A 72,089-nucleotide genomic window follows, 5' to 3' on the forward strand; every position below is an offset into this window, starting at 1 on the left:
TCCCTCTCTAGTCCCAGTTTTACATGTATCAGTCTGACATGTTTCTACCCACAGGCTAGCAAGATACATTCCAGAGACCACCACATCCAAGCCAGGTACACTTTATCCATCCCAGTGTTATGTAATGCACAACTCACAGCTTGCTCAGGCATAAACAAAAGCCACATTCATCACCCTCCCCTTCCCCAGGCTGGTACATCCTGGTCTGGGAACATTTTTAGTGCTGCAGATTGGGTTATGTCACTAACAAAGCCCTTAATCTAGCTGAGTTTATTCTGACAGCTGAAAATCTAGGAGCATAAACTAACAGGAGATACAAAGAGCAAATATGACCATTTTTTCTCACACTGGCCATAAAATATGAAGTCCCAGAGGAAGACAGTTGTGGGGAAGGCTTCATGTTGAAATGATGCTATACTCCTTCTCTTCTTATTAACCAATGAAAGTGATCAGCTTTAGTCAGTCTGTGACAGAATGTAAGCCTTGGGCAGTGGAAATACTATGGGTTTTAGAGTCTTACAGAAATGAGTTTAGGTCCTGCTTTTACAAACTTATTCCCTGCCCTACTTGAGGTCAGGTGCTTGACCCCTCTGAGGATTAGTTTTTTCTGCCTTTGATACTTTAATAACACTTAACTCCTAGGAAGAATAGTAGGATTAATGAGATGTGTATAAATCTGAACTTGGTACAGTTCCTACATCTGGTAGGTGACCAATAAATAGTGCCTATTATTTTCATTATAAGAATAAACCATAAATCATGAGAACAGTTACACTAACTGAATAACTATATGTATATGTGTGCAGTTAAAACATTATACCTTTATAGCAAGTTTGAAAAATTAATCTCAACTACACAAGTTACTAGAATACTTTCTCTTTTTAAAAAACTAGAATACTGCATATGAAATCATCACTTTTTATCACTCTTTAGTAGCCCCTATTAATTCTGTTATCCTCTTTCTTCCTAAGAAGCAATCAGTAACATAAATAATATAACATAGCAGTAACATAAATTCTATTTTTAATAGAATTTAAAAAATATATTATTGAAGTATAGCTGATGTACAATACTATATGTTAACGTACATAATATATCAATGCACAATTTTTAAAGGTTATACTTCATTTACAGTTATTATAAAATGTTGGCTATATTGTCCGTGGTTGTACAATATACCCTCATAGCTTATTTTTCACCTAATAGTTTGTATCTCTTAATCCTCTATCCCTATCCTGTTCCTCCCACTTCCTTCTCCACACTGGTCATCATGAGTTTGTTCTCTATATCTGTGAGTCTGCTTTGTTGTAATATTTGCTAGCTTGTTTTACGTATTATATCAGGAGATTTTGATATTTAAAGATAAATGTGTGTAAAAGTATATGAGGTTTTAAAAATTGTATATCAATCATCAAATGCTATGATACTGCATGTACCATCCTAGAAGTGTTTTTCACTCAGCATTTGTTTTAGATCAAGACACTTTGTTATACTTAAATCTAGTACCTTCTTTCTAATCCTTGTATGGGGGCACTCCAATTTGTGAACACATCACATTTTACTTATCCATTCCTGATTCATATACTTTTAGATTGCTTCCGATTTTTCACTATTAAGAAAAGATGTTATGAACAAACCTAGCACAGGTGTAACATTTTGTCAAGGGTATATGCCAGAATTAAAACTCCAATGTATAAATATTTTAAATTTTACTGGTTATTGGAATACTCCTTACACCCATTTACATTCACACCTACAGTGTATAAGTGCTCCTGTTTTCAAGTCCTTGCCAATCTATGAGGTTTTCATTTTGATTATTTCTTTGCTGTGCAGATGCTTTTTAATTTGATGTAGTTCTTGTTTATTTTTTCTTTTGTGCCTTTGCCTTTGATTTCAAATTCAAAAATTCATTACCAAGATCTCACTAAATTTAATATTATCTAATGTTTAAATTTTGCCAGACTGGTTAATGAAAGATGTGATTTTTAACCTTTCTTTCTGTTCTAGATATGAACTCTTTGTTATATAAGCTGTAAATATATTCTTCTAGTCTGTTGCTTATTTCTTAACTTTTTAATAAAGTCTTTGTGTGATATATTTTATAATCAAAAGTAGATATATCTGCATATGTTTCTAAACTGTTTTTACTTTCTGTGTCTTAAATACTTTTTTACTTGTCAATTATAAATATTTACTTACCACATTCTAAATATTCTTTAAGTAGCTTTAAGTTTGCTTTTCTTTAGATCTATAATACAGTTGTATTTGCTTTTTGTAGAGATGTAGTTATTTTTTTCTTTTTTCTTTATTTTTAATTGGAAGATAACAGCTTTATGATGTTGTGGGTTTCTGCCATACATCAACTTGAATCAGCCATAGATATACATATGCCCTTTCCCTCTTGAACCTCCCTCCCACTTCCCACCCTAATTGGTATTTTTCTACGTACTAAACCAGTTGTCATGAAACTATTGAGTAGTTCATCCTTTCTTCCCTCCCGCTCTCATATACCAAGTCCCTGTATGGCTTTGAATCCATTTATGGGCTCTCTGTTTGGTCCATTAATCTATTTGTTTATTCCTGCACCACAACCATGTTATTTACCCTGGATTTGTAATAAACTTTGAGGTCTGATAGGGCACAGCCAGCTCATTGGAGTCCTTTTTCAGAATGGTTTTGATGATGTTTGCATGAATTTTACACTCAGTTTGTCAACTTCTCTGAAGAGTGGTGGGGGTATTGATTGGCACTGTACTTCCTCTACATATTAGTTTGAGAAACAGCAACATCTTTGTAATAATATACCTCAATAATGACCACAACATCTCACCATTTATTGGGGTCTTATTTTATGTCCTTCAATAACATTTCTTAATTTTCCATGTAAACGTATTCTACTCTTTGTTTTATTTCTTTCTTGTTACTTCATTGTCTTTATTGCTACCATAATTGACATTTTTTAAATGGTAATGGCTCATGTATATGAGAGCCATTGGTTTTGGTTTGTTGATATGGTGTCAGACTTACTTTCAGACTAGCTCATGTACTTCTAATAGTTTACCATTCATTAATATGTGTTTTTCAGGTAAATAGCTATATTATCTGTAAATAATTGCATTTTTCTAATCATTATACCTTTTACTTCTTATTTTTGACTTGTTTCTTTACTCTAGTACAACTGGAATATTAGCCAATGACAGCCAGTGTTCTTGTTTTATTCCTGGTTTTACTTGCAATTCTGTGAATGTTTCACCTTTAAGTATAATATTTACTAGATATTTCCAATAAATAACTTCCATCAGACTGAGAAAAATTTCTTTTATATTCAGTTAGATATTAGTTGTGTGTGTGTGTTTTAATCATGAATGGTCACTGAAGTTTGAATTTCTATACTTCTTTCTTTTACCTGCTTGTAATTTGTTTCCTGGGTGGAATACTTTCTTTACTTTTTGTGGTGATAGCATTAGATTCATTTTATATATCCTGGTCTTAATACTTCATTAGCTCTGTTTTATCAGACGAAGTTCTACGTTTTGAGTGGATTTCCTTGGTCTCTCATTCTTAATTTGGAGATTTTTTCTGTGGATGGTCAGCTGTCTCTGTACACAAAGCTTTTTTGTATACAAAGCATGTACTAAGTACTTATACAAAGTATATGCTCAGTCACTTCAGTTGTGTCCAACTCTTTGTGACCCCTTGGACTGTAGTCCGCCAGGCTCTTCTGTCCATGGAATTTTCCAGGCAAGAATACTGGAGTGGGTTGCCATTTCCTTCTCCAGGGGATCTTCTTGACCCAGGGATCAAACCTATGTCTCTTGTCTCTCCTGCACTGGCAGGCAAGTTATTTACCACTGTGCCACCTATCTGCAGAGAAAAGAAAAGCTAATATGAAAATTGGGCTCCATAAGGCTTTAAGTAAATGTGGGAGAGGGCAGGATGCCCAAGTGGGACATCTTGGCACCTGGTCTGAGCTTAACATTTCCTATCTCTCTCTCCTAAGTACTGCTTCTCTTGGAAATAGATACTTGTTGCTTCTCTTGTCACAGAATACTGCCCTAAAATAGAGTGTGTGCATATCTGTGAGCATCTGTGTATGTATTTCTAAGGAATCATAGGCCAAGTACTTTTGAAGACAATAACCCAATCAAGCATCTTCTGATTGCCCCTTGGCCTCCTCCAGCTTCTGGTTTCCACCACTTCTTAGCATGAACCACATTTGGTGTTGCTCTTCCTTTTTCTAGTGTGATACTCCCTTGAGCTTTTGAACATGTTTAGTGCTGCTCAGTTCAGTTCAGTTCAGTCGCTCAGTCATGTCTGACTATTTGCAACCCCATGGACTGCAGCACACCAGGCCTCCCTGTCCATCACTGACTTCCGGAGTTTACTCAAACTCATATCCATTGCATCTGTGATGCCATCCAACCATCTCATCCTCTGTCGTCCCCTTCTCCTCCTGCCTTCAATCTTTCCCAGCATCAGGGTCTTTTCCAATGAGTCAGCTCTTCGCATCAGGTGGCCAAATTATTGGAGTTTCAGCTTCAACATCAGTCCTTCCAATGAACATTCAGGACTGATTTCCTTTAGGATGGACTGGTTGGCTCTCCTTGCAGTCCAAGGGACTCTCAAGAGTCTTCTCCAACACCACAGTTCAAAAACATCAATTCTTAGGCACTCAGCTTTCTTTATATTCCAACTCTCACATCCATACATGACTACTGGAAAAACCAAAGCTTTGACTAGACGAACTTTTGTTGGCAAAGTAATGTCTCTGCTTTTTAATATACTGTCTAGAATGGCCATAACTTTTCTTCCAAAGAGCAAAAGTCTTTTAATTTCATGGCTGCAATCACAATCTGCAGTGATTTTGGAGCCCAAGAAAATAAAGTCTGTCACTCTTTCCACTGTTTCCCCATCTATTTGCCATATGCTGCTATTTACCCTTAAAAATCTGATTCCATTTATCTTAAGTAATTCAGGGATTCATCACAATTTTTTAAAAGCTTCTTTATTTTATTAGGGTGAGTGTGATTTTATATATATATATATATATATATATATATATACATACATATATAAACACATACACACACACATAAACAAACTTTTATTTCTAGAGTTTGTTGTAAGATGTCAGAGTTCATTGCATGCTCAGCCTGCTATTTTCAAATCAGAACATCTTATATTTGTCCACTGGGGACTTTTCCTAAACTTGAACCTGATGTCTTAAATTTTAAAAAATCAATTGAATGAGTAGTAAGAGCAACATCAAATGTGACTTGATCTCAAAATGGCCTCTGTCTTAAACTAAATATGGGAGTGGAGGTTAACCAGTTTTAAAGCTATCTGAGGATCTTTATGTTTGGGACTCACTGACTCCATTTATTCCTTCTGTGACCTTGAATAAGTTGTTCCATATCTCTGAATCTCCGCCACATTGTTGTGAGGGTCAGGTAGAAAAGTTTACATTTAAATAGTTTATAATTGGCTAAACACTGTGCATGGAAATGATCATCATTTGCTTTACCCCGTTATCTTTGATTTCCCACCTGACAGACCTGAATTTCAAGTTGTTCACATGTTGTCAATATATCTTACCCACTTATAGGAAAATATATTTGATGAAAATATTTCCATGCTTTTCCCAAAAGTTGGTAACATATTGTTTTGAATATATGCTTTACGTTGACTAAGAGAAAGACTAGTACTGTGGATTTTATTATGGATTTTAGGATCAGGCAGATGTGAGCACTAATCTTTACTTCTTTTCTTCCTAAAGCCTTTATTGAAACAATCACAGCTCCATGGCTGTTGCACGCAACTGTGGATTCCTTGACACTGTTATTCCTGCAATAACTTCAGCTGACTAGAAGGATTAGGAGGACATCTCTGTGTCTCATTAAATTCCTGTATTTGAAAGGCTGGTGGAGTTGATTAAGATTGCCTCAAAGAAGATTATTAGAATATCCTGACAAGAAGAATTTTCTGGACTTTCATTGCACAAGATGTCAATTCTTTTTATTGAATCTCTCCTTCAATCTTGCTAAATTACTAGTGCGGCTTCACATTGGTCCATCTAAATTTACTAAGGATTTACCAGATCCCCCATCCCAAAAATGTATCCTAGATTTCTGCTCTATATGCACCAATTCTTTTTTCAGCATGACTTTGTGTTAGTCTTTATCAGACTGTTAGACACTACAGAGCTGAGTCCTTGTCTCTGTTGAGGTCATGAAGCCTGGATACAAAGAACTTCATGTGGTAACATCACATTGATCAACCACAAAGGACTTCTCCAGTGCAAGGAAATTTTAGACACATCACCTTTCAATTTTTATCATTGTGGAGTATTGCTTGTTTTTATGTTTATTAACATAAATCTCACAAATAGGACATCATTTTACTGATACAATGATAATACCAGCTAAGAGAAAAACATGGTTGTGTGTGATAGGATTTTTGTTTGTTATGCCTTGTAGTCTATAGAAAAAGTTATAAGATGATTTGGACTTGAGTATTAAAGAGATAAAAATCAGTGTATTGAAAAACCTGTTTTTGTCATTTTTGCTATTCTTCTGTGTGTGGATTTGAAGCATTTTTTATGGAAATTGTGTTTCATTGTCCTCCTAAAATACCAAAATCATTTTCTTATGACCATTGGTGCTGTCTTATCTGTTCATAGTCTGTGAATACAAGCAGTACTCAGCATACAGAAGCCTAGAGCATCAAATAACCTCTGTACTTTATTGGACATTCCCAGTGGCAACCACGTGACCTCTGACCCTGTGAATAGAACTTGTCATTCAAAGGAGAAACAATGTCTATTATTCACTCAGCAGTTAAGGTTTTGAACTCAGATAATTTAATCCTAATGTATGGGAGTTATAATATAAAAGACCCACAGATTCAATATGGAAACTAATAGTCTCTTTTGCTCACTGAAAAGCTGAGTGGTTCCTTGAAATTGTGTTCAGAACATGGGACTTGGAGACATCATACTACCCACGAGCTATGTAACCTCCTCAAAGGAAATTCAGGTGAACATTTCAAATGAAGACACTCCTTCTCTTAACAGTTTATTAGGATTCTTGCATCAGTTGAAAAATACATGTGAAGTCACTTTATAAATGACTGTTAAAATTGCCTTATATTTACCTCTTTATTAGCTTCCAGAGCAATTCAGAAAGTATATGCTTCTCCAATATCAGAGCAGGTTGAAACCACCTGGAAACCCAAAGCTTTTGACATGACAGGAGTGTTGTCTGGGAACTGGAAGAATCCAGTATTGCTTCTAGACTCCAGTGTTTCTTTGTCCCTCAGGAAAAATGCTTTCATTGCTCCTCCACCATGGTAATAATGGGGACTTTGTCCACCCTGTTTCTACCATATGTGCCACTTCTCACCTGTAAATGCCCACCTTCCTTGTCTCTGGCTCTTTGATTCTCATTAGTCATAGTTTCTTTCTGCTCAAAAATTTATCTCAGCAAGGCCTACCCTGTGCATCTTTCAACTTCCATTCCCATTACCAATGAAGCAGTTATTTCTTAGCTCACAATCAAGAAAAAAAAAAACAACTGTGTTTAATGCTTCATTTCTTCAATGTAAAAAACCATTTTCTGAACATAATATCCATCAAGCTCCTAGCCATGGATATGGATGCAGGCAGAAAATTCATCTTGTAATGGTTACATAACTATGTGTTGTTTCCTTATCTGCCATTAGTCAAGCAACCCAGGTCAGAGCTTATAAATTTGTTTTTGAAAGCATCTAACACCAAGAGAAACAACCGTTCAACTCCTTTGTGGTTACATTTCAACTTCTTGACATTTCTCAAACACAGTAGCAGCTGAGTCATGCAAAGTGCTGCCTTCCAAGGGGACACATTTGGGGCATGTTTGAAATTACAGGCCAAAGCTTCACTTGCCATTGCAGACCATGGGCTCTTGGCATTCACGGTGAGATTTAAGCTGAAATCTTAGAGCTTCCCACTTGTTCCAAGTCCACAACCAAATGTCATACATCCTACGTTCCCTGTGAGGTTGTTGGGGCAACCCAAAGTCTCGATATTCTGGATGTAGGGAGCATAAGTTCATTCAAGTAACTTTCTATTAATAAACATTTATAGTAGGGCTGCATATGGTAATGGGCTTCCCAGGTGGCTCAGTGGTAAACAATTCGCCTGCCAAGTAGGAAACATGGGTTTGATCCCTGGGTCAGGAGGATACCCTGGAGAAGGAAATGGCAACATATTCCAATATTCTTGCCTGGGAAATCCCATGCACAGAGAAGCTACAGTCCATGGGGTTGCAAAGAGTTGGACAAGACTTAGCAACTAAAGAACAATATATGGTAATAAGAGAAGGTAACAGGAAAAATCAGGACTTCTGGTACCAGGAGACACACTATGGATCCATAGAGGTGGAACCCAGAGTCTCAGCACCCATGACTTCACTAGAGACCTTGTTAACTTGTCTCTGCCAGCTTCAATGCGTGGATCCTACTATACTCTCTGCCACTCCTACAACCCACCTACTCATTCCTGTCTCCTTTTCTGTGGTTCTTCTCACTTCTTTTTTCTGCTTACTAAATGATCCATTCATATCTTGACACTGCTTTTCATTTCAGGCAGCTTTACAGGTCAGTGGAGAGTTTATGGATAAGTTGCCCTGGAATGGAACACCAGCAGTGAGTCCAGGAGCTGGGGCTGAGGTTAACCAGTGGAAAGAGAAGTGTTTGATCAGAAATCCAGGACTACTATCCTTGACAAAAAAAAGTGAGTGTGGCGCCATGTTTTAAAATGGCCATGCCCTATGTCCTGGTCCAACCATGACAGTCACCACACCCTGGGCTACCACGACAGGTTTCTCCTTTCCCTCCCCTCTCACCACAGCCCTTTCCTCCCATAGAAACCAGTAAAATACATTTAAAACAGCTGAAACCATGTCATTTGTCACTGAAAATACTCCATTATGAATCAAATATAACTTCCAGGTCTGCAAGATCCCACATCTCTTCCTAAGCTACTTACCGAGTCTTATTTCTCACTACTCTGCCCAACTCTCCACACCAGCCGCCTAGTGTTCCTCAGAACATCAAGCACTCTCTCCTTTCAAGACCTTTTCACTCAATGTTCTCTCTCCCTAGCATGTTCCTTTCTCAGGGCTTTTTTTCAGCAAAGTCTTTGATGCTTTAACTAGTTTATGACCCTTCATCCCATCACTATCTCCTTGATCTCTTTTTATCATATATCTTCTTCTTTGTTTTTTGATTGCCTTCTCTACTACAAGTTAAACTCCATTACGGCAAGGAAATTACCTGCTTGATTTACTCCTATATCCAAGTATCTACAATAATGCTTGGTACATTGCAGGTGCTCAATAAACATTTGTCAATAAATGTATACATGAATGAGTTAAGAGGTACCATAGGCATGAAAGAATCATGAAAGAGCATGCCTAGAACAAGACTACCAGAGGAGATGAATGAGTAATTTTAACTGTAGCAAAAAATTCTAAGATTTGGGTAAGCAAAGAGCTCTACCATGTCTTCTTTGGGCAGATGGGAAAGGCTTGATTTATGTTTTTGAGACCTGAAACCTAGAAAAATGGCACTTTAACTGGGGAGCCTCTGCACAGATCAGAAGGAAAGAGAAAGCATAACACATTTAGGGCAATTTCTTATCATGACTTCAGCTTCAAATTTGTACCCAGTTATCCAATACAGGGACCTCAGCTCATCCTTAAATCTTCTTTCCCCGGCCCAACATTCACTTACTCACCAGACCCTGCTGGTTTGTACGAAGGTAATGCTATGAGGATGAACTGAGAAAACTCAAGGAGATGCTCGTGTGCTGGGACCATTCAGCAGCGTCTGTTGCTGTTTAGTCACTAAGTCATGTCTGACTCTTTTGCTACCCTATGGACTGTAGCCCACCAGTCTCCTCTGTCCATGGGATTTCCCAGGCAAGAATACTAGAGTGGGTTACCTTTTCCTCCTCCAGGGGATCTTCCCAGCCCAGGGATCGAATCTGCATTTCCTGCATTGCAGGCAGATTTGGATAATTCACAGAACTAGGCATTAAATGGAAAAGGGATTTTTTTTTTTTTTTTGCAATGGTTATTGTTTGATGTTCTCAGATGGAGCACCTGGTTGAGCTCCCTGTATTATACAGCCACTTCCACTAGCTATGTAAGGATTTCTTACATGAGAAAGACAGAGTCTGGGACAGAGAAGAGAGGAGAAAAGATAATATGGAAATAAAAGAACCAGAAAAAGAAAATAGCTACTTCCATGTAACTATGAATGTGTAAGTATACCTGAATTGGTACACATTATATCAATCTTCCACAACACAAAATAAAAAACCTGCATTTTAATTCCATGAATATGAAAATTAAGCTGCATAAGAATCATCTCTGACAAGAAAAAGAAAATCCTGGAAACTCCAAGTGTGCAGGTCTTTTGGTGCAGCAACTACCCTGTGTCTAGTGCAGTGATGTGCTTCATAAAATTATTTGACAATAATGCTAGAGGGCAGGTGTCATGCCTGTTCAAACCACTTAGCCCATAAACAAGAAGATAACTAAATGCTTTAATGAGGAGGAAAGAAAAGAGAAGATAAAAGTTTGTGCTTAAGAGAATTAGGATTTAACTACTTGCTGCATATTTATGAATGTCTAATCATATTATGGCCTTCCCTGGTGGCTCAGTGGTAAAGAACCTGCCTGCCAAACAGGAGACGTGGGTTTGATCCCAGGGTCAGGAAGATTCCCTGGAGAGGGAAATAGCAACCCACTCCAGTATTCTTGCCTGGGAAATCCTATGGAAGAGAAGGGTGGTGGGCTACAGTCCATGGGGTTGCAAACAGTTGAGCAAGACTTAACAACAGAGCACGTACACACACAATCATATGTGCATGGACACACACACACACACACACATATACTCACGGTACCACACTTCTTGATTTAGTTTATCAGCTGAATGCTCAACTTTAATTTATAAAGTATTAGAGGCTCTCTATGACTCTCAGAGGAAATTCCTTCTATAATGAGCAAAAAATAAATTTTATCCTGTAAACCATTATATGAACAGAGACTAAGGTTTGTTAGAGAGCTGTATGAAGACAGAATCCTAATCAATAATTCTTATATTTACAATCCTAACAATGCTCAACAGAAGACCAGAATATTTTGTGGCATACTAGACAAGTTCAATATAAATGGATACATATATTACAAATGCAGAAAAAAATGCACATTAGTGTATTGAGAGTATTGCAAAGTATATTAAAGTTAAATACACTGAAAAGAAAATACCGATGCAGACATTTTAGCAATTAATTAGTAGAAAACTGTATTTATGTAGAATGTATGTTCCATGAGGTGAGGAACCATATCTGTTTACATACCACTGCATCAGCACATAGCATAGAACCTCATATAAAACAATCAACAAATATATAAATTAATCTAGCCTTTATTATCCTAGGAGCTATGGTATTAGCAAACAAAATGCTGGGCTTTTTGATTAATTTTAAAACTAAAATGTAAGAGCAAGACAAACATAGAGATCACATATAGACATGTGTCATTTATCATTTATCATTTGCTCCCACATACTTCATTCTGGAAAGTATTTATTACGTCATTTTTCTAAGATTTTTTAATGTGGACCATTTTTAAAGTCTTTATTGAACATGTCACAAGATTGCTTCTGTTTTATGTTTTGGCTTTTTGGTCCCAAGGCATGTGGGGTCTCATCTCCCTGACCAAGGATTGAACCCACACTCCCTGCATTTGGAAGCGAAGTCTTAACTACTGGATCAGCAGGAAAGTCCCAGGAGATCTTTAAAAATATGAAACAGGAAAGATACATGCAGAAATTGGGAGGAAAAAATGAAAGTAGAATAATAGAATAAAAGGTAGAGAGTAGAGTTTGTATACAAAGTGTATGCCTTAGAAGTCTGGGCCTTTGTCAAGAATGCCAATGGGGTTCTGTCTTAAAGGGCAATGTCAAGAGAAAAAAAGCAGGCACATAAAGCCCTCAGCACCATAGTCATAAATACAGTAGGTCACCATGCAGCTTCTGCTCTGATTCACTGGGCAAATCCATCATTTAATTTCTCGGAGAAATACACTATAAACACGCATTACCGAGACAGCTATTTATTTTCTTTCAAAGCAAAGTGATTACATAAAATCCTGGTACTTCGTGCTGGTTCCTGCTTCGTTCTCTAAATGAGTAATAAATGAATTTTTTAAAATTGAAGCTTAACTTTATTACAGTTTTCAAGGTTTATAATAGAAGAAAATGTGTAGGGAGCAATTTAGATGGCCATATGCTTACTTATATATAAAGTTCAGGCAATAGAAAGAAGAACCACTGGTGTAATTAACTTGTGAATTTCCTTAGCCAACATGTGCTCATATTCTATATGAAAGTCATATAGAGGATTTATAATGGGCAAGGTGAAAAGAAACTACAAGTGGTAACAAGGAAGGACTGTGGCCTGAGATTTCATTACTGACACTGCAATTAGACTTGAATATAGGCTCAGGCAGCCTGCAGAGAGGAAGAGAGAATGAGGGCCAGAGAGACTGAATCATTTGTGCCTGGCAGAGGAAATGAAAACATAAATGGAGAAGTGAGATGTAGAGTGAAGACATTCTCTTCCTGGAGTAGCTTCCGGGATTCTATTCTGTAATCTAGAGCTGGCTCAAATTACACAGAGCTATCTACTGAACTCAGACAAGGGATAAAAGTGAGGAAATGCAAAACCCATCACTGCTGTTTACTTGAACTGCTGGGTGGCTGAATTCGTATGTCTTGCCATACTTCTATATTCTGAAGGACAGTGAAACAAACGATTTGGGCCAAGTGTGAAACTTGGGAGAGGAGCGTAGTCCCTAGACGTTCTGAAAGGGAAAATAATAAATGGAATTCTCACTGAAAGCCTGTCCTCCTTGGCCTTTCTCGTTCTCTCTTCCAAACTGAGATTGTTGTATTCCTTTGCATATTTGAGATTTGCTCTAGGTTTGACTTCAGAATCAGTTATCTATTTCAAATAAACATTCAAGGAACTTTTCACACATTTTCTCAGCCATTTCTTTCAGCTCTTTGAATCTTATTTCTAAGAAAATATCTAAAACTCAGATTATCATACTAAGTGAAGTAAGACAGGGCTTTAGATGAGTACCATATGATATCACTTATACATGAAATCTAAAAAACTATGATACAAATGAATTTATTTACAAAACAGAAGCAGATTCACAGACTTAGAAAACAAACTTATTTTTACCAAAGGGGAAAGGTGGTGGGTGAATAAATTGGGAGATTGAGATTAACAGATACACACTACTATGTAAAAAGTAGATAATCAACAAGGATCTACTGAATAGTAGAGGGAACTATGTTCAATACTCTGTAATAATCTATATGGGAAAAGAATATGAAAAAGAATAGATATATGTATGTATGTATATATAAAACAATCAATTTTTTGTATACCTGAAACTAACACAGTGTTTTAAATCAACTATACTCCAATTTCATAAAAAATTTTAAAGATGAATAATTTTTTAAAAGATAAAAAATTAAAGCTCAGGTATCCAGAATGTATATGGACATAAATGATTCTGTAATTCAACTGGACTTGTGCAAAAATACTCCAGGAGAAATTTTGCTCTACACTTCGCTTTCAGTTATTGCCTGCTTAAATAGTGCTACAGACTGTACTATCTACTCTTATATGGATTATATAATTTTTATCCTCTCCATAAACACTACAGGTTGATTATTATTATTTTATCTGTTTACAGATGGGGAAATGAAGAGGCTGTATCAATTAATTACTTTCCCAGGTGGCACAGTGGTAAAGAATCTGCCTGCCAATGCAAGAGATGTGAGTTCCATTCCTCAGTTGGGAAGATCCTCTGGAGTAGGAAATGGAAATCTACTCCAGTATTCTTGCCTAAAAAATTCCATGGACAGAGGAGCCTGGTGGGCTAAAGTTCAGGGAATTGCAAAGAGTCAGATGGAACTGAGTGCACACTAACACATCAGTTTCTCACATTAAGTTGTACCATGAGAATCTGAACCCAGCCTGATACCCAACCCACATTCTTACCATCAAGTGACAATTTTTACATTATATTTCAGCTCTCTATAATAAACAAAATGCATATCCTTTGAAAGGGAAGACAGTAAAGAGTAGCCACTCATACAGTAAAGAGTAGCCAATTTTGAATTAGGAGTCAAGATACATAGGTTCTATTCACGCACTAGCTATGTGAATTTAATCAAGTTAATTCACCTCTTTGACCCTCAACTGAAAAATTTCAGGACTCAGAAAACCTGACTGAATTGAGGTACATGTAAGTCCTTTCATATTTTGACATTGTTTGTTTTCCAACTAGCTGCCTGAGATAATTTCATCCTTCCCATTATGTAACTCTTGTGAATGACATGTCCAATTGGACAGAAATTCAAACTGCAGCATTTCAGTAATAATGCCCCATGAATTCAATATTATGAGTAATAATAATATGTGGTACAGTTATCACAGTAGCTAGCAAGATTATTTTAACATACCACTTGGCAGATTTTCTTTTCTTGATGCTTTTGAACTGTGATGCTAGAGAAGACTCTTGAGAGTCACTTGGACTACAGAAAGATCAAACCAGTCAATCCTAAAGGAAATCCAACCTGAATATTCATTGAAAGTACTGATGCTGAAGCTGAAGCTCCAATATTTTGGCCAGGTGATGAGAAGAGCCGACTCTTTGCAGAAGACCCTGATGCTGGAAAAGATTGAGAGTAGGAGGAGAAAGGGGCAACAGAGGATGAGATGGTTGGATGGCATCACTGACTCAGTGAACATGAGTTTGAGGAAACTCCAGGAGATAACGAAGGACAGGGAAACCTGGCGCGCTACAGTACATGAGGTCACAAAGAGTCCGACACAACTTAGTGACTGAACAGCAGCAACAACCACTTGGCAGATTTTCTTTTCTTAAGTTCCTTTGTGACATCTCATTGTTCATGTGGCTTACAAAGAATCAAAGTTTATAGAACTGATTCATAAAAATCAATACTTTGTTGTGACATACTTATAAATTGATGTGTGTCTGTTTGTTTTATTGCTAGTACACCAGAGTTGAAAATACCAGGGCCTCCCACTGCCAACAATTAATTTGCAAATGCACTGGGAAATGCACTGAGTACATGGCCTCATTTCAGGGGAAATGTGTCCCTGGTTATTTTGTAAGATAATGAGAGTTTGTGCCTCAGTACTGAGTCTATCATTGACTGTCTGTGACTCAGAAAACACTTGTTTCCATTTTGCCTTTTTTACTGACTTAATGTGTGCTTCCTGGGTGGCTCAGCTGGTAAAGAATCCACCTGTAATGCAGGAGACCCTGGTTCGATTACTGGGTTGGTAAATTCCCCCAGAGAAGGGACAGACTACCCACTCCAGTATTCTTGGGCTTTCCTGGTAGCTCAGACAATAAAGAATCCACTTGCAGTGTGGGAGAACTGGGCTCAATCCCTGGGTTGGGAAGATCCCCTAGAGGAGGGCATGGCAACCCACTCCACTACTCTTGCTTGGAGAATTCCATGGACAGAGGAGCCTGGAGGGCTATAGTCCATGGGGTCGCAGAGTCAAACACAACTGAGATACTAAGCACAATGTGTGGCCTTAATCTTTTAAGCTCTCTCTACTTTCAAGTCCTCACCTATGCTATGCCTTTCCATTTACAGAGGATAAATAAAGTAGTGAAACTTTGATTGATTGGAAAAATAAGTGTTTGTCACAGCAAAGTATTGATTTTTTATGAATCAATTCTATAAACTTTGATTCTTTGTAAGCCACATGAAAATGAGATGTCACAAAGGAACTTAAGAAAAGAAAATCTGCCAAGTGGTTGTAATTGTTCAGTCGCTAAGTCATGTCCGACTCTTTGTGACCTCATGTACTGCAGCATGCCAGGCTTCCCTGTCCTTCACTATCTCCTGGAGTTTGTTCAAATTCATGTATACTGAGTCAGTGATGCCATCCAACCATCTCATCCTCTGTTGCCCCTTTTTTCTTCCTGCCCTCAATCTTTTCCAGCATCAGTGTCTTCTCCAATGAGTCGATTCTTCTCATCACATGGCTGAAGTATTGGAACTTCAGCTTCACCATCAGTCTTTCTTTTAGAGTAACTTATAAAGTGAGGGAAAACCACTAAAACATTTCATTTGCATTGTCAGTATTTTTTGTATGTCACCCCCTCCTTCCAGAAATGTCTCTTTTGTGCATAGTATACACCCAGTCAACACTGGGAATATTTGTTCAGCCTATTTATATGTACATTGAACACAATGCCATTTCTTCCTCCATGTGGAAAAATTGCAAGAATTCTTAAATTGTTGTTTGATATCTCAAGCCAGAAAGAATGGCTCATTGCTTAAATAAAGGAGTTTTGATAACTAGGGTTATACTTGTAAGTGGAAAGGAAGCCTGTGGGAGCTCTTTGAATTTCCTAGTGTTTCATTTTTATGATTATTTTGTGCTCCTTCTCATAGAATCTTCTATAGAGCCAAGTAACCCACCAAACATGAATTGTAATGGATTAAGAGGTATAAATATTGTCTGGACGGATACATTTTAAAGGCAATAGCTATGAATGAGCTCTGTATCAAGTCCTGAAGCCAAGCAGAGTACTGTACACCCCATGGATGCCCAGTTACATCAGATATTAGTAATAGCAATGATATTAATGATGGCATCACCAACTCAATGGACATGAGTTTGAATAAGCTCCAGGAGTTGGTGATGGACAGAGAAGCCTGGTGTGCTGCAATCCATGGGGTCACAAAGAGTCAGACACGACTGAGCAACTGAACTGAACTGAAAGATATTAACTCACTTATTTATTTAGCAAACATGTACCAAGCCCCTATTTTGTGATAGGAAAAGCAGGAACCTGGAGATACAGAAGTAAAGTACATATACTCTGCCTTCAAAGAGCTCACAGTCTAATGGTACAGGCAGCCAAGTAAACAGACATTGCCATCCTAGATGGTAAGACCTCTGTTACCAGGGATGCTCAGTATGTTATAGGTACTTAGAGAAGGGAAAGCCGGCCATGATAAGGGTTATGCAAATGAGGAAAGGGACTGTGGAAGAAGGTGACACTTGACCTTGCCATGAATGAAGACTAAGAGTCATTTAGGTTAAGAGAAGAAAAATGCATTTTTTGAGGCTAAGTAGGAAACTTCGCATGTCATGAAGAAGGAGACAGTGCAGAGTTTGAAGGGTTAGGACGAATTGACCATTGGATGCCCAGCTCCTGGGGAGGCAACATCCCTATCTTAGTATAAGTGATGGTACTCTGTGGTTTTATGTGACATGTCAGCCCTTATCATAGCTGTGAGTTCAGAACTAGTGAGAGATAGAGCAGAAGAACAGTCTTCTCATCTACTGAGACAAAAGGGAGGAAGAGAAGAATCCATGTCAATCCAGTTTTTAAATTCATAGTTTTTATTTTCTAGAGAGGTTTCAGACTCACAGGAAAACTGAGTGAGAAGCATAGAGTTTCACATACCCCATCCCCATCTATAACCTCTTCCACCAACACCCCCCCAGCAACCAGTACATTTGTCACAATCAGTGAACTGACATTGATACATCATTATTATCCATAATCCATAGTTTACATTAGGATTCACCCCTTGTACATTCTATGGGTTTGGACAAATGTATAATGACATATATCTACCTTTATAGTGCAGATGAATGAAACAGAACAGCTTCATAGCCCTAAAAATCCTCCAGGCTCTACCTATTCATTCCTCTCTCTGCCCCCAACCCCTGACAACCACTGAGCTTTTTTTTTAATTATCTCCATAGTTCATCTTTTTCAAATGTGGTATACAGTGGAATCATACAGTATGTAGCCTTTTCAAATTGACATCTTTCACTTAGCAATGTGCATTTAAATTTCCTTAAATGGTTTAATGGCTCATTTAGTTTCAGCACTAAATAATATTCCATTGTCTGGATTGCCAAGTTTTGTTTTGTTTTGTTTTTTTAATTTGGAGAGGGCAGAGATATGGAGTCTGTCCTGTGAAGTAGGAGGAATTCATTAAGATTATAACTGTACTATCAAATCTGATAAGTCTACATTGTCTGCCATATCCAAGTCTGTGATGAAACCAATGATTGAGATAAAACCCTGTGCTCTTCCTCTGGGCCTCTCTCCAGCTTGGCATCAACTCTCTTCGATGTCATCATTCCAACAGATCAGAAGACAGCTAAAGTCCCGATCAGCAATATCAGATTATGCCTCAAGGTAAGTCTGTGGAATTGGGATTTTAGGAAATATATTCAAAAATCAACTGTACAGATATAGCCTGGAAATATTCCCAACCATAATTAAACTGGATTTTTCTACATATCATTATTAAAGGTAATTTTTAAATAATATGTTTATCTGGGACAGTTACAGATCATGATAAGGAGACCAAGTCATAGCAAGCAGGCTAGTATGAGAAGCTTTTTTTCCCTTTAGACTTGAGACTCTGTTTCTTGGGCCAGAGACACCTACAGAGACAGATGAGGGGCCTAGCAGAAACAACACTCTGGCAGCTTGGTGCAAGAAGTCCTTATGTCTGAGACTTTCCCAGCCCCCACCCTTCAGCGACATTAGGGCAGGAAAAGGGTACCGTAGGGGGATCCCATCATGCCCTTCCCCCACTAAGAGACAGCTCGTGGCCTGGACTGGGGAAACCCCTGCCATCCCCTTAAGCAGCACCAGATGGACCTGTGAGAGCCCTGGTGGCTCCTGATACACCAAACAGATCAAAATAACACCACAAAGTCAGTAAAAATTAAACTTCCATTGAAAGAACATCCCTCAAAAGTAGGCCAAGACCTGCATGCTGAACATTAACAGTGTGACTTCAACTTAAACAAGAGAATTGCATATGGCCCAGAATCTCCTACATAATAGACAAGGTGCCAAAGATACAATAGGAAACCACTTGTCATGTCAAGAACCATAAAAATCACAACTTGAATGAGAGAAGGTAATTAACTAATGTAACACCGAAATGGATCAAATGTTAGAATTCTCTAACAAGGATTTTAAAGCAACCGTTATAAAAATGCTTCAGTAGTCAATTACAAATTCTCTTGAAACAAATGAGAAAAAAATATCTCAGCATAGAAATAAAACATGTAAAACAGAATCAAATGGGAACTATAGAACTGAAAAATACAATAGCAAATTTTTTAAAAACCACTTGCTGTATGGGCTCAACAGTAGAGTGGTGATGACAGAGGTTAGAATCAGTAAACTTGAGGACAGAAGCATAGAATTAACCCAATCTGAAAAACAAAGAGAAAATAGACTTAAAACAAACAAACAAAAAAAACCCACAGAACTTCAGGGACCTGTGGGATAATAACAAAGATCCAACAGTCATATGAGAATCTCAAAAAGAGAGAGGAGAGACAGAGAAAGGTGGAAAGAACATTTGAAAAAACAATGGCTGAGAACTCCAAAAATTTGGCAAAAGAAATAGCCAAGAAGGGCTTCCCTAGTAGCTCAGACAGTAAAGCATCTGCTTACAATGCAGGAGACCCAGGTTTGATCCCTGGGTCAGGAAGATCCTCTGGAGAAGGAAATGACAATCCACTCCAGTATTCTTGCCTGGAGAATTTCATGGAGAGAGGAGCCTGGCAGGCTACAGTCCATGGGACTGCAAATAGTTGGACATGACCGACAACTAACACACACACATAGCCAAGAGGATGAGTGAAACCCAAACAGGATCAACACAAAGAAATTCATACTACAGCACAGGATAATTAAACTTTTTAAAATGAAAAATAAAAATTTGAGATAAAAATACAGAAAAAAACAATTCATTGCCCTTAGAGACATACCAGTTCAAAAGACAGTAGATACCTTGTCAGAAACCATGAAAACCAGAAAAAAAAAGTGACACAACATTAATCAAGTGCTAAAAGTAAAGAACTGGCAACCATGAATTCTGTATCTGGCAAAAAATGTCCTTCAAGAATGAGAGAAAAGAAAAACATTTCCTGAAGAACACTAAAAGAATTTGTTTCTAACAGACACACCCTTAAAGATTTGATGAAGGGAATTCTTCAAACAGACAGAAAATGATTTAATTTAAAAAAAGAAAAGAAATCTTGGAGCATCAGAAAGAAAGAAAATACAGAAAGGAAAGAAATACAGGTACATAATACAATAAACTATCCTTTTCTCACAAGTTTTGTTAGTGTTGTTTATTGTTGTTTAGTCGCTAAGTCAAAGTGTTAGTCACTCAGTCGTGTCTGACTCTTTGTGACCCCCATGGACTATAGCCTGCCAGTCTCCTCTATTCATAGAATTTTCCAGACAAGAATATAGTGGAGTGGGTTGCCATTTCCTTCTCCAGAGGATCTTCCCAACCCAGGGATCAAACTTGAGTCTCCTAAATTGCAGGCAGATTCTTTACTATCTGAGCCCCAGGGAAGCTAAGTTGTGTCCGACTCTTTTGCCACCCTCATGGACTGTAGCCTGCCAGCCTCCTCTGTCCATGGGATTTCCTAGGCAAGAGTACTGGAGTGAGTTGACATGTCCTTCTCCAAGGATGGGCTTCCCTTGTGGCTCAGCTGGTAAAGAATCCACCTGCAATGCAGGGGACATGGGTTTGATCCCTGGGTTGGAAAAATCCCCTGGAGAAGGGAAAGGCTATCCACTCCAGTGTTCTGGCCTGGAAAATTCCAGGGTCGCAGACACAACTGAGCGACTTGCACTTTCACTTCACTTTCACTTTCTCCAGGGGCTCTTCCCAGCTCAGGGATTGAACCTACATCTCCTGCATTGGCAGGCAGATTCTTTACTACTGAGCCAACTGGGGAGCCCCTTTGTAAGTTTTAATGGTTAAAACAAAAATTCTAACACCATCTGATACCCTGGGCAATGATATTTAAGAATGGGGGGAATAAAGGAACTTAAATGGAAATATTTCCACACTTCATTTAAAGCAGTAAATGTTGAATTAAAGAGACTGTGAGAAGTTCCGTATTTATATTATAATCCTCAGAGCAACCACTATGAAAATTATGCAAAGAGACACACTCAAAATTACTGACTTAATCAAGATAAAATTCTAAAAACATGTTCAGATAACCTATAGGAAGCAAGCAAAATAAAACAAAGCAACAAAGACCAGAGGAAACACACAGAAAAATAAATATTAAATTGGCATACTTGAGTGCTAACATATCATTCATTACTTTAAATGCAAACAACCTAAATACCTCCCCCAAAAGATGGGAGGAAGCACAGGTAGTAGAGTGGAGAGTGAATGGGTGGGAGATACTTGTGGCTATATTAAGACAACACAAGAAATCCTTGTAGTATAGTATTGGAACTGTTCAGTACCTAGACCTACACAGGTGAAAAAAATTGTGCAAAACTTAACACACACACACACACATACACATGATTGCAAGTATGTTAGGGGAAACCTGAATCATAGAGGTGGATTTTATCAATGTCAATATCACTGTTGTGGTTTTATGTTATATTTTTGGTAAATATTTCCATTGCATTGGAGGAAATTGGGCAAAGTATTACAAGAGTCTTTCTGTATAATTCCTTATAATTACATGTGATTCCACAACTAGCTAAATAAAAATGTCAGTTGGAAAAAAGGAATGTAAATTACATTTTATAATTTTATTATGTTGTAACATATTGCAAAACATCTGTGCTTAAAAAAAATTTGTTGCATTCCATCACGTGTGTGTATGCTAAGTTGCTTCAGTTGTGTCCAACTCTTTGTGATCCTATGGACTGTAGCCTGTCAGGCTCCCCTGTCCCTGGGATTCTCCAGACAAGAATACTGGAGTGGGTTGCCATGCTCTCATCCAGGGGATCTTCTTGAATCAGGGGTCTAACCTGAGTCTCATGTCTGCTTCATTGACAGGCAATTCTTTACCACCAGTGCCACTTGGGAAACCCCTGTATTCCATTAACTTGTATCAGTTTACCAAATAATGAAAACAAGGATAAACTCATGTTTTCTGCCCTAAACATGGAATAAACTTTTGGCATTTGGAGATAAAAGGAACAGGGTATTCTCAATTTTTCTATGAACACTTTGAGATAATGGCCCACTGTGGACCCATGATTTGAGAATAGTTGTCTAATTTTCACCACCAATTTTATAATCTTTTCTTAATATACAAATGAGCAAGTGTCTTCAAAGGGAAGAATGACTTGCCCCAGGGAAGAAAAATTCTCATAAATCCCCAACAAAATGGTTTGAAATGCTCTTTTATTGTCCAAAAAAAAAAAAAGAGAGAGAGTTCCCTTAAATTAAACAGCAGGAAGAAAGAAAAGATGGTTTGCTCTTCTGTTGAGATTAAATCTTTATTGCCATTAACTTTTCAAATTTGAACTTTACATATTATTTGTATTTATTTTCAAGTTTTTCCTTAATCTTCAGACTTAATCCTTATTGATTTAAGAGAGATACAGTAAGTTATTGGGTAGAGGCCCACATAACAGAGGAGTACCTGTTTTGGAGCCAACACTACAGTACATTATATACAAATAGGCAGAAAGTCATCTTCTATTTCCTTGATTGAATCAACAAATGGTGTGCAGCAACTTTAATAGATGTGACTAGATTGCAGTCATATTTTGCTATGCCCAAAATTCATTGAATGTGCAAAAACACATCAAGTGAGTCTCATATCTTTGAACATCAAAGAAATGGGTCCTGTGTCTCTACATTTTTTATTGTTTTTGCAAAGTGAGATGAGTTCACAGTAGACTCTCTTTTGTCTGGAATCTCCACGAACAGGCTATTACGATCTCAGAGTGGGACTGAAGCCCAGGCTGTCCAGTTCAGTCTTCTAGTCTAAACTTCAGCATGCGTCCAAATTCTGAACCTTGTGGCAGTGATCTTAAAGAGATTAAAAGACTGAAAAGAGTACAAAACAAATTAGTAATAATTGCAATGCAATCACTGTCTTATATAACAGGACTTCATAAGATCCTTGCTTATGCTCGGTTGCCCTTCAGCACTCTATTTCCATTTGAGTAGAACTGTTTACTGCCCTGACCATACCTTCTTAGAGACTCACAGGTGAGGTTTGTTTATTTCCTTGGAAACATGCAATCTTTAAACATTTTTAATATATCTTTTTGCCTCTTACCTTGTCCTTGCGGCAGAATGAACCTCCCTCTACTCTACCACTATCTTCCATCTTCTCACTGGTTCAGCCCAACATTCTGACTACAGTACAGAATTCATCCTCAGCAACAGTTTTTTTAAGGGATTTTTTTTCTGTATTGGTCAAAATATAGTGGCAGGTGGGTGGGAGTCATAGTTATATCTCTGAGCTGTAGTCCAAAGATGATGAACTATCCTATGACATAAGGATTTCTGACACAACATCAATGATGGTCAACATTCAGACTTTTCCTTTAAAAAAAAAAAAAACAATTGTTGTAAGAACACTTTACAAGAGATCTACCCTCTTAACAAAAATTTAGGTGTTCCATATAGTATTGCTAAGTATAGACATAATGTTTTACATCAGGGCTCTAGAACTTATTCATCTTGCATAACTGAAACTTTATACCCATTGAGTAACAACTCCCTACCACCCCCAGCCCTTGGGAACCACCATTCTACTCTCTGTTTCTGCCTGTCTGACTATTTTAGATATGTCCTCCACATAGAATCAAGTAGTGTTTGTCATTCTGTGCTTGGCTTATTTCACTTGCCATAATGTCCTCCCATGGATGGATTTCCTTCTGGTTTTTGGGGGGCGGAATATGTATAGTCTATATTTTCTTTATTCATCTCTACATAGACATTTAGGTTGTTTCCACTTTTTGGCTTTCAGATTTTCCTAAAATATTTACAGTTACGGGGAACTTACCATCAATGGCCACGTTCTGAGAGCATTGTTCACTCCTCTTCACTTCCTCTGCTAGGAAACACTTTAACTGAGCTAAAATCATCTCATAACCTCCAGTTCTTCACCCAGCACAATACAAAATAAATCTAAACCATTGTTTACAATCTTGAATGAAAGAGAGTGATGCTTTGGGGGAGTAAGAAAAAAAAATTGATAGAGATATGTGAAAAAATATGATTATCTTTTTAGAAAAAGAATGGCCAAAAATGGTGAACAATGGCTATAAATACACCTCAGGTTGTAAGGGAGAAACTGAGAATAACAGAGATTGGTGAAATGGAAGATTGACTGCTATAAAGGAGGTAGACTTTCTAATCCTTCAAGAGAAGTCAGAAATCAAGATTTTTTAAGTGAAATCATATGATCTTAATAGTTGGCTGCTAACTTAAATATTTAAAAATTTTATTTGGGCCAACAATGAATTGGCCAAACATCATACCTCTGTAGACCACTGTCTTGTTACCTAAGGTCTGAATCCTAGACCACATGTCAGCCTCTGAGCCACTGAAGACAGACACTGTCTCTAGGGATATCTTTTCTTCAAGATCAAAATGTCACCACTTTCATTAAACATTTGGTAGATAAGTGTTCCAAATTTCTGACCATCCTGAATGGCCACCTGGCTTGTTCTGATTTGCTAAAAAACAAAACAAACAAACAAAACTTTCTGAAGGACAGGATTGGGAGAGGTGTAGAGAAATTCACAGAGGCTCTGACTGACTGGACAGGTGGGCATCTTTACTTAGGGCCTCCCACTCTGTGTGTATTTTCAAAAATCATGGCTATTGATTGGGATGCTCTCCAAATGTTGTTTCTTTCTCATCACAGTAATGACATGGTCTGAGTGTTATTTATTATTGCCTACCTACCTCCTCAGATCATCTTCCCTTTTGAAATCTCTGGCTGTAAATCCGTAACTATTTTGTCTTAGCAAATTTTAAAATATATATTAAAAAATCAGAAATGCCATCATTTTATACCTAGATTGCAAATTTGTATTTTTTGAAGCCATCTATACTTAGAATTCCCTTTTAAGGTTTATTAACACTAAAAGGATCATTTATTCCTAGGTATTCCAACTGCTTCAACTTCAAAATACAAATATGTTTTCCATAGTAAAACAAAAAATTAATTCTGTCTGTGTATTAGACTTTTAACACACATTATTCTTTCATTTAATTGTTCCAGTAACCCCATAAAGCAGTTCTTATTATACCAGTTCCTAGACTAGAAAATGGAGGCTTGGAAAGATTGAGTAAACAGCCCCAAATTGAATAGCCGATAAGAATGAAAGCCAGGAATTCAAACTTGGGCCATCTGATTTTAAAGTCAGGACTGTTTACACTGCCAGGCTCCTCTGTCCACAGGATTCTCCAGGCAAGAATACTGGAGTGGGTTGCCATTTCCTTCTTGAGGGGATCTTCCTGACCCAGGGATTGAACCCTTGTCTCTTACATCTCCTGTATTGGCAAACAGATTCTTTACCACTGAGCCACCAGGAAAGCCCCTTTTTTTTAGTTTTGCCACCATGAGACAACAAACGTGAAAATGAAAACCACATGTTAGGGGTGCATGAAAGTAGAATCCAAATCTCTGATGGCATCGTGGAGATGATGGTCTGCCTACCTACACACTTCTTGGTATGGGAAAAGCACTAAACCCTTATTTGTAAAATAGGTTTGCAGTTTCAAGCAGCCAAATCTATCTCTAATTTACAACCTGAACATTGCCTGACACGTATGAGCTATGGCTTTTTATATTATCAGAGTAGAAGACCCCATACACAGAACTTAGTCATTTTGATTCTCTCTAGGACACATCTGGCAACTCTCAAGATCTGGCAGAAGTGCAGAGAGCAAAGATTCTGGAAGCTCTCCCTAGACTGGAAAACTGTAAGTGCAGGTACAATTTCCATCTAGTGAAATGCATAGAAAGCTAAATCTTTGTCCAATGAATGGATGAATGAGAATTTAGTCTAGTTGGAGAAATTAACAAGTAAATAGATGATTCCAAGAGAACAAAATCTTACTTAGCATAACTGTACAGGGCTTCCTGGAGAAGATTATCTTCAATCTGAAGTATGAAAACTGAGGCACTAGTAAAGACAGGGATGACTTTCCAAACAGAGAAAATAGCGTGTGGCAGAGAACCGTGTGCAGTTTTGTTTTGTTGTTGTTGTTCAGTTGCCAAATTGTTTCTAACTCTTTGCGACTCCATGGACTGCAGCATGCCAGGCTCCCCTGTCCTTCACTATCTCCTGGAGTTTGCTCAAACTCATGTCCATTGAGTCAGTGATGCCATCCAACCATCTCATCTTCTGTCACCCTCTTCTTTTGTCCTCTGTCTTTCCCAACATCAGAGTCCCTTCCAATGAGTCAGCTCTTCACGTCAGGTGGCCAAAGTATTGGAACTTCAGCTTCAGAATCAGTCCTTCCAATGAGTATTCAGGGTTGATCTCCTTTAGGATTGATTGGTTTGATCTCCTTGCAGTCCAAGAGACTCTCAAGAGTCTTCTCCAGCACCACAATTTGAAAGCATTAATTATTCAGCACTCAACCTTCTGTATGGTCCGTCTCTCACATCTTGGTGATCTCCTGGAGAAGGAAATGGCAACCCACTCCAGTATTCTTGCCTGGAAAACCCCATGGCTGGAGGAGCCTGGCAGGCTACAGTCCATGGGGTCACAAAGACCCCGACGTGACTGAGCACCTTCACTTTCACTTTCAGCCTTCTTTATGGTCCATTTCTCACATCCATACATGACTACTGGAAAAACCAAATAAGCTTACAGTTTAGGAATCCAAGGAGACTGATGAAGTTGGGGAGGTGAGCAACAGTTAGACAATGAAGGGCCAGGTTAAACCCACACAAAGCACAGTCTTCTGAACTAATCTAGTCTAGCTGCATCTGATAAGCTAATTTCAAAATATTTTCAATCTCTCCAACTGCAATCAAAAATTAAAGTCTTTAAATTTCAGGAATTCTGTAATGACTATATGGACATTTTCAACCACATTTTTTTTACTTTGAGCTATTTTCATTCCAATTCTACAAACTTATAACATGCATCGTGAGTGTACCTACTAGTGATTTTAGGAAAATCTTTCACTGTTGAAGTGGAACATTTTGAAGACTCTCCTATCTTAAAGCTTAGGTGTTACCTGGAAGTTTTATCGTGGTTACTGGGAAACTCTTTCAGCCATAACTGTCTTCCCACACCTGTGAGTTTTTCTCACATGACTACAGCAGCCAGGATGAAACGTTTTCCCTGCTTCCTGTCTCCATAAGGCTTTGTGGCATACTGTATCCAAGTTGTATGCATATGGCTTCACTTTGCCCCTGTTAGAGCAGGAAAAATGAATTGGAAGCCATAGGTTAATATTTTCTGTGATTAGGGCAAAGGTCACATAAGCATGTTGTTAGCACTTTTCTCCATCTTTGTCTTCCTGTTTCCTGCTCCCCAAACCCATCAACCATCTTTCCAATTTTTCTCTTCTACATCTGGCACCTCTCCAAGAGGATGGGGTTGTTTATTTGTTTAATCAGAAGTACCCTCAACCCTCAGGAAATCTATGATGCATGAAGATGGCTGTGAATCTCATCACTTTGCCACCAAGCTTGACAGGGAAGGAAAATGAAGACTTGCATATGAAATGTAGACTTGCATATAAACTTACTCTTTCCTTGTCTTTCTTATAACTAAGAAAGTCTGCTTTCTGAAAATTCTCCTGTGCATATTTCTAATATGCCATCTTTATCATAAACTTTTCAAGAATTAAAATCTGGCCCTTATTATTAAGGCAATTGGTTTGAATGATAGGAGCAAGGTGAGAATTTCCCTTTTCAGTTCGCTTTGCCATTGGCTGTCAAAAACATTTAAGTGAGCTTTGTAATTTTATATAAGGGAGTAACATTTTCAAAGACTCAGAAGTTAATAAGTATCTCTGATCTCTTTGTATGCTTTCCATCTCATTTCAGAAGTAAAAAGAAAAAAAAATGGAAAAAGAGGTACTGCAAGCCTAAGTGTGAAATTATCTAATATTTACCAATTAAACTCTGATCTAGTTAACAGCTATCTTAACTAACAGAATTGTCTAAATATTAGCAAGGTCATAGATGAAGTCACAGACTACTTTGTTTTTGGAACAGTGGGTTTTATTTCCTAAGTTAATGGGAAGTTTGCATTTGACCCTGCCAATGAAGTAGATTCCAATTTATGTATCTGACTACAATTTGCCTTAGATAATATTCTATCACATTTCAATAGCTAATGTTTTTCTTCATCTGAAAATTTGAAGGTATGGAACAAACAGCTTCCTGCTGTTATGGATTGGTCTGCTTCTGGAAATAATTTATCAACCTGTTTTTCTACTCCTAAACAATGGTTTTAACAACTCAAAGACATTTTTCTATTTTTGTTGCCAATGAAACTGCATAGTTTGTTTCATGCTGTTAATATGTATTATTCAGAAAGAATTGATCAAATTGACAAGGTTCTGTTAGTCCAAGAAGTGGCATTTATGTATAATCCATGTGTCATTTTTTAAAAATGCAAAATGGTGAACTTCAAAACAAGTAAAAGTCAGGTCTAGTCTCTTGATTGAGGCTTTAGTTTCTGTCATCAAAAAATGTTAAAAGGTTCATTTTCTTATCAGCTATCAGTTATAAAGTATTGCAGTAGTACATTGATGAATTCTTACAAGCATTGCATTTATGTCCATAAGCCATCTGTGCAATAATAAGAAATATAAATTGTTCTCTGCCACCAGTTCCTGTTAGTACTTGATCTTTGACCCCACTTCCTGATTCAGAGTTTCTAAAGTCCTTAGAATTTCCTGAGTGACAAGAGTGTCTGACACAGAGCTCCTAAGTCCCTTGGAATTTCATAGGTGACAGAAACATCTTTTGTTCTAATGAGGCGATACTTGGTGGGCTCCTGGATGGGGCTGGTCATCAGAAAGACCAATGCATGATTAGAAGCTTGGAACTTTCAACTGACCCAGAGAGGGAAATGACTGGAAATGGAATTAATTGATTATGTATGTGATAAAGCCTGCATAAAAATCCCAAAAGTATGGGATTGGGGAAGCTTCTGGTTTGGTGAACTCTTCTATGTGCCTGGAGGGTGGTGCACCCCAGCTTCACAGGGACAGATGCTCTCATGCTCAGGACCCTTCCAGACCGTCTCATCTGGCTGTTCCTCTGTATCCTTTATCATATTCTTTATTAGGCAATAAACCAGTAAATGTGTTTGCCTGAATTCTGTGAGCTGAATCAGAAGGAGTTTTGAGAACCTCTAGCTAAGTCACACAAAATTTGTGAGTAATCTGGGGACTCACCACTTATGACTGGCATCTGAGTCGGGGTGGGGGGTCAGTCTTGTGGCACTGAACGTAGGGGGTCTGTGCTGACTCCAAGCAGTTAGTGTCAGAACTGCTTGGTGTGAAAAACCCAAACATTTGGTGGCTAGAAGCAAAGTATTAAAGAGTGCAGAAGTGTTCTGTGAGTAGAGGAGAAAGCGGTTTTATCCCAGGCTCCCTCTGTCTCCTTGACCTTAGCACTGACTCTCCCATAGCCCTCAGGGAGTCTGTGGTCAGCCTTCCAAACTTCAGGGACTTTCTCAGCCAGCCAGTCACAGGGAAAGAGTCCTTTCAAGACTAGCTTGAATCCCAAGACTCCTAATAATCAAATTACCAAGCTTGGTAAATGCCAAGTATCGGGGTGTCTGGGCCCCGGGCATCTGGGAGGGACAGGACACAGCTTTCCTTTTCCTCAGTTGCAGCCACAAAGGGAACAAGGATGGAAGGAGGGAGATTTTCCACTTGGGTGGCACTCTGCCAGTGTGGACTAGCTGCTTGAGCACTCCCTAGGGTTGGTCTGGCTCTAGGGAGAGAGAAGGAGCCTTTAGTTCAGCTCTGCTGGCCCTGGCCTTCTTCTACACATCCCATTGGTCAAGACACTAATGTGTCTTGCACTTAAAAAAAAGTTTCCCTGGACCTCATCCTTCAGTGATATTTTTTGAGGCCCAAGAGGATTCTTATTTTCTGTTTTATGTGTTTACACATTATATCTAATTATAAATAGGGGCTTCCCTCGTAGCTCAGTTGGTAAAGAATCTGCCTGCAGTGCAGGAGACCTGGGTTCAATCCCTGAGTCGGGAAGGAATGGCAACCCACTCCAGTATGCTTGCCTGGAGAATCCCATGGACAGAAGAGCCTGTGGTAGGCTTCAGTCCATGGGGTCACAAGAGCCAGACACAACTTAGCAACTAAACCACCACCAATAATAAAGTGGAAAAAATCAGGAAAAAATAATTTACTAGCTTGGATCCCATTACTCCTAATAATTACCAATCAAATAATCAACCTTACAGAGACCTCAACTAGTGTCTCAGATGCATGAGTCATTCATTAACTCATTCCCCCAAAATAGTGACTGGGGACAATTGTTTAATGCATTCATTTAATGACTCTTATCTTTAGCTAAACCAACTCCCAAAACAGGATCTGCTCAAGCAAATCTACTACATCTTTTTCCTTCTTTTCATTAAAAAACTACATCCAAGAATCATCTCTTATCCTTTGGATAAGGATTTAGGGAATTTATCTTCTTCTGAAACTAGCAAAGTCCCTACTATTATGCTCCCCAAGTTCTTTTCCAATTATGTTGGTGTCTATAGTTAGGTTTCCTTACATTTAAAGATTTTTGAGTTTAGAGAGACTACTGGAACCAGAAAAGTGCTCTGCACAGAGTAATTAACCGGTGTGATTGATTCTCTACCAGGAAGCAGAGATTTCTTATCATTAAGCTACCACTAAAAGATAAAACAGTTTTGCAGCTAAAATAATCAACATTTTTGTAAAACATGTGTGCTCCAAAGCAAACCCTTTAAGGGAGCACAAGTAGAATTTCAATTTGATTATATTTGCTTTGCTCATTCTTTTTTGTATAGTCTCCCAGCAAAAACTAGATAAACAACTTACGTGACATGATAATGAAATAGTTATTGGCTTTAGAATCCATCAACAAAAACAGATTGAATTTTCTAGTTCAATTCCAGGAACAAAATACATACCAATGCCATTATGACTAAAATAAGTGATTATCTGCTAGTGTGAGCTGAGTGAGAGCATACAAGAATTGAACTTAGGCATCTCTACTGTGTTTATGTGAGTTTGGAGGAGAATATAGAGACAGCAAAGCACAGAATGATACATTAATACAATTTTCTCTGTCTTGAGAACTATTAAGCCCAATATTAAATATAAATATAAATATTTTTGGTAGAAATTCTTAACTGAGAAATAGAATTCTTTTCGTGATTTACAAAATTTTAGGAGCTTTCCAGTTATACTTAGATGACTAAAGATGCACTTTAAAAACAAAATGAAGATTTTATCAGCCAAGAGAGTAGTAATGAGCAAAAGTATTCAGAAACATTGGTTTTTAAAAATGTCTATTACAAATTATATATAGTTCTATATTCAAAAATATAAACCATCCCAACCTAATGATGAAAATACTCCATAGTTCTCCAGCAGAATTATGCATAATTAAATGCTTCAAAACATTACAATTCAAGAAAAAGTATATAATAGATGTAAGCTCAGTTCAGTCACTCAGTCATGTCCGACTCCTTGAGAGACCATGAACTGCAGCATGCCAGGCTTCCCTGTCCATCATCAACTCCCGGATCTTGCTCAAACTCATGTTCATCAAGTCGGTGATGTCATCCATCCAACCATCTCATTCTCTGTCATCCCCTTTTCATACCACCTTCAATTTTCACACATCAAGGTCGTTTCCAATGAGTCAGTTCTTCTCATCAGGTGGCCAATGTATTGGAGTTTCAGCTTCAGCAGTAGCCTTTCCAATGAATATTCAGGAATGATTTCCTTTAAGATTGACTGGCTTGATATCTTTGCAGTCCAAGGGACTCTCAAGAATCTTCTCCAACACCACAAGTTGGAAAGCATCAATTCTTCAGTGCGCAGTTTTCTTTATAGACCAACTCTCACATCCACACACGGCTACTGGAAAAACAATAGCCTTGACTAGACGGACCTTTGTAGGCAAAGTAATGTCTCTGCTTTTAAATATTCAGGTTGGTCATAACTTTTCTTCCAAGGAGCAAGGGTCTTTGAATTTCATGGCTGTAGTCACCATCTGCAGTCATTTTGGAGCCCCCCAAAAAAGTCTCACTGTTTCCATTGTTTCCCCATCTATTTCCCATGAAGTGATGGGACTGGATGCCATGATCTTAGTTTTCTGAATGTTGAATTTTAAGCCAACTTTTTCACTCTCCTCTTTCACTTTCATCAAAAGGCTCTTTAGGTCTTTTTCACTTTTTGCCATAAGGGTGGTGTCATCTGCATATCTGAGGTTACTGATATTTCTCCCAATAATCTTGAGTCCAGCTTGTGCATCATCCAGCCCGGCATTTTGCCTGATGTACTGTGCATATAAGCTAAATAAGCAGGGTGACAATATACAGCCTTGATGTACTCTTTTCCCAATTTGGAACCAGTCTGTTGTTCCATGGTCAGTTCTAACTGTTGTGTCTTGACCTGTATACAGATTTCTCAGGAGACAGGTCAGGTGATCTGGTATTCCCATCTCTTTTAGGATTTTCCACAGTTTATTGTGATCCACACAGTCAAAGGCTTTGGCATAGTCAGTAAAGCAGAAGTAGATGTTTTTCTGGAACTCTCTTGCTTTTTCTATGATCCAGTGGATGCTGGAAATTTGATCTCTGGTTCCTCTGCCTTTTCTAAATCCAGCTTGAACATCTGGAAGTTCATGGTTCACATACCATTGGAAGCCTGGGTTGGAGATTTTGAGCATTACTTTGCCAGCATGTGAGATGAGTGCAATTGTACAGTAGCTTGAACATTCTTTGGCATTGCCTTTCTTTGGGATTCAAATGAAAACTGACATTTTCCAGTCCTGTGGCCACTACTGAGTTTTCCAGATTTGCTGTCATATCGTGTGCAGCACTTTCACAGCATCATCTTTTAGGATTTGAAATAGCTCAACAGGAATTCCGTTACCTCCACCAGCTTTGTTCATAGTGATGTTTCCTAATGACCACTTGACTTCGAATTCCAGGATGCTGGCTCTAGGTGAGTGATCACACCATCGTGGTTATCTGGGTCATGAAGATCTTTTTTGTACAGTTCTTCTGTGTGTTCTTGCCACCTCTTCTTAATATCTTCTGCTTCTGTTAGGTTCATACCATTTCTGTCCTTCATTATGCCCATCCTTGCATGAAATGTTCCCTTGGTATCTCAAATTTTCTTGAAGAGATCTTTAGTCTTTCTCTTTCTGTTGTTTTCCTCTATTTCTTTGCACTGATCACTGAGAAAGGCTTTCTTATCTCTCTTTGCTACTCTTTGGAACTCTGCATTCAAATGAGTATATCTTTCTTTTTCTCCTTTGCCTTTAGCTTCTCTTCTTTTCTCAGCTATTTGGAAGGCCTCTTCAGACAATCATTTTGCCTTTTTGTATTTCTTTTTCTTTGGGGTGGTCTTCATCACTACCTCTGAGACAATGTCACAAACCTTCATCCATAGTTCTTCAGGCACGCTCTCTTTCAGATCTAATCCCCTGAAGTGACAAATGTCACTTCCACTGTATAATCATAAGGGATTTGATTTGATAATGGTCTAGTGGTTTTCCCTACTTTCTTCAACTTAAGTCTGAATTTTGCTATAGGGAGTTCATGATCTTAGCCACTGTCAGCTTCAAGTCTTGTTTTTACTCACTGTATAGAGCTTCTCCATCTTCAACTGCAAAGAATATAATCAATCTGATTTTGGTAATGAGCATTTGGTGATGTCCATGTGTAGAGTCTTCTCTTGTGTTGTTGGAAGAGGGTGTTTGCTATGACCAGTGAGTTCTCTCGGCAAAACTCTGTTAGCCTTTGCCCTGCTTCATTCTATACTCCAAGGCCAAATTTGCCTGTTACCCCAGGTATCTCTTGACTTCCTACTTTTGCATTCCAGTCCCCTAGGACAAAAAGGACATCTTTTTTGGGTGTTAGTTCTAGAAAGTCTTGTAGGTCTTCATCGAACTGTTCAACTTCAGGTTCTTTAGCGTTACTGGTTGGGACGTAGACTTGGATTACTGTGATATTGAATGGTTTGCCTTGGGAATGAATAGAGATTATTCTGTCATTTTTGAGATTACACCCAGGTACTGCATTTTGTACTCTTTTGTTGACTCTGAGGGCTACTTCATTTCTTCTAAGGGATTCTTTCCCACAGTAGTAGATATAATGGTCATCTGAGTTAAATTCATTCATTTCAGTTCATTTTAGTTCACTGATTCCTAAAATGTTGGTGTTTACTCTTGCCATCTCCTGTTTCACCACTTACAATTACCTTGATTCATGGACCTAACATTCCAGGTTCCTATGTAATATTGTTCTTTACAGCGTCAGACTTTACTTCTATCACCAGTCACATCCACAACCGGGTACTGTTTTTGCTTTGGCTCTATCTCTTCACTCATTCTGGAGTTATTTCACCACTGTTCTCTAGTAGCATACTGGGCACCTACCGACCTGGGGAGTTCACCTTTCAGTGTCACATCTTTTTGCTTTTTCATACATTAACAGTATACAAGAATGCTGATGTGGTTTGCCATTCCCTTCTCCAGTGGATCATGTTTTGTCAGAACTCTCCACCATGACCCATCCATCTTGGGTGGCCCTACATGGCATGGCTCATAGTTTCATTGAGTTAGACAAGGCTGTGATCCATGTGATCAGTTTGATTAGTTTTCTGTGATTGTGGTTTTCATTCTGTCTGCCCTGTGAGGGATAAGGATAAGAGGCTTATGGAAGGCTCCTTATGGGAGAGACTGACTAGGGGGAAACTGGGTCTTGAGATGTAAGAGATGAAAAGTCTTACTTCAAATATAGTTTGTCTTATTGTGAATAAATTGTTTATTTTACATTACAGTGAAACTGAAAAGACATTTTTAAAAAGAAATTAACTCTATACAGATGGCCAAAAAGCACATGAAAAGATGCTCAACACTGCTAATTATTAGAGAAATGCAAATCAAAACTACAGTGAGGTATCACCTCACACCAGTCAAAATGGCCATCATCAAAAAGTCTGCAAACAATAAATGTTGAAGAGCGTGGAGAAAAGGGAACTCTCCTACACTGTTGCTGGGACTATGGATTGGTACACATACTATGAAGGGCAGAATGGAGGTTACTTAAAAAACTAAAAGTAGAGCCACCATATGACCCAGCAATCTCACTCCTGGGCATATATCCAGAGAAAACCATAATTCAAAAAGGTTCACACACACACCAATATTCACTGCAGCACTATGTACAATAGCCAAGAAATGGAAGCAACCTAAATTTCCATCTACAAATGAATGGATAAAGAAGTGGTACTTAAATATATGCAATGGACTGTTAGTCAGCCATATAAAAAGAATGAAATAATGCCGTTTGCAGCAACACGAAGGGACCTGAAGATTCTCCTGCTAAGTGAAGTAAGTCAGACAAAGATAAATACCATATGATATTATTTATATGTGGAATCTAAAAAATGATATGAATGAACCTATTTACAAAACAGAAACAGATTCACAAACTTAGAAAATGAGCTATGGTTACCAAAAGGGAAAGGTAGAGGGAAGATAAATTAAGGAGGTTGTGATTAACATATACACTGTATACAAAATAGAAAGACAACAAGGACCTATTTTATAACACAGAGAATTTTACTTAGCACTCTGTAATAATCTATATGGGAAAAGAATCTGAAGAATTATCATTGTCAGTCACCAAGTCATGTCTGACACTATGCAATCCCATGGACTACAACATGCCAGGCTCCTCTGTCCTTTGCTTCCTTCTGGAGTTTGCTCGTCCATTGAGTTGATGATGCTATCTAACCATCTCATCCTCTGCTATCCACTTCTCCTTTTGTCTTTCCCAGCATTAGGGTCTTTTCCAATGAGTCAGCTCTTCACATCAGGTGGTCAAAGTATTAGAACTTCAGCTACAGCATCAGTCCTTCTAATGAATATTCAGGGTTGATTTCCTTTAGGATTAATTGGTTTGATCTCCTTGTAGTCCAAGGGACTCTCAAGAGTCTTCTCCAGCACCACAATTTGAGAGCATCAATTCTTCAGCACTTAGCCTTATTTATGGTACAACTCTCACATCCATACATGACTACAGAAAAAAATCATAGCTTTGATGATACAGACCTTCATCAACAAAGTGATGTCTCTACTTTTGAAAACACTGTCTAGGTTTGTCATAGCTTTCCTTCCAAGGAGCAAGCATGTTTCAATTTCATGGCTTCAGTTACCATTTGCAATGATTTGGGAGCCCAAGAAAATAGAATCTGTCACTGCTTCCACTTTTTCCCCTTCTATTTGCCATGGAATGAAAAAGAATAGATATATGTATATGCCTAGCTGAATCAGTTTGCTGTAACCTGGAACTAACACAACTTTGTAAATCAACTATACTCCAATGTAAAATAAAAGTTTAAAAAAGTAATCAAGTCAAAATAAACTCCGACTGCCTCTAAAGTTAATCTTACTGTATACCAGGCTCATTTATGTCATTAAGATAAAAATAATGCAAGATGCTAATAAATAGGAAAACACCAGTTTCCATGCTATTCGATTAATGTATACTGCATAATCTACTTACTATGGTTTGCTTCGTTTAGCCTCAAAAGGAAGCCAAGATGTCTCTTCTCTAATATTACAGGATTTGAGCACAGAGTCTTTGAACACAGTCTTACATAAGTGTAGCCACAGAATGCCTGTGTTAGTTTGGGGAGCACCACATATATCTGTGTAGTTTTTTCTCTTTAATCAGGTTTGAGGTCCTGGGATAATATCAGTCAGCAGTGTCTCCAAACCACAGTGCAGTGAATTCTGTTTGAAGGGCTCTGTAGTCCATGTGAAGCAGATACTGCTAACATTGCCTACATCATCTGGAAATTACATCTATGTGATTCTTCAGATTTCAATACCTGAAATAATGACCAATCATGGAGTTGACCATTTTACCAAGGAGGGACAAGAAAAAGCAGGTAAAATTTCTCAACTACCAAACACCTATCTAAGGACTTTACATATTTTATCTCATTTAATCCTCATAGCAGCACTACTGAACAAGTGTTTAAGATGAAGAAGCTGAGCAGTTAATTAAAGTCAAGGAATTTTTTTTTAAAAAAAGGTAAGCTAAGATTTAACTTTCCGTACCTGATTTTCGTGTGTTCTGTCTACTTGCCTTGAATTCAGACTTCATGGAGAATTAAATGTAGCAGAAATTAATACAACATTGTAAATCAACTATAGTCCAATAAATTTTTTTAAAAAAAAATTAAAAAACGCTAAAATAAATACATAAATAAATGTAATGAGCATTGGCAAGGATGGAATGCTTCTTGAGGTGATACTTGGAGCCTTAAACGTCAATTTTTCTACACATTGGGTCCTTTGATTTCTTGTGGGTAAATAGTTCTTTGACAGTGAGAAGGAAAATGCTGAGTACTTATAGATCTTTGTTTTACACCTTGGTCATCAGAAATACATTTAACTGTAAAGAGAGATCAACCTCCACCAGAAAACATGCCTATCAACTCCAAAATAAATTATCGAACCCAACAGAGATCAAGGATTTGTGTGACAAGTAAGACAGCTTTGCTAACAGTAATTCCTAGCTGATGGGTTAATCTCTAGCTCAGACAGACTCAGAGGCCTTGTAGATTGAAAGGAAACAATAAATAATCTTTCCTGATGTTGGCAAAGGCTTTTCATTCCCTAGATGTACACGCTTATGGGAAAGCAAGTCTTTGTTCTTATGCTGGTGAATAAAAGCAAAGTCAAAATTTACGTATGTCATTTGAAGTGCAAGCCTGTTTCTGAGGTGTATGAATAGGGGGAAATTCCCAAGTGGCTCAGTGCTTGAGAATCCACCTGCCAAGCAGGAGACACAGTTTTGATCCCTGGTTTGGGAAGATCCCCTAGAGGAGAGCATGGCAACCCACTCCAGTATTCTTGCCTGGAGAATCCCATGGACAGAGGAGCTTGAAAGGCTACAGTCCATGGGTTCGCAAAGTGTTGGACAGGACTGAAGCAACTTAGCATGCACATACAGACTTGAGCAGTTGGAAATGAGAGAGAAAGACAGAGAGAGGAGTTGTAGAAACTTAAGAATTTTAGATTGTCACAAATGTAAGGTCCATTGGAGTTCAAGACATAGACTGATTTTACCATCAGAAAGCTTATAGAAAAGAGCTTTGGCCTCTTAAAATCTGTAAAAAGGGATGTTCTGAAAGAAGGCACTCAGGAGCAACCACATATGCATTCCTCCCACTCCAACCCACAGCCCAGGCCCCCAGTCACATCATGTTGGAGCCCAAGTAATGCAACATTCGTCTTACCCACCCCTGTGAGTCTTCCTGCAACTTCATCTTTGATGCCCTCAGTGCCACCCAACTAAAAACCTTGAGTGGAAGTTTATTCTGGGCTTGGACAGCTCTGACTCCTAGTCATGTTGAGAAATCTTCTTGTAATAACCACTTCCTTATCCTACTTGACAGTATAAGGAGTCTTCCACATACCATGCAGACTGCAAGTATTTGAAGACATACTTTTCTAGCTGCTTTGTATTTTATTCATATGAAGATAACATCTGGCACCAAAAAAAAAAAAAATCTATACAGGCAGATTCGACTATGAGTAAGTACACAGTGACCTAAAATGCAAGCAGTCTGTTCCTGACAAAAAATTCAAAACCAACATCTGGCTCTAAAAGTTGGAATGTTTGTATGAAACGTTGACCCTTAAAGTATACCCCTGTAAGACTTTAGTTCATTTGACACTGTTGTTAAGACTCAACTTCACTTGACACTGATGTTTGGTTGACGGTATGTTTACACTTCTTGTAAACCTTTGGTTTCCTCCTACATGAATCAGGCAGTCTGATTTTTGTGATAAAAACAATGCTTTGTCTTTCTAATCCTTTTCTTCCCCATGCTAAACCTTTTCAGCTAAGGTTTTCTTACTCTTTGTTTCAGACACCTTACAATCCTAATTGGTCGTCTGAAAGTATTTCTTTAGTTCACTGGTCATAAGACTTAATTCAAGGTACTTAAAATCAAGGGGAAAAGTAGATTAAATAAGGGTTTAAATTCTCTTAGGCCAACAGTTTTAACCAGAAGTATGGTTCTGAGTTTCTTGGGAAGCTTTGTGAAAAATACATATACCTAGATCACTTTCCTGTGGAGTCTGATCACGAGATGGTCTGTGTGTTTAGAAAAAACTGCCCAGGTAATTCTGATACACACTGCTGCTTGAGAACCATTGTCTGATGTCGATTTTACCCTTTGTGGCCTCATTTATCATTCTTCTTAACTAAACACAATTTGGGAGGTTTCACTTTGGGTCAGTCATTCATAGAACATTATAAGTTTGGCCCCACTACGTGAGAGTAAATGCGATTTCTAAGGATGATAATATGGTAAGACCAAACTATGAAGAGCACTCACATTTCAACTTAGGACAGGAACCAAGCTCATGGCAAGAATCGATTGTATGGAGTGGTTAGGGTATTCTTGCCTAGAGAATCCCAGGGACGGCGGAGCCTGGTAGGCTGCCGTCTATGGGGTCTCACAGAGTCGGACAAGACTGAAGCAACTTAGCAGCAGCAGCAGCAAGACCCTGGAGTTTGAAAGTAGCCAATGGAGACACAGAGGCAGATGGAGCCCTAGCTCTGGCCCTAGCTCAGGATGCCTACCACTTCAGTTCCATTCTCCATAGTACCCACATCCTCACCCAAAAGTCTGAGAGAGCAGAAAATTTTAACCAAGCACCCCCATTTTCCCTCAGGTTCTTCAGACTCTCTTTTTAATCCTTTGAATACAAAAGAGCTGATCCCATCCTCTCTCGGCTAAGTGATCCATAGATTTTTAAGTCCTGGTATGATGCAGATCTTCAAAATACAAAGGACAGTTTATGATTACACATAATCCAACCTAATTCTGCCTAAATCCCACATCCATACTGTCAATCCTGATATTATATTGTGTATATTACACTGATATTATTTCTCTCCTTAAAAGAGTCTGATGATTAAACAAGGAAAGAGTAAATAGTTTTGTTTTTTTCTAACAAAAAAAAAAAAAAACGGTTCTGGAAGAAAAGAAAGGCATAGGCAATATTTGAAGCCAGAGAGCAGGAGGAAAACAAAGAGACCATCTACTGGGTTGTTACTTGCATTGATTTTTCTCTCCTCTTCAGTTCAGTTCAGTTCAGTCACTCAGTTGTATCCAACTCTTTGAGACCCAATGAATTGCAGCATGCCAGGCTTCCCTATCCATCACCAACTCCCAGAGCTTGCTCAAAGTCATGTCCATCGAGTCGGCGATACCAACCAACCATCTCATCCTCTGTTGTCTCCTTCTCCTCCTGCCTTCAATCTTTCCCAGCATCAGGGTCTTTTCCAATGAGTCAGTATTTGGCATTAAGTGGCCAAAGTATTGGAGTTTCAGCTTCAGCATCAGTCCTTCCAATAAATATTTAGGACTGATTTCTTTAGGATTAACTGGTTTGATCTCCTTGCAGTCCAACGGACTCTCAAGAGTCTTCCCCAATACCATAGTTCAAAAGCATCTGTTCTTTGGCGCTCAGCTTTCTTACAGTCCAACTCTCACATCCATACATGACTACTGGAAAAAACGTAGCTTTGACTAGACGGACCTTTTTTGGCAGAGTAATGTCTCTGCTTTTTAATATGCTGTCTAGATTGGTCATAGCTTTTCTTCCAAGGAGCAAGCGTCTTTTAATTTCATGGCTACAGTCACCATCTGCAGTGATTTTGGAGCCCAAGAAAATAGTCTGTCACTGTTTCCATTGTTTCCCCATCTATTTGCCCTGAAGTGATGAGACCGGATGTCATGATCTTAGTTTTCTGAATGTTGAGTTTTGATTTGAGCCAACTTTTTCACTCTCCTCTTTCACTTTCATCAAGAGGCTTTTTAGTTCTTCTTCACTTTTTGCCATAAGGGTGGTGTCATCTGCATATCTGAGGTTATTGATACTTCTCCCGGTAATCTTGATTTCAACTCATGCTTCATCCAGCCTGGCATTTCGCATGAAGTACTCTGCACATAAGTCAAATAAGCAGGGTGACAATATACAGCCTTGATGTACTTATGGACTTATGTAGCCTCCATGTTCCTCTGTCCATGGGATTTCCCAGGTAAGAATACTGGAGTGGGTTGCCATTTCCTTCGCCAGGGGATCTTCTTAACTCAGGGATCGCACCTGATTCTCTTGCATTGCAGACAGATTCTTTACTGCTGTGCCACTGGGGAAGCCCCTTGCTAGCAATTTATTTTAAAAGAATACTTTTTGGAACAAAAGAAATTTATGATTCCCACTTTTAAAATAACAATATATTTAGGAAGTTTTTATATTGTTCTGATAGAGATATACATGTACAAGCATTGGCCAGATATAAAAGGGTAAAGGGGAATTTCAGGCAGAAGAAACAATAGATGCAGAGGTAAACATGAGTTCAACAGCTTGCCATTAATAGGAAGCTAAAAGAAGTTTGAAATGAATGATGAAGTATCATAAGACTTGTGAGAAAGAAGGACAGAGGGGTAAGGTAAAGGCCAAATAATTTTTTTTTAAATATGTTTTTTATGTTTATGAGTTTAAATTTTAACAAAAATTTGTAAGAACTACTGAAAAATTTTATTCCATGGATGACATGGTTGAACTTTGAATTTTAGAATGGATAATCGAGCAGCAGCAAAAAGAGTTGCTTGGAGAGCATCACATTGGAGACAAGAGACACAAGTGTGACCTTGGGAAAGTTAATTAATCCCTTTGAGCCTCAGTTTCCACATCTGCAGAGTGGAGAGGAAGAGAACCTATTTCGTTTGTGGCATAAATAAAATGACAAACGTGAAGTATAATGTGTCTGAGATCAATACAACTGTTATTATAAAGCTACCTACACAGAGTCAGGGTGGAGGGTTGTGAAGTTGGAAGGAGATAGCAGGAAGGAAAGAAAAGGATTTATTTGTCTTTTCATTTAAGAAACATTTCTTGAGTGTCTGTTCTGTGTTGGACACAGTGTGAGACAATGGAGTATACACTCATTATCTGATAGATAAACCAGTAATAGTGTCAGCCAGATCTTGTATCCTAGCTAAAAGCTACTAAGCTACCACCTACAAAGGAGTGCTTGTATTGAAAATAGTATATCATTCACATTTTGAAGGTTTTTTTCTATTATATAGTTAGAAATGAAGAAGATACTCTAAAAATCATCACTTTATTAGTAAATTCTTTAATCCCATATTCTTGGTCAATCTCTTTTAACAGTGATTTCCTTTTAATATCTATTCACATTGTTTCTCTCTTTTGAGTGTCAAAGATGAGCACTTGCACGATGCATGGGGACTTTGACAGGCACAACATCAATTATTTCTTACACTGATTTGGTAGCTAAACATAAAAGTGAAATGTACTCTTTAGATGAAAATTTGCTCTGAATTTTTTGTAGACAGTTCAATATTATATCCTTATTTTTTTCTATGAAAAAAGTAAACAGATTTTTTTTATGCCATTGACTATACAGATTTTGGTCCTATAAAACTTTTGCTCTAAACTACTAAAACCCAGAAATGAATAAAAGGATTTTACAGTGTTGTATATCACTGTATTATTAAAATATATCTGAAGAAAGCCAAGATTGTATCTGTATGAGATGAAACTAAATAAACCTACAAGGTTACTATATATTTGTACATTAACCTGCCCTAAGGATATTTATAAATCCACAAAGTAATAACACAGGTATGTTACCTTTACTGACTTCTTTATGTTAGTTTTAAAACAAGGCAGTTAAATCTTTTTTGACATTTGAATATTCCAAGAAAGTTTTACTCTTTTTTTCATCCAGAGATTTTTTTTTTCATTTCATTAATTTGAAGAATAAGTCTAGCCATCCCAAACATTACCTAATTAATTTCCTTTAGTTATTTGAAGTGCAGTCATTGCTCCAAAAACAATCTATAAAGCCTCACAGCTTTCATTCTTCAAATAATTTTCCTCTTGTTACCTCTTTTACTAATAACAGAATTCCTTTTAGAGTATGTCACTTCTTCCCCAGGGCTATCATTATCTCATTTGTCAAAAACTCATAATGTTGAATGGAATAATTTGGTAAAGGAAAACCACACGACATCAGAGCAGAAGTCAATCCATCATCTTCCTAGACCAAGAATAGATCTATTCTTGAATGATAACTTACAATCCAGGACAATAAGCAGTTTCAAATAATTACATTTAAAGGGTAGTGTTATCTACTGGACATTTTCCAGAGGAGTAACGACTACTACTTGTTCATATGAGCTAACAATAAATGTTTATACATTTTTGAGTGGCTTTAACTAGATCTTATCCAAATGAAAAATTTAGAAAAAATAAATCCCTTTCTGGGAAAAGTGTGCAACCACTTTGAATCATCAAAAAGAAGGTGGAAAAGGTAAGGAGCATTTGAGGATATAATCCTGTGTGATAAAACACCATGGCTTTAATTTATTCCCTTCCATTTAAGTCCCTCTTCATAACTTTAAAAAGGATTAATTTTATTTTTGTTCAGAAAGACATTTCAAAACATTTTTAATTTTCAGAAGTATCTTAATCATCCCTAGTGTTTCCTACAAAGAATTAATTTAAAAATTCAGTCTGTATAAACCTTCCATTATATTTATAGGTTACCATTACTAAATATAGAGATACCAACTCTTCATAAACTCTTCATAATATGTGATAGAAGTTGTTAAAAGCAGTTTCTAAATGTGTCCCAATTTAAATTTGATCTAGTTTCAATTTTCATTTTTGGCCGTTTTTAACAAAGTTTCATACTAAGCAAGAAGTAAGATTTTTACAAATATATGAATTGTTTAGGAACATTTCTTTTCAGCTTCATTGTCTAGGAACAGATTTGCATGCAAATATGCTTAGCTAAATTTGAACTATAGAATGAAGAGAATATAATTTGGGAAGGAAAAAAAGTATGCAAGATGCCTCCAGATATGCAAAAGTAATCCTATTTAGTCAGAAATACTTGCATTGTAGCATCAATTGTAGCACAAACTAATCCTTTCCTTTTTTTAAAATGAGAAGGAACAGATATTTCAGTAGATAAAATAACACACATACTAAAGGGGACCTAAATTTATGCAGCAACCTAAATTTATTCCTTAGCATTCTATCTTGAAGACACAGAGTTGTTTTTTAATAACTCTAAAACACAGAGTTGTTTTTTAATAACTCTAAAACAGTGGTGTTTGGGAAGATTAGTCTAAGGGAAAGTAACAAAAGTAAACAATATATGTGTCTATATACACATATGGTTACACATATAATATTTTTATATATTTTAATATAATAAAAGTATATATATATATACATACACACACTTTTATAGTCAGGGTAGGGCAGGGAATATAAGAGATAGAAAAATTTGGTTTTCCAGGAGGGAAAAAAAAAGATATTATGGTTGTATCTTTAAGTTACATCAGGATAATATATGTGTATCCAGCGGCATGATGGTAAACAGGTATGGAATTCTCAGGAATACTACATTGTAGAGACAGAGGAAGCCTCAAGGTGACAGAGGAGTAGCCAAAGAAATAGGAGAAAAACCACACAAGCATAGGCTGCAGAAACCCAGAGGCAACAGTATTTAAAGAAGATGGGAGTGCCCAGGAGGTAAATGCTCCAGAAAATGTTATCATGACTCAGAATTTTCAAGTGCATTTATTAATAAGGAGATGATTGGTGACCTTAACCAGACACATTGCAGACAAAACCTAGGAGTCAAAAGCTGGATTTCAGCAGATTGTGATGTGATGGGTGGAGAGGTAAAAAGGTGGGAGTAGTAGTATGTGGTCAATTCTTATAAGTGATTTATTAATAGGTGTGAAGGGAAGCAAGCAGAAAATGGGACATCTGAAAATTTGCTTTCTTTTCAGATGAAAGAAGTTTCAGATGCTGATGATTAGAAACACCTTTATTTTTTTGACCTTTATAACTGATATTCATGTAGATTTTAGAATTTTAGAATAATTCTAGAATTGAAAGGAATCTTAAATATAAATTGAAATCTTTCCCAATATGAGCATCCTTCCTATAAAGTCCACATTAGAAGATCATCCAGACTCTGGACACTTCCCATGGTAGGGAACTCACTACTTCATAAAGGCTCTGGTTGCATTACTACACACCTCTGCCACTTCAAAAGTACCTTCCTAAAATGGCATCATCGATACAACGGACATGAACTTGAGCAAACTCCGGGAGATGGTGAGGGACAGGGGAGCATGGTGTGCGGCAGTCCGTGGAGTGGCAAAGAGTTGAACACGACTTGGAAACTGAACAACAAGTAAAACAACACAAATGTGCTCTGCTCTGATATGGAGAAGGCTTAGCCTTTTGGCACCACGTGTAAATATAATATTGCGTGTCTTTAGTTTTTCCAGTTTGTCAACCCTTCCCATCACCCAGGCTGTTCTCCTATGGGTGAATTCTAGTTTATGAATTTCCACTTAAAAGAGTAGTGCAGCCAATTAAATCATTAAAAGCAACTTTTCAACTGTCCCCTTGTCGATGTTGAATATAGCAAGACTGTTATCGCCTATGATCTGAGTTTCTGTTAACACAGCAGTACTCTTTGCCCTTTGTCCTGTCAAGCATGACACTGCATTCACTGATTCTCCTGCAAAGGAATATTCAGATGATCCTCTTGAGAGAGCTGATTGTCATCTGCACAACGACCTAGTTATCATCTTTTCCAAAATGCCACAGCCAAGCTGGCTTTTAATAGTATTCTCATCATGACACTAAGTGGTCAACTAGGCCATCAAAATCTTGCTTCCAAAGGGCTAAAGCCTAATCTTGTATTTTTCATTGGCACCCCGTACTGTCACTTAACCTGTCATTAAAATACAGTGCATAGGCATTAAATATTTTTTTCAGTGTGCTTCTCATTAAATACTTTATGACCTTTTGTAAAAATATAGCTTAGAATTTAAATGTTAATGCCTTTTGAGTTGAGCACCATTTTTCCAGGAAAACATCATGATGTGTAATGGGAAGTGCTATAGTAAATTCTGTGGAAGCTTGCATGTTTCTCTAGGAGCCCATATCTCAGATCATTTTGATTTTTCATTCCTGTATTCATTCAGCAAATATGCAATGAGGCCTCCATGCACTGGGAAGGCATGTGCCGGGCCCTAGGGAGAGAGCAAGCAACGAAACCCACAAGATTGCTGCCCCCACACGGTGTACACTCAATGGAGAGATGGACATTATTAGCCAAGTTAACACATAAACAGTGCTGTTTTACAGGCTAGGATGGATGCTGAGCAAGGCACTGTGAAAAGTGAACTGGAGCAGGGTGATGCCTAATTTAGTTTGAAAAGTCAGAAAAGTGACCTTAGGCTCACCTATAAGGATGAGTATGTGTTTGGTTTGGCTTTCTTTCCCTTGTTTGTTTATTTACAGAGAAAGTGGGGAAGAGCATCTCAGACAGAAAGAACATAAAACACTCTATGTGGAGTTCTAGGAACTGTTTTTTGTTGTTGTTCTTTGTTTTCCTTCCAGTTTTACTGAGATATAATTAACATATAGCACTGAGGTACAGAATAATGATCTGACTTCTATACATCATGAAATGATTACCACCATAAGTTTAGTGAATATCTGTTATCTCATGTAAATACAATATTTAAAAATTAGATTTTTTTTCTTTTGATGAGAACACTTAGGATTTATTCTCTTAACTTTCATATATAACAGACAACAATGTTAATTATGTTTGTCATATTGTACATTCCATCTCTAGTACTTATTTACCTTGTAACTGGAAGTTTGTAACTTTTGACCACCTTCATCCTATTCCCTCCCATCCCTCCCCGCTCTGGTAACCACAGATCTGATCTCTTCTCCTATGAGTTTGTTTAAAGTTCCTGGAATTGTCTTAAGCCTTGATTTTTCCCTGTGCATAAAGACATCTGCGACATCATGGTTTGATCTGTGCAAATGTAAGACATAGCTATAAATAAGTGAATAAATTTTGCAGGTGTTAAAAAATAGTTTCTTTGGCATGCACATAAACACAGCCTCTTCAGTCATAGGTATAAAAGGAAGAAATTTTCTGAAGATGCCAGCTCATTCAAGGATGATGAGAACCCTATGTCAATATTTTTTCATTTGCTATAGAAACTGGCACAATTTTTTTTTTTCATTCAAGATAACTTCTTCAAAGAGAATGAAATGCTCTGAGTCAAGGGTCCTCTCCAGGTTAGAGTGCATGTGTGCGTGCGTGCTAAGTCACTTCAGTCGTGTCTGACTCTGCAACACTGTGGACTATAGCCTCCCAGGCTCTTCTGTCCATGGGGACTTCTCCAGGCAAGAATACTGGAGTGGGTTGCCATGCCCTCTTCCAGGGGATCTTCCCAACCCAGGTATCGAACCCATGACTCTTATGCCTCCTGTAATGGCAGGTGGGTTCTTCAGATTTTAAGAAAAACAAAACCAGCATTATTGAGGTATACTAGACAAATAAAACTGTAAAATATTTGAAGCATGCATTGTGGTGGTTTGATATACAACTACATTGTGAAAGAAGTCCCTTTATCTAGTTAATTAATAGATCCATCATCCTACATTTTTATACACACACACACACACACACACACACACATACATACAAATGAGAACATTTAAGTTCTACTCTTTTGGAAAATTTTGATTATACTACACAGTTGTCAACTAAATTCACCATGTTTTACATTAGATCCTCAGACCTTATCATCAAAAAGACACTAGATAAGTGTTGGTGAGGATGTGGAGAAAGAGGAATATTTTTTTTGTGTGGGAATGTAAATTCCCACTGTGAAAGACAATATGGAGGTTCCTCAAAAAATTAGAAATATGGGAATTCCCTGGCAGTCCAGTGGTTAGGACTCGACAGTTTTACTGTGTGGACCTGAGTTCAATCCCTGGCCAGGGAACTAAGATCCCATAAACCACATGATGTAGCCAAAAAAAGAAAAAATTTAGAAATAGAACTACCATAAGATCTAGGAATCCCACTTCTGGGTTCAGTTCAGTTCAGTTCAGTCGCTCAGTCGTGTCCGACTCTCTGCGACCCCATGAATTGCAGCACGCCAGGCCTCTCTGTCCATCACCAACTCCCGGAGTCTACCCAAACCCATGTTCATCGAGTCGGTGATGCCATCCAACCATCTCATCCTCTGTCGTCCCCTTCTCCTCCCGCCCCCAATCCTACCCAGCATCAGGGTCTTTTCCAATGAGTCAACCCTTCGCATGAGGTGGCCAAAGTATTGGAGCTTCAGCTTCAACATCAGACCTTCCAGTGAACACCCAGGATTGATCTCTTTTAGGATGGATTGATTGGATCTCCTTGCAGTCCAAGGGACTCTCAAGAGTCTTCTCCAACACCACAGTTCAAAAGCATCAATTCTGCGGTGCTCAGCTTTCTTCACCGTCCAACTCTCACATCCATACATGACCACTGGAAAAACCATAGCCTTGACTAGACGGACTTTTGTTGGCAAAGTAATGTCTCTGCTTTTAAACATGCTATCTAGGTTGGCCATAACCTTCCTTCCAAGGAGTAAACGTCTTTTAATTTCATGGCTGCAGTCACCATCAGCAGTGATTCTGGAGCCTAAAAAAAGTAAAGTCTGACACTGTTTCCACTGTTTCCCCATCTATTTCCCATGGAGTGATGGGACCAGATGCCATGATCTTAGTTTTCTGAACGTTGAGCTTTAAGCCAACTTTTTCACTCTCCTCCTTCACCTTCATCAAGAGGCTCTTTAGTTCTTTTTCACTTTCTGCCATAAGGGTGGTGTCATCCGCATATCTGAGGTTATTGATATTTCTCCCGGCAATCTTGATTCCAGCTTGTGTTTCTTCCAGCCCAGCATTTCTCACGATGTACTCTGCATATAAGTTAAATAAGCAGGATGACAATATACAGCCTTGACGTACTCCTTTTCCTATTTGGAACCAGTCTGTTGTTCCATGTCCAGTTCTAACTGTTGCTTCCTGACCTGCATACAGGTTTCTCAAGAGACAGGTCAGATGGTCTGGTATTCCCATCTCTTTCAGAATTTTCCACAGTTTATTGTGATCCACACAGTCAAAGGCTTTGGCATAGTCAATAAAGCAGAAATAGATGTTTTTCTGGAACTCTCTTGCTTTTTCGATGATCCAGCGGATATTGGCAATTTGATCTCTGGTTCCTCTGCCTTTTCTAAAACCAGCTTGAACAGCTGGAAGTTCACGGTTCACGTATTGCTGAAGCCTGGCTTGGAGAATTTTGAGCATTACTTTACTAGCATGTGAGATGAGTGCAATTGTGCGGTAGTTTGAGCATTCTTTGGCATTGCCTTTCTTTGGGATTGGAATGAAGACTGACCTCTTCCAGTCCTGTGGCCACTTCTGGGTATATATATCCAAAAAAAAATATTGAAAGCAGAATATCAGAGAGATATAAGTGCTTTCCTGTTCATTGTACCATTATTCGTAATTGCCAAGATATGGAAACAACATAAGCATCCATGAGTAGACGAATGGATAAAGATGTGGTATATGTTTACAATGTCATATTTGCCTATGAGAGAGAAAGAAACCTTTGCCCATGAGAAAGAAAGAAACCTTGTCATTTGTTACAACATAGATGGACTTTAATGCCATTATGCTAAATGAAATAAGCCAGAGAGACAAAGCTAAATAGTACATGATATCATTTATATATGAAATCTATTTTAAAAAACAAACAAATATGAAACTTATAGAAACAGAGTAAAGAATGGTTGTCAGGGGCTAGAGCATGAGGAAACTGAAAAGTTTAGTAAAATGGTAGTAACTTTCAGGGTACCCTTCCAAGGTGGGAGATCCTTAAAGATGCCTTAGAATTTGTGAGCAATCAAAACAGAATCAATAATATTTTCAGTTTTTCTAAGGAAATATGTCCATTATATTTTCAATTCTTCCTTCATTGATGGTTAAGCTTATGCTGAGCTATATACATTCCATTCTGTCAACATGAGAAAAGAGATTTTTGAGGAAGGCAATAAAAATAGAAAGCTAATTTCATTTTAAAAAAACTGAGAGAAGTTTTTCATCTGTATTTTCATGGTTAATTTCATCTAAAAACACCACTCTGTTTCAAATAGTACCTATTGGCCAACCTTTCAGAGAGCTTCTCAGGAAAGATTTACTGAATAGATATTCTCTGGCAAAAGTCTGAATATTTTCAGATCTGTCTTTAAGACCCACCTATGTGAAGTGGTGTCAGAGAGTTAGGGTGACTAGTTGTCTCAATCTGACTAAGACACATCTGGTTTTAGCAAAAGGAATCCTACATGCCAGGAAATCCCTCAGTCCTCAACAACCTGGCAGTCAGTCACTCAGATTGTGTTCAGATATGCCAAAATAGACAAAATAAAAAAAAAATACAAAATAGTATTTGTCACAGAAAATAATTAACTAAAGACATGCTGACTATTTGCAGGGGCAGGGGAAGCAGGTGCATTAAAAGGAAAGTTTCTAAGGGAAGGGAGTTATAAGAGAAGCTCAAGGATATATCATACAACACAGAGAACAGAGCCCATGTTTTGTAATAACTGTAAATAGAAATGTATAAAAAGTTTACATTTTTTAAAAAAGAGAAGAGATTGACATAAAATTGGCATTCATAGGTCATCAAGACCCCAGTACTGTGTGACAATTTGGGAAGTAAAGCACACGCACACACACATCCTTACCTCCACCCCATCATATGGGCAATTATGCTCCCTGTGACCAAAATCCTGCAGGACTGCTATCGGCAATAGTGTAAATAAGTGGGAAACTTTTTCAGCACGGAAATTTTTGGTGAGACTTTAGCCAAATTTGGGAGATAAAACTCACCTTTTCACCTCGTTGTGTAGCACACTTGAATAAAACAAACCTATGTTTTGTACATCAGTTTTAGTTTGTAACATTTCATCCTTACTGTACCAAAAAATCACATAGCCTCTGAACATATGATCAGAATCTGAGTGTTGTCAGGTTCTGCTTCCTTCCAGTCCTGGTTTTCCAGGAACTTTCGGGGGATCCATTTAGTTATTACTCTAATGAGTGGCTGTAAAACAGCTACCTTCCTTGTCCTGTCTTTGGGAGCTGATTATGCTCTAAGTTCTGTGCCAAGAATGCTTTGGATATCCTGATAGAGCACTTTGCCAAGGCAGTTATTCCCCCTGTCAGCTCACATGAATATGAACCTTCTGATTGAGAGTTTGACCAGCTTGTCTGTATGGAGAAGTGGTTGAGAAAAGGTAAAAGTGATTAGTGGAAAATGTCTGCTAAAACAAGATATTTTAATTGGGTCACTGAGCTTGGATGATAACTGGAAGTTTGTCCTTTTCTTTATAGACAAATGAATATGACAGAACAAATATGGTGATGCCAGGATGGTTTTAGGTTTCAGCTTTCAGGGTGAACCAACAGCATCATTCCAAGAGGGCAGTTGTTCTTGATTCTCTGTAATCTGCACACACACACACCCCTTTGTTATTTTTTATGTCTTCCCCAGGACATATTGTGGCTTTATCTAGTGATGAAGTGAACAAGACTGGAGAAGGCTGGAGCTAGAAGTCTAGTGAGACAAAAACGATCAGGCAAAGGGTAGTTGGTAATTCAGAGGATAGGTTGATAGGTACCTTAATGTATAGATAAGCCCCAAACTAGAAGGTCCAGATATAGGGAACATTCAGGAGGTAAGGGAGATATTACACATGGGCAAGATGTGTAATCTATTGGTTCTTACTGCTGCTGCTGCTGCTAAGTCACTTCAGTTATGTCCGACTCTGTGCGACCCCATAGACGGCAGCCCACCAGGCTCCCCCGTCCCTGGGATTCTCAAGGCAAGAACACTAGAGTGGGTTGCCATTGTCTTCTCTGATTGTTTCTTAAGGTGGAGGCAATAGATGAAGGTGTTGCAAGGCAGGTGGTTGGCACTGGAATCCCAGCATGAAAAATCCAGCACTTGTTGGCTGGAAATCCAGACAAACACAGTCACTAGGCAACCAGGTTGGAATTCTATCTCAAAGTGGCAACAAAAGAGATCAGTTACTAGGAAACCAGTGTACCTAAGTCAGAGAGGGATCAACTTTCTCCAATGGAACAACAGAGATTATGTTCTCTACTCTCATTTCTATGTCATATGGCCAAGGAAGAAGATGTGTAAACCAAAATCCTTGACATGAAAAAGAAACCCATAAGGGCCTCTATAAAAAAAAATTCATTAAGAAAACAAAAATCAATTTATTAGCTCTCCTTGTTTAACTAATTACATGAGTCAAATGTTTAATTGGTACATATTGTAAATTCTGAAAAGAGTTAAGAAATGCAACTCTTTATCTCTGAGTAGCAACTATTCATTATGAAAATGGCCTCACCTCTAATTGGTTGTCATGCATTATCTGCTGACACGCAGAGCTCAACAGCACGCAATTTTGATCTCCGTGTAACAAGTCCTCCTGGTTGTCAAAGCAAAATCTCCAGAGATTTATTCCAGCAATCTAAGAAGAGATGTGAATCCTATAGGACACAATTGAATATTTTATAGAAAGTTCTCTTTGGGTTTTTTTCACATGTGTCTAATTCCATCTGAAACCATTTACAGATTATAAATACAAAGCAAAGAGCAAAAATCAATAGTAGAATATCATTATAAATCTATAGCAGAGGTGTTGAGTATATATGTACCTTACAGAGCAAGGAAATGATCTATGGTGCATATATAGTACTAGAGAGAGAAATATTGGTTATAATAAATGCTATCACTTTGGGTTTTCTTCTCAATTTCGCTCTTTGCCATTTGTTCTTGAACTTTGGCCTCTGGGCTAGAAACATCAGCATTGCCTGTGAATTTCTTAGAAATACAAATTTGGGAGGTGGTGCTAGTGGTAAAGAATCTGCCTCCCAATCCAGAAGACGTAAGAGATGCAAGTTTGATCCCTGGATCAGGAAGATCCCCTGGAGGAGGGCATGGCAACCCACTCCGGTATTCTTGCCTGGAGAATCCCATGGACAGAGGAGGCTGGCAGTCTACAGTCTATGAGTCGCAAAGAGTTGGACACGACTGAAGCGACTTAATGTTCACGCACCCAGATCTACAACCAAAAACTCTGGAAGCAGGGCTAAGTAGTCTGTTTACCAGGCCCTCCAGGTGATTTGATGGAAATTTAAGCTTGAGAACTACCATTCTATACCAGGTTACAAATCTACATCTCTTCCCAAATACCAGATGAGAGGAGACTTAGAGAGATAGCACAATCAAAACATGTCGAAAATCAAGTCGTTCGTCTCTTTGGCATACTGGTTCCCCTTTTCTGCATTTTCCACCCTAGCTAATCACATCTGCCCCATAACTCAGTTTATTTATCATCTATTGCTGTGTAACAGATTCCCCAACCTTGGCAGCTTGAGACAATAAACACTTATTATTCAATACCATTTCTGAGGGTCAGGATTCTGAGAATGGATTAACTTCATGGTTCAGGCTCAGGATCTCTCATGAGGTTGTGGTCAAGCTGGGACCATAGTCACATGATGGCTAATTTGGGTTGAAGAATTGACTTCTGAGCTCATTCACACAGCCATTGTCAAAAGGCCTCAGTTTCTCAGCATGTGGGCTTATACAGAGGGCTACTCATTAGAAGTCAGCTGCTTTCTCAGAGCAAATATCTGAGAATGAGCAATGAAGACAGAAGCCACAGTTACTTATAACCTAATACTAAAAGTCACACACCATCACTTTTTGCATATTGTATTGGCCAAAAAGACCAACCCTGGTGCAATCTGAGGTGGGACTACAAAAGGGAGTAATGCCAGAAGGTGTGGACCATAGGAAGTCATCTTGAAGACTGGCTGCCACACCTGCAAGAAATATCAGAATATTTTCAACTCTCTTACTCTCACTGCCATATACAGCCTATAGTCGACTCATCATTTATACATTTAATATCTTCCACGCTGTCTCCTTCTTTGTAGTCCAGCTATCCCTGTCCTATTTACCTTTTTTTTTTTTGCCATCTTGTATATCATCCCAAGTTTCTATTCCTAGAAGAGCTCATTTGCTGTGATTCTATCCACCTAGAATATCCTCCTTCTAGTTCAAAACTCAAACCCAATGCTATCTTTTCTGGTACCTTCATCAAAATGAATTGTGCTCATCACATACTGCTTCTGTTGTATTACCAACACAGAATTAGTTGCAATTATAGTTAGTTTTTCCAGAGTCTCGATCTCAAAAATAGATTTTAATCTCCCCAGGGATAAGGGTTTTATTTTAATCATCTTTGTAATTATCAATAAAATGCACCATCAGGGTCTGTTGAATTATAGCATACAATTTCAACAGGCCCTCACGTATGGGAGATGATTCACTCTATTTTTAACAATGCAAAGGGGAGATATTACGTATGAATTTGAAATAACCATGACTATTCTGCTGAAGAGCAATCATTCCTACCAGATTCCAACTGGAAAAACTGCTTGTCATGTCTTGTCATTTGAAAGACTTTTCCTAAGGATCAAAGAAAGAGTCTCCTTCTAAGCAACATGGAACCAGAGTCATGTGTAGAGACAGCAGTGGTGAACGGCTTATGAACAAGCTAAATATGGTGATGGGTGTTGTTGTTTAGTTGTTAAGTTGTGTCCAACTCTTTGCGACCCCATGGATTATAGCCTGCTATGTTCCTCTGACCATGGAATTTCCCAGGCAAGAATACTGGAGTGGGTTGCCATTTCCTTCTCCAGGGCATCTTCCCAACCCAGGGATCAAACCCAAGTCTTTTGCTTGGCAGATGGATTCTTTACCACTGAGCCACCAGGGAAGCTCCCGAATAGGGTGATAGAAGCTCCTAAAGGGTTTTATCAAGGAGAGTACCTGATTGTGTTTGTATTTGGGGAAATAAGCTCAGGGATAATTAATCACAGACTATTCACCTGAAATGGAGGGGTGTGGGAGACTAGAGAACTAGTTATGAGGGAGGTATAGGAGTCAAGAAAAGGGGTGATGGTGGTAGACTTGTCAGTGGTGATGGCAGAGAGATGGAGAGAAGAGAGTCATTTAAGGGATAGAACTTGCCAGACTTGCTGATTGACTAAATGATTGATTGTGAAGGGAGAGAGAAGGAGGCCTAGAATGACATCCAGGTGGGGTTTTGTATCTGTGAATCTGGCCTTATGTAGCATCACCCAGTGGGAAAAAAAAACACCTTAGAACATTACCTTTATACAACATGGCACCAGCATCATTATTATATTTGGAAGACAACTCCTTCTGGGGGAGGCCACAGGAGTTATCAGGAAATTACACTGATCTTTTCCACAAATGAATAGGCTCAAAATTAGATTCTTAGAGCAACTGACTAATAGGAAAGTTATTAAACTGTCAGGCAAGAGCTCACCGTGGTTTTTATGAATTACCATGATTCATCTTTCCAGGGAAGGATCCTAGCAAGAATCATTTTTGCTGCTTCTCAGGAGTTCCTGCAGGATCTATCACATACTAGAGCATTAGAACATAAAGAATGATTCATAATAATAGCATCAAGATTTGATTGGACATCTACATACAAAAGGTGCATTCTTGATATAGCATTATCAAGTCTGTGATGTGGTTTTACTAAATCAACTTAATTTTTCTGGTTAGTGTTATTAATGTGCTTTTCGTGTAGGTTTAGGGATTACAGAGATACAGAATATAGCTATGTGTGGAACAAAGTCTTTCTAACTAAACATGGTCAATTGACACCAAATACAATAGTCTCACACGGTAACATGTTTTATGTGTTATTAAGGAAATGGTGTTCTTATATTACATATGATATTTGAGAGCTATTTAATAGTGGGGAAGTAGTAGAATATAACATGTCTTACACAGTATTTTTTAAACATTTGAAGTTGAATACATTTAGATGGAGCAAGAATATTTCAGCCCACAGTCACAAATATTTTTCATTTTTTCATCACCCAACTCACTTTTTTCTTTTCTATTTCTACCTGGCTTCAGAGTTGGGAATGTTGAAAGAAAACAACCAGGAGGGCTGGAACAGACGTTCTTGAGTATAGTTAATATAGATCACTGAGCTAATTTGAAAGGAGGCAGAAACATTTGGGACAGCTGCACTGCAGTTTATGGGGCTCACCTTGTCTGGGAGCTGCAAGCTGTGTTGATCTCCCATCCTTCCGATTCCCTTCAGTGGCTCTTAAGATAAAATCTGGGGACTTCCCTCATGGTCCAGTGGTTGTAGCAAATTCAATAGTCTGAAATCCCTAAGGCAGCTTCCAAGGCCCTCTGTAGTCTGGTTCCTGCCCACATTTTCAACCTCTGTCCTGCCCCTCACTTTCCCTCCAGCTGCAGAGACTCATGGGTCCAGCAACAGTGGAGGCCTGGAATCCCACCTGGCTTTTCCTCCAGGCCCTAGACACTCATTTTCCAGCTCCCAGGAGTGTGGCTTGCTAACATTCATGTCTCAGTCCCACCCTGGGTATTGCCCTCTGCAAACTCACCTTAGGACCTATCCTCTACTTTGTGGACAGAAGTCCACGAGGGGGTACAGGGCTGTAATGTGAGGCAGCTCTGAAGGGTCACCCCAGCTCCAGAGCCTCCTTATAAGTGTGATTCCAATAAACAGCTGATCGTAGATCTCCATCTCAGAGTCTCTTCCCAGGGAACCCAATTCAAGACACAAGCGCCATTCATGCCTTCCCAGAAGATAGTCTCTGCTCTTTCCTCTGTCTGGAATGTTCTTTAGCCATCCTCCCTTCTTTCTAGCTCCAACTGTCTCACCTACAACTGTTTCTTAGCTCTGGGACCATTTCCTCAGGAATGCCTTTCTTGAACGCCCATCTCATTCAAGTCCCTCTGTTACACGCTTGCATGGAAATTATTTCTCTTCTATCAGAGGACTGCTTTAACTCAGAAAGAGAAAGATAAATACCATATGATATCACTGATACATGGAATCTAAAATATGACACAAATGAACTTATCTATGAAACAGAAACAGACATACAGGACAGACTTTTGGTTGCCTTGGAGGCAGATGGGGTAAGGATGGATTGAGAGTTTGGGATTAGCAGATGCAAACCATTATATATAGGATGGATAAACAACAAGGTCCTGTTGTATAGCACAGGGAACTATATTCAATGTCCTAGGATAAACCATAATGGAAAAGAATATGAAAAAGAATATATGTATATGTATAATTAAATCTCTTTGCTGTATAGCAGAAATTAACACATTAAAAATTAATTATATTTCAATAAAATAATTCTTTAAAAAAATCAGAGGACTTCTGTCTACAATTATATGGGCTCTACTTTGCATGTTTGACTCATGTCTCACCTACCTAACAGAAAACTCACGTGAGTAGGGGTGCTTCTTGTTCTTGCTCACCGTTGTTGTCATAACACAGAGTGCTGAATTTGGCTCAGATTCAGAATTCATCAAACATACATTAAATTAATTAATTCATGATTTGGTGAATAAATGTCCTCTACCATCAGAATTTTTTATCTGAAGGACAACCCTATGATAAACTGTGATCATTGTTTCTCTCAAGGTTACCTTGGACTTTTTCTTGTTGTTCTTATGCTGGGTCTTTGTTGCTGCATGCGGGCTTTTCTCTAGTTACAGAGAGCAAGGGCTCTCTAGTTGCGATCCTCAGGCTTCTCATTGCAGTGACTTCTCTTGTTGTGCAGCACAGGCTCTAGGCGTGTGGGCTTCAGTAACTGCGGTGCTCCATAGTTGTGGCTCCCAGGCTCCAGAGCACAGGCTGGTGCACAGGCTTAGCTGCTCCACAGCTTGCAGGATCTTCCCAGACCAGGGATTGAACCTGTGTCCCCTGCATTGGCAGCCAGATTCTTAGCCACTGGACCACCAGGGGAACCCTGCAGATTGTTTTCTTAATCCATTATGTCTGAAGCTAATCTTAGAAAAAAGCTGAAGTTGAAAACAAGAAGGAAGTGTTTCCTCTACCCCACCCCCAGCACCGTGTTTCACAGTAGGAATTTCAAACGGTTAATAGACAATAATAACCCAAGAGTTCAGGATTTGAATCAGTCAGTATTTTATCACGGTTTCTGAAGCTTTTATAGTGAAATAGTGAGTGAAAAATTGATTTCCAAAATAAAGAGGGCAAAAGCTTTCTTTGCTTCTATATTCAGAGGCTTTTGTTCTAGAAATTATTTTTAGTGTTGGTAAATTATGCTAATTAAGACAACTAAGCTAAAAAGCAGTATATTTGGAACCAAGAGAACATATTTTACTAATTTTTTTTTATTTCCCAAGTAGATTTAAAATTCGATTTTTTAAAAAAGATTATCTGATTATTTAGCTGAAAGCCACGCTGGGGTCAAGGTGGTTGGAGAGAAAGGAGAAATCCATCCCAGCCAACTGAGCACATTCATAAGCAAGTTACCCAAGGCCACAGTCGTGGAGGTCAGGGGACACAGAGTGTTTCTAAACTTTGGTTATGGGCTCTGAACAAAAGCAAAGCAGACCTTGGCAGTCAGAGGCAGGCCTGGCATTGCCATTTAGGCAGTGCTGCTAGATACTCTCCTGGCACTCAGGGCCAAGGGGCAAGGTTTTCCTGCCGGACGTAAGCAATTTAATGAAAGCCGCATCAGTCATGACACTCTGTGATTTGATGGATCGTGACACAGTCAAGACTACCTCCAAACGATATCTGAACACTGACATAAACAAGAATATTGTCCAAACACTGTCACCAAAATCACGAACATTCCCTATCCTGGCTGACAGGAGAGCTGCTGCTTTACTAATTATAGCTTAAGCTTGGCTTCATTCCTCCTGTTACTTAGATGAGATTTCATAAAGATAATAACATTAGGCCTGTTTTAAATCCCTTGTACTGAGTGGCCACACAGCTCCCTGTGGTATGTGTTTGTCCTTGTTGCAACGAGTCAATAAACTCCACTTTGTTTAACTAAAGACATGTTCCTGGGGGTCTTTGGAAGCCATTGAGAGCTCCCAATGATGTAGAAGTAATATGTAGAGAGCTATATAAGAATAGTCAAACAGCCTGTATTAAATATTTAAGCTTGCAATACACATATTTATTTCCATGCCTTCACTCTTAGAGTCAACCCAATAATTCATAATGGAGTAAGCATTTGGGGCACAACCAGTGATGAATCAAGTCTTCTCTGACCAGTGGATTTATATCTCTCAGAAGAGAAATGATAAATGACAGAAAGTCGAGAAATATGATGAATAGGGTACTGTAAACAGCAATTTTCAAGACCACATAAAAGACCTGGTGACAAACAGTCTCCTGGTTTAGTGCAGTCCCCTAGAACCCCCACCCCAAGCTGTTGAGGTGTTCGGTGAGCAGGAACTAAGTTGCCTGGTGTGGAACATAGACCATGCCCCTACTGGGCAGCTGCTCCCTCTCACTGTCTTGTGAGGGGACCTCCTACCTGGGAGCTTGCTCTCCAGGGGATGCTTGGCCCCAGATGGCCACAATAAAGTGCTTCCATCCCACTGGCCTGCTTACAAGATCCTCACATGGGGAGGAGAGCCATAACCCCACTTCCCTTCCCAACATCTGGATTTGTTACTATTTTGCACTCTTAACACCTGCCAATAAACATTGTCTACAACCAGTCCATCCTAGGGGAGATCAGTCCTGGGTGTTCATTGGAAGGACTGATGTTGAAGCTGAAACTCCAATACTTTGGCCACCTCATGCGAAGAGTTGACTCATTGGAAAAGACCCTAATGCTGGGAAGGATTGGGGGCAGGAGGAGAAGGGGACGACAGAGGATGAGATGGTTGGATGACATCACCGACTCGATGGACATGGGTTTGGGTAGACTCTGGGAGTTGGTGATGGACAGGGAGGTCTGGCGCGCTGCGATTCATGGGGTAGCAAAGAGTCGGACAAGACTGAGCAACTGAACTGAACTGAACTGAACATGCAGGGGGAAGAAAAGGAGCAGAAGCAGACTGGCCGCTGGGGTACAAGGTGAGACCTGAATATTTGGGCTGAGGTGCTGGGCAAGAAGTAATTGTACAGGTGATGTAATTTGCAAAGCTTTGAGCAGCACCCTGCTTCACTGTGCATGCCTTTACATGAACAGTATATGTTTTCTTCTCTATTGCAGAATGTGTTATTCACTTGTTTAATTTTCATCTGATTTAGTTTAATGGTACATGGACTTTTTTTTAGTCTTTTCATATCTTTAAAGCACTATCACCAAAGTCTAAGATTTAAGTCTTAATTTGTCCGCCCCCCACAAATTTCAGAATTACCTACATTAAATATTCCTATGTGAAGTATCTTAAATCATCAGGAAATCCAATCTATGATGTTGTATTTAATCTGAGACTACCAGAGCACTGCAGCAAAGGTATCCCATGCTGCAGAGAAACTCAGAATCTGGGAGGTACCAAGTCTAATCAAATAGATACAGTGAAGATTATGCTGCTCTAATTTGTAACTCCAAATGGAATCAGTTATTTATTATTTTTACTTTTCACAAAGGCAGAATAAAATGCTAAATAAAAATATGAATTAAGAGGCAGTATACTTTGGAAGTTAAGAGCACCAACTAAATTCAGAGAGACTTGGGTTTAAAACTATTGCTTCTCTCTGGGTGACCTTAAGGAAATTACCTGACCTCTCAAAAAATTTTTTTTCTCAGTAAAACGAGAAGGAATAACAGTATCCACACAGAAGAATTCTATTGAGTTAAATGTCATGATGCCTACAAAATATTCAGCTCAATGCCTGGTACATAGTAAGTATTATGATTACTACTGTGTTTTTAATAACCTGTAGTCAACCAAGTACAGAAATCCTCATGCTGGAATAAAGTGTGAAGTCTCAGGTTGTTTTAGCTTTGTGGAGAAACAGATATTTTAAAATAGATTTAAATATATTCTAATGTTAGGTCTGAACTCTGATTAGAGAGTTTAATGAATCCAACACTTACCCAATAAATATCAGGCCCTTGTTTGGTATTGGGCACAGTATCTGGACATGTGAAGGGGTAGAAAAGAGAAAGCCAAATAGATATGATTTAGACACAGATGTGTTCAAAATCAACAATTGAACATGGCTGACTTTGATAAGTGTTATAATCAATTTCCAATAATGTTATCCTAGTAAAAGGGCAATTCATTGATGAATCAGACAGTCTGGGAAGTATCGTGGAGTGATTTTGAAATAAGCAAGGGATTTCCTCAAGCAGAGACTGGGGATTGTGAATCTAGAAGATCAAGCTGGGTAGACAGAAGAATATAAACAAAGAATCAGAGGTGGAAAGTGGCAGAGGATGTTGAAGGACTTGGGTGTAGAATGGTGAATGTGCTGGGTGGGTGGCGACTGACTGAGGAGTTCATGAAGCCTCCAACATGGAGGCCCCTTGTTTGCCCTGTTAAAGAGTTCGTATCTTGTCTTATTCAGCTCAGACCATCGCAACAAAATAACACAGACCTAATGAACTAAACAACAGGAATTTATTTCCCACAGGATGATGGGAAATCCAAGATCAAGTGCCGATCAACTCAATTCCCTGGTGAGGGCCTTATTGCCAGCTTCAGTTAAGTTCAGTTCAGTCGCTCAGTCATGTTCGACTCTTTGTGATCCCATGGACTACAACATGCCAGGCCCCCCTGTCCACCACCAACTCCCAGAGTCTACCCAAACTCATGCCCGTTGAGTCTGTGATGCCATGCAGATGGCCAGCTTCTTGCTTTGTCCTTATATGGTAGAGAGAGAGAGAGAATACTTTGATATTTCTTCCTCTTTTTAAAAGGGCACTAATCCCATGATGAAGGCCCCAACCTCACCATCTCATCTAAATCATTTTACTTCCCAAAGTCCCTACCTCCAAATACCATCACTTTGGGGGTTGGGAATTCAACATGTAAATATTGGGGTGGGAGGATGCAAACATTCAGTACATAACAGATCTTAACTTGTACTCAAAGAGAACTGACATTTTCTGAAAAGGCAAATACAATTAGTAGATTGATGCTTTAGAAGTTAAATCTGTTGTGAATAGGTGAATAAATTGGAAAGTGATATAGAAACCAATTAAAATATTGCTGCAATAGTTCAACGTAGAGGTGCAATATTTCATCCCACCCACAACAATATCATTTGTTAGACACATCATTTTTATGTGCCTCTAAGGAAAAGACAAAACTACCTTTGAACTATGATGCAATATTTTCTTGTGTAGAATTTTCACTTTATATTTCTTGAAAGAACTACTTTATAGATTTTCAAGCATCATTTTTTTGTGTCACTCTTTGCATATACATAGAAGAAAAATATGAGAAAAATACATTAGCTAAGATTTTTTAAAGCTATTTCACATTCACAGTCCATTTCTTCTGAATCACTGTTTCATTCAGATGTTATGGTGTGCAGTATGTCAAGGTTTATCAATGATATACAGATATGGTGATGATTTTGTTTAAGTCATCACATTTTATATTCTCTCTTGTCACTGTTTTTTTCACTTAGCATACTATGGACATTTTTCCAGTTAATTAACTGTAGTTTTATTCCATCATCTTAACTCATTCAAAAACTGTACTGAGCATCTACACCTTCTACTAGAAACTAGGGAACTGCTGGTGAGCAGAAGCACATGGAATGTAACTCTCACAGAGCGTGATCAGTTTAAACAATTCCCTAGTGACAAACATTTTGCTTATTTTCATATTTTCTCTCTTTTTTCTATCATAATCAATACAATAATAAATACCTTTGTTAGATTATCTCTTTATAAGTTCCTAGAAGTGTAATTTCTGGGTCAAGTAGCTTATATATATTTAAGGTTTTGATACATATTGTCAATGTACCCTTCAGAAACTAGCACCAGTTTAAATTCCTATCAACAGTTTCATCATGTGCCTATTTCCCCACAACTCTTCCACCACTGGATTTTATCACTGTTTCAGTTTGACTATTAAGAAAGTAAAAAGTGAAACTGAAAGTATTAGTCACTCAGTCATGTCCGACTCTTTGTGACCTCATGGACTGTAGCCCACCAGGTTCCTCTGTCTTTGGGATTTCCCAGGCAAGAATACTGAAGTGGGTTGCCATTTCCTTCTCCAGGGGACCTTCCTAATCCAGGGATTGAACCTGGGTCTCTTGCATTGCAGGCAGATTCTTTAGCACCTGAGCCACCAGGGAATCAAGGAGGTAAATGCTGATATTTTATTGTTTTAGGTTGCATATCTTAATTACTGGCATAACTGAATATATTTTGATGTTTACTAACCATGTATATGTAATATTTATTATGTATAGATATATATACTTTATATTTATTAGCTATATATGTATGTAGTGTGTGTGTATGTGTGTGTGTGTATACCCACACTTTCACATAATGGTTTTTATCCTTGGCCTACTTTTCTATTGGTATATTGTATTGAAATGATTTTAAAATAATTGTTTCCCTCTCTGAATTACAGAGTTACTATCTTAGAAATGTACAGGAATTCAAAAACACAATCCCTGCTTGTAATTGGCACTTTATAACAGCATAGTCTTCCATAATAAAGTTTGATTTATTAACTCATCTGTGAGAATGTCTATGTGATATTATATTCAGAGCAGAATGCTACTATTATTTTTAACTATTCAAATCTACTTTAATAAATCTAAAGACATCTTATGCAAACAGCAAAACAAGATGTTCAGTTTCCATAGAAACAGAAGCTAATATTATTAAAAAGGAAGAAGTCAGGCTGGAACCTTTCCCCTCGGGGATCCTCATTTGCAACCAATTTCTTGAATAAATCATATATGTGAATTATACCACCCGAAACTAGTTAACATTACTGATGCTTAATAAAGACTTCACTAGGCATCTGATCATTGTGAAGGAAAGGTTGATATAAATTGCATTGCCTACTAACTAATTCAGATTTTTATTTTAAATTGTAATGTAAAAGTAAAACCCATTTCATTTGATTTCCTAAGGAGAGCTGTTCATTACCATGCCGAAACTGAAATAAGAACAATAGTGTGGGTGAAGGATTTCTTTTTCAACTTTGACAATTCTGATTGTAAAACAAACTTTCTCTTGAATCAATTTGCCTGTTGGCTTGGTATCTCAATGGAAAAGTTTCCTTAAGAAAATAGCCTTAAATAAAACAAATGTTTGACGCAAAAGTGAAAAAACCCTTTTTGGAAGAACATGAAATAATTATATGATTCAGACCATCAGAGTTTATAGTTACCATTCAGAAATTGAAAATCACCCATCCAAAAGAGGCTCCCTTTAAGTCTAAATCACCCAGAATGATGTGTCATATATATTACCAAGCTTCATAAACAGTCTGTGATTCAGTTTTTCATCTGAATGTTCCTTTGAAAGCTGTTACCTATTCCATATACTCTATGTCATATTTGCCTATGAAAATCTCCACTTACTACTGGCAGTAACTCTTGGTGTAAATTTATGTTCTGCTTTCATAAGGTAGAATGCAAATTTATTCATAAGAGGAGGTAATTTACTGTCCAAGAAATGATAGGCTATCACAAAAAGATTACGAACTTGAAATAATTTTCCTGCTCGTGATAATCACACCATCACTTGAAAAAAAAACTTAAACATGTGACCTTCACAACTACATTACTGACAATAGTAGTATCACTGTATACTACTTTTAATGAATAGCCAATAAAAAAAAAGCAACAGAAACGAAGAGAAATAAGCAAGGTCATAAAAGGAATATTCTCTATGTCACTTAATGGATGAACAGAAGCCTTTATGGGAACAGTTAGAAAGTAACATTTCTCTGGCTATTAAATAGCTATTTGATAGCTATTAAAATAACAGAAATATTATGAGATTGTTAGATAGGAAGGTTAGTCACAAACAACAAAATTTATCCTGGCTAGTTTAAGCAGGAAGTAATTAAATGATATTAAGTCACTCACAGAAAGCCCAGGTGGGCTAAAGGGCCAAGTATCTGGATGGATACCCAACCACGCTTGCAGAAGCAAGCATGAGCTAGCTCCCTCCTGATACACAGACAATGCTTGGGACTGGGTACCAGGTGAACTCCACGCCTTCCACATCACACTAACCAGACATGTTTCCTGTGTGGGAAAGCGTTTTCACACTACTGATCCAAATCCCAGCCTTGATAAGTGTGGTCTGATTAGTGGAGCTTAACTCCTGTGCCTGTACCAAGCTGCAAAGGAATCTAGGTTTGGGAGTTTCTTATGGCTTTTTTTTTTTTTTTTTTAATTTTTAGCAGCCAAAACTCATAAAGTGAGAAATTCCCCAAGTATAGGTTTGGGGGCAGTCACAAATAATAAATGTCCATTCTTATTAGGCAAAGGGGTTTTGAAAAGTTAAGAATCCAACTGTATGTGTCTAGCACTCTTCAGGGAAAAGTTGTGCTGATGGACATGAGTATTTAGTTCTGCTTGACAGATTCAATGTTTTATTCTAGAAAGAGAAGGGTGACTCATCAAATGTAATGAAAATATCCATGAAGGCAATTGAGCTCCCTTGGGTATGATTCATACTCACCAAGAAATCATTGATGACCATTAAATTTCCCAGGTAAATTTATCTACTGGAAAAAGGTTGAGCTTACTAACTATAAAGAAGAATATTCTGCGATGAACATTGGGGTACACGCATCTCTTTCATTCTGGTTTCCTCGGTGTGTATGCCCAGCAGTGGGATTGCTGGGTAATGGCAGTTCTATTTCTAGTTTTTTAAGGAATCTCCACACTGTTCTCCATAGTGGCTGTACTAGTTTGCATTCCCACCAACAGTGTAAGAGGGTTCCCTTTTCTCCACACCCTCTCCAGCATCAGCAGACGAATGGATAAGGAAGCTGTGGTACATATACACAATGGAATATTACTCAGCCATTAAAAAAATACATTTGAATAGGTTCTATTGAGATGGATGAAACTGGAGCCCATTATACAGAGTGAAGTAAGCCAGAAAGAAAAACACCAATACAGTATACTAATGCATATATATGGAATTTGAAAGATGGTAACGATAACCCTATATGCGAGACAGAATAAGAGACACAGATGCATAGAACAGCCTTATGGACTCTGAGGGAGAAGGTGAGGGTGGGACGTTCTAGGAGAATAGCATTGAAACATGTATATTATCATATGTGAAACAGAACAACATTCCATGTTTGATGCATGAGACAAATGCTCAGGGCTGGGGCAACAGGATGACCCAGAGGGATGGGATGGGGAGGGAGATGGGAGGGGGGTTCAGGATGGGGAACACATGTAAACCCATGGCTGATTCATGTCAATGTATGGCGAAAACCACTACAATATTGTAAAGTAATTAGCCCCCAACTAAAATAAATAAATTTATTAAAAATAAAAAAAATTTAAAAAAAAGAAGAATATTCTGGTCTCTTCCACAGTTATGTTTTATTGTGGGTTATTAAATTCAGTCGCTGGCAAAGTCCAGGCATTGCACTAGCCACTGGATATCCAATGGTATTCTAATCCCATCTTTGCCCTTGAGGAGCTCACAAGCTGGTGAAGAAAACAAGTATGTAAATGAATAGTTATGGAATGATATGATAAATGCAAACCAGGTAAAATGATAGGAGAAATGAAAAGGGACGCTGACTCTCAGCCCCTCCCACATAAGGAGAAAAGTCATCAGGAACACAGCCCAAGTAAAGGCTTCACAAGGAAGAGTCAACCAGATGAAGAGGGGCAGGGAGAGGGACATGCCAGGTTGAGGAAAGGTGCAAAGGGAAGGAGCACAAATTAATTCATCCATTCAACAAATATTTACTGAGTGATTGCAATGTGTGCCAAGCACAGAGACAGAGTGTAGGAGACAGGATAGGGGAGGGACATGGAGAGAGCAGAACATGAAATAGCAATAAGACTGAAAGGATGGATGGAATTCACCAAACACCGGTGTGAACACCAAGTTAGGAAGTTTAGTATGGATGGGTGGATTCAGCTTCTAAAGTGTCTTCTTCATGAGCCTAAACAGATGACTTCCCACCTCACACTGTGACTTAAGTCATTGTGCTCACATTAGCAGATAGCTCACTTAACCTGTGCGACTTGGGTGGATATTGCTATCTGTGTTTTCTTTCTATCTTTTGGCATCAGGTTTGGTCTCTGTGAGAGTGTAAGAATGAAGAAGGCAAAGCCCCACCTGCTAACACACTTAATAATAGTCGATATCAAAGATGGGCATTTGAAAAAGGTTTCTTGGAAAAGAAAAGTCTCCTGGGACCACCTTGAGACACACCTGAGAAACTATGATTTGACTTCTGAAAACAGTAGCATGCACAATAATTAAGCATTGATATTTATATAAATATAATGGGAGAGTAAGAGGGCAGAAGCAAGTTTTATATAAACCTATGCATCCTTAAGAGAGGAAGAGGGAGAAAAGCACACAGGTACAATAGTGAACCTTTACAAAAGGAATGAAGTCACATATTTGTGTATTTTAAACACTTTGTCTAGATGCAACCTGCCATCATAAAACACATCACCTGCCAGCTGCACTCAACAGGGAACAGGGTCCCATTACACAATGCCTGAAATTTTATATGCTCTGGCCTGTCATGCAGAGCTCAGAAAAGACTCTTCTTACTGGATCTGGATCTTCCTATATTTCCATATTAAAACCTTATGGCTTTGGAAAAAGTAAGAGACAGAGAAGAAAGAGAAGATATATACAGGAACATTAAGTGAAGTATAGATCCACTGTGTGGTCATGACAAGGTAGATGACCTCTGTAGTTTCAAAGGGCAGGGCCAAAAGCAGGGCATCATATATAAAATCCTTTACACTTGAATGGCCTGTGAAGAGTTGCTCTAAACTCAGGGGGCAATAAAAGAATGCTGTCAGTGCTTTTAGGCACAGACTACTAGAAGCTGAGAGGGGAAAAGAATCAAGGGGTAGGGCTTCCTGGTGACTCAAAGAATCCACAATCCACCTGCCAAGGCAGGAGATGCAGGTTCAATCCCTGGTCTGGGAAGATCCCACATGCCACAGAGCAACTAAGGCTGAGCGCCACAACTATTGATAGCCACAATTACCGAAGCCTGAGTGCCTAGAGCCTGCCGTAAGAGAAGTCACTACAATGAGAAGCCTGTGAACTACAACAAAGAGAAGCTTCATTTGCCCCAAATAGAGAAAAAGCCTGTCCAGTAACGAAGACCCAGCACAGCCAAAAATAAATAAATAAATAAGAATCATGAGGCAAGCTGGCAAGCACTCAGAATGTCGCCTGTGGTCACCTAGAGTCTGACTCACGGCATTTCCGGTCCTGATGCTCCATTGTCAGTTTGGCTCAGGGGTGAATGAGTTCTTAGCAGAAGAATTCACAGGAGGCTGGTTTGTAAATCAGGTTGCTGACGTGTCACTCGACCATGAGGACTCATCTTATTAAATGATGACAACCTGTCCTCTGCGCTGCACAATTTCCCAGAGAGGTAATTTTAGCCATGAATCGAAATCAGTTATTATTGGGGCCTTAAAGATGATGAGGTCAGGAAAAAAGCAACTCTAAGACCTTCTAGCATCAATTCTCAAAATTTTAATGCCATAACACATATCATGTATGACGGTTATATGCACAAAAAAGTCTCTTGAATGCAGCCAGACATCAACACAAAATAGGTCCTCAATAAGATGATGTGTTTATAAAACAGAAATTTCTAGGTGTCCATGATCTATTCTCTACAATCATTCACAGTAAAGGAAGTCTGTTCAGACATGGCTAAACTACATTTCCTTGCAGAGAGTGTGGCCATGTGACTGAGTTCCCACCAGTGGAATGTAGGTGAGAAGATCTGGGCCTCTTCAGGGCCAGAGTGAGCATGCCCCCCTAAAGTCCAGTCCTCCTTCCAACTGGCTAGAGTCCAGTGATCCAATTCTGACAACTAACAATGTGCTGTTGTCTCTGAGGAAAGGGTAGAGCCTTGATATGAAAGGAACAGGAGTTTCTACATCCTCTGTGGGATAGAACTGCCCACAGTCTGGAATGCTGGCTTGAGATGATGCCTGAGGGAGAAATAAACCTCTCTCCTTAAGGCCTGAATTTTGGAGTCTTATTAGGAAAGCTTTTCCTCTAACTGCTAATAATGATCAATAAAACCAAGCTTTCAAAAAGTCTTGTTTTTGAGAAACAACTCAACTCTTAATGCTAAATGCTACTGTTATTCATAAAGTTCACATGCCTTCCTCTGGCACTGCCTCTCTGCCCATCTCCATTCCTCAGTTTTCCTGGGTTTTTGGCCCCAAGTCTTTGGAGCCACCCTGGACATCACGCTTCTCTTCCTCCCAACAGATCTCTCAACTCATGCTACTACCTCACCACAGAGTCCTGGGACCAAGCCACCATAATGCTTGGTTTCCTAAGCTGTCTTCCCTGCTCCCACTTCTATCCTTCTTGTACATTCTGTCCTCCACACAGAAGCCAGAGAAGCCCTTTCAGAACGCAAATAGGATGATGCCCTTCCTTTCTCAACTGAGAAGTCCTAAGTCTGAAACTCTTGGGAAAATCATTAGGAAATTAGTCAGCAATGGATTGCTAGGTATGTAAGCACTTAAAGTATGAGTTAGATTTCAACCGAAGAAAAAAAATAATGGACTGATATGCGATTATAAAACATTTTCACCTATATTACAAGTCCATTCTGATGGCTGCCAAATAATTTTTTTTTTCCCAAAGTGCTCCCCACATTCTTTAGGATAATGTCCAAACTGTTTAGCCAAAAGTTCTGATATGGCCTTAATCTGCCTTTTCTTTCTTGAATCTGACTACTCCCTTACACAAGACTTTTGCTGCATGTTGCCATAAGCAGAAGAAAGAAAGGAAGAAAGAAAGAAGAAAAGAAGGGAGGGAAGGTGGGAAGGAGAAAGCAAGCAGATGAAAGAAAGAATCAGTAAAGAGAGAAATAGATCTATCTAATCTGGCATGAAAATATATTCAAGATGTATTCTTAAATTTAAAAATCTTGTGGAACAATATATTCAGTATGATTCAAACATATGAAAATCTTATCTTAGTCTATGTGTACATATATGAATGCTATTGCATAGAGAAAAATAGTAAATGCAATTTCACAAAACTGTTACATTTGCAGAGAGGACTGGGATTGATAGGGGCTGGGATAAAAGGAGGGCTACTCTTTAGATTCCAGGCTCATTCAACATGTATTAAGAGGCTCTTTCTGTTTTAGGCTCTGGACTAAAATCCATATTACAAGCAGTTATTCAAATCTGCATGGAAAAGCCACTATTAAAAAGAAACACTTTCCTCAATAAAGTGAAGAAAATATTTTTTAAATGACCAAGTTTCTATAAAATTTGAAGTTCAATACAATACGTGTTGATTTTAGATTCCTTCTTAAACAGATTTTTTTATTCCTACAAAATGTAATTTAAATTTGTTTAGCAATTAGTGTATAGCTGTCATATTAGGATTAATTTTTCTCTCTCATTTCCTCTGCCCTGAAAACAAGTGCTTTTAAAAGTCTGGTGCCTGTTGATGAACACCAATGGGCCTTAATTACATCACCTACAAAATGAGACCAGTAACACAGGAGGGCTATTGTAAGGACTGCATGCATGCTAAGTTGCTTCAGTCGTGTTCGACTCTATGCGACCCGATGGACAGCAGCCCACCAGGCTCTTCTGTCCACAGGATTCTCCAGGCAAGAATGCTGGAGTGGGTTGCCATTTCCTTCTCCTTATTGTAAGGATCACACGAGGTAAATTGTAAAAGTTGTTTGACAGCTGGAACAGAGCGGGGAGTCGAGAAATGATGGGTGCTACCACTTTCCACTGCCCTAGTGTCTGAACTGGACAAGGATATTCTTTCCTCCAGGTGCACGGATTTATAAAATCTTGAGGGAATCATTTGGCTATTTTCAAAGAACACTTGAAAGTTTTGGAGAAAGCTATTACTGTCAGGGGATTCAGAAAGAGAAATGCAAGAAGAATTTTATATTGGAAAATATCTAAATAATTCAGGAGCTAAGTATAAAACACCGCTTTTGTTTTGCTTCTTTGTGTTACTGAATCTCCAAGACCTACCTGGAAGCTTGGAACAAACTTCCAAGAGAAAGAGAAATCAAATTTAATCTTCCTATCTATAACAGACTACAGTTAAATATTATATATATGCACAAGATTTGTTTTAGAATTGGCAGCAATTCTGCTCTGCACAATAGCACTGCATTTTTAAAAATACTTTGATCATGGACGATTATTGAGGCTTCCTTGTTTTAAGATGAAGCATCCTAGAAGGAAAATCTTCACTATCATATGCTCAAAGTAAATTCAAATCAGCACTACCATGCCTTTTTGAAAGGTTGTAAGAAGAAAGTTCCACAAATTGTTCTTGATATGATAAACTTCACTTTGAAGTAATATAAAGCAGCCTTTTATATTTATGCCAAGGTAAAAAAAAATGGTGTGAAGTTGAGATTTGGTTTCAAAATTTGAATCATTAGGGAATAGGTCTATAAAAAGAAGAAATCCTAATGCAGTGCACTTTACCAAGATGACTGCCTGCCTGCCAGGTTACTTCAGTAGTGTCCGACTCTTTTCGTCCCTATGGGCTGTAGTCCACCAAGCTCTTCTGTCCATGGAGATTCTCCAGGCAAGAATACTGGAGTGGATGCCGTGCCCTCCTCCAGGGGATCTTTCCGGTCCAGGGAGTGAATCTGCATCTCTTATGTCTCCCGCATTGACAGGCAGGCTCTTCACCACTACTACCACCTGGAAAGCACTTACTGAGATGAAGATCAGGTTTAATTTTTTTCAGAATATTAAATACAGACCACATGCCCAATGCTGTGTTAGAGTCACTGAAATTCAAAGAAAGCACACAATTCCCTGCTCTTTGAAAGACTATAATCTAATCAGGAAGACAAGTC

At 38.4% G+C, this 72,089-nt stretch overlaps 1 long non-coding RNA gene across 1 annotated transcript; it reads left to right on the forward strand.

Moving 5' to 3' along the window:
* The first annotated feature begins 6,834 nt into the window (after positions 1-6,834).
* On the forward strand, positions 6,835-27,998 carry LOC145521996 (uncharacterized). Its single transcript, XR_014065828.1, has 5 exons — positions 6,835-7,034; positions 8,623-8,770; positions 13,821-13,903; positions 18,251-18,338; positions 25,815-27,998. It is a non-coding gene; the product is annotated as an uncharacterized LOC145521996 (long non-coding RNA).
* Positions 27,999-72,089: the final 44,091 nt, after the last annotated feature.

The sequence above is a fragment of the Giraffa tippelskirchi genome, chromosome 9 (assembly GCF_054371585.1).
Source record: "Giraffa tippelskirchi isolate mGirTip1 chromosome 9, T2T-mGirTip1v1.2.pri, whole genome shotgun sequence".
In the NCBI taxonomy this organism is placed as follows: Eukaryota; Metazoa; Chordata; class Mammalia; order Artiodactyla; family Giraffidae; genus Giraffa; species Giraffa tippelskirchi.